General features: G+C 41.0%; 1 protein-coding gene across 2 annotated transcripts; it reads left to right on the top strand.

The window, feature by feature from the left end:
• Window positions 1-6,820: 6,820 nt before the first annotated feature.
• LOC133552366 (uncharacterized) lies at window positions 6,821-57,890 on the top strand. Of its 2 annotated transcripts, XM_061899578.1 has the most exons (4): window positions 6,821-7,131; window positions 7,232-7,744; window positions 51,329-52,568; window positions 57,445-57,890. In XM_061899578.1, the coding sequence occupies exons 3-4, from the start codon at window positions 51,538-51,540 to the stop codon at window positions 57,644-57,646; spliced, it is 1,233 nt and encodes a 410-aa protein (XP_061755562.1). In that variant the 5' UTR covers window positions 6,821-7,131; window positions 7,232-7,744; window positions 51,329-51,537; the 3' UTR covers window positions 57,647-57,890. The 2 variants fall into 2 exon arrangements, with proteins under 2 accessions (XP_061755562.1, XP_061755561.1); XM_061899577.1 differs by having other exon boundaries at window positions 6,821-7,744.
• Window positions 57,891-72,089: the final 14,199 nt, after the last annotated feature.

Below are 72,089 nucleotides of genomic sequence, written 5' to 3' on the forward strand. Positions count from 1 at the left end.
TAGGATAACAAGCTGACCAATCACAGCTTTGTGGTTCATGTCGCCACATTCGATCCCATGATCGTGATCAGTGTGTCTCTAAAAAGAAGTGAACATTTTGTCATCATCCTTCATGACTATTTTGGCTTTGTTGTCAACTTCCTGTGCTTAGAATCACTTCCTGTCTGGTGCTCTTGTTTTGTCAGTCTTTCCTGTTTGGTCTGCTCTGTGTTTTGGAGAACCTTTACTTTCTGTTCCACATCCTGCCAGCACACCTGATTCTCATTAATTAGTTTTATGTAGTTCTACCTGGGTCCTTCCATCAGGGCTGGATCATTGTACTTTGTAGACTGTTACTTGGTTTGTTTGTTACAGGTTTCATGTGACTATTAAAATAATTATACTTGCCTTCCGCCGGCTATCTCTGCATTCTTGGGGTCACGCTGCAAGCAACGCTCACCAATGCCTGACAGAAGGCTCGTTATTATTAAGTTAAAGTACTATTGATAGTCACACGCACACACTAGGTGTGGTGAAATGCATTTGACCCATCCCCTTGTTCCACCCCCTGGGAGGTAAGGGGAGCAGTGAACAGCAGCGGCTCGGGAATTATTTTGGTGATTTAACCCCCAATTCCAACCCTTGATGCTAAGTGCCAAGCTACTGGAGACCAGTTAGAGAGGCTTTCTGCCTGAGCGAACTAGTCAAGGCTATATATTGGCGGCATGTGCCGGGTCCAAATTCCGGCAAGTGTAAACAGGGCCAATGGCAGGCTTTGTCCTGCTCGATGCTTACAGTAACACGCCGTGCTACTTGTCAAACGAGGCTTCAGTCCGCCGGTTCATCTTCCCAACTCAACTCCCTTTAATGGAGGGTTCAATGTCCAACAATAAGGTTGTAAGGTTGATAGTCGAGTCAGACTCCTCCGAAGTCAACCCTTCTAAGACACCTCTCTATACAAATATTAAGCATGGCCGTGTTTTTGTTGAGGTGATATCTCCTTATTCCAAGTGGGATAGACTTCCCAGCATCCGTGAATCCAGGAAAACCCTGGGATGGCAGAATGAACTCCACTAAATCCGGTTGACTGTACATTATTGAATGGCTAACAACTTGCTTGTGCCAGCATTTGGGTTTCGGACTAATTAGAATGCTGACGTTGCTGTGAAATATGTTGTACCTCGCAGTCATGTTTGTGTGACAGACCCCGAGGCAAGCAGCGCCCTACAGATGTAAGTGTGCAGAGCAACAATGCAATTTATCTGTGGCAATAAACATTCATTTAATGGTCGTCTTGCAGAGGCACTTTTTTTTATAAAGGGGACATTCCTGATTTTACAGGAAAACAGCTGCATGGATCTAGAACTACTCCAACAAAGTTTCCCAGAAAATGGGCGGCTGCCTCTTTGTGACTATTTGTCTTTTTCTCCCCCAACCAAACAGAAGCGCTGTTTTATTTTTAAAGGGTGTTTGTCCACATTGGCTGAATGAGAACAGCAGACCATATCCTGTTTTGGAAGGTCCGGGTGTCTTTATTGCCTGCATATCAGGCGGCATGTCTCGTCATATATTAAGGGACACTTAAACGCTACCTGATGTTAGCCCCAGTGAAGGCGGAAACAAGTGGGATTTTTTTTTTAAAGGCGTGCCTCTGAGAGTATGCACAATAATTTAGCCATTTACTGCGGTCGTGTGATGGTGCACTGCCGCTGTTATATTGGTGAGGAATGTACCATTCTATTTTGGACTGAGACCACTCAGCGGGTTGTGAGCCGCTATGGTCACTGGCCCGCTCACGACTTTTACAACAGAGGTCGGCCATTGGCTCTAAAGCGACCGACAGCATTGCCTCTTTGACGCAGGACATTTTTGAGGTTAATGTGTCAACATTTCTACACTGCTGCATCCCTAAGAAATAATTATAACCAACATTAAACCCCACCGCGATGTTTTTGACAATATTCTATTCAACAAAGTGCTTTGTCAGGATTTCCAAGGTTTTTTTATTTTTTTTTATTGAATATGCGTTTTGAAGATTTGATTTGTATGCTCTACAGCAGTGGTTCTCAAATGGGGGTACGCGTACCCCTAGGGGTACTTGAAGGTATGCCAAGGGGTACGTGTTATTTTTCAAAAATATTCTAAAAATAGCAACAATTCAAAAATGCTTTATAAATATATCTATTGAATAATAATTCAACAAAATATGAATAAGTTCATAAACTGTGAAATGAAATGCAACAATGCAATATTCAGTGTTGACAGCTAGATTTTTTTGTGGACATGTTCCATAAATATTGATGTTAAAGATTTATTTTTTTGGGAAGAAATGTTTAGAATGAAGTTGATGAATCCAGATGGATCTCTATTACAATCCCCAAAGAGCGAACTTTAAGTTGATTATTACTTCTATGTGTAGAAATCTTTATTTATAATTTAATCACTTGTTTATTTTTCAACAAGTTTTTAGTATTTTTATATATTTTTTTCCAAATAGTTCAAGAAAGAGCACTAAAAATGAGAAATATTTTGCACTGTTGTACAATTTAATAAATCAGAAACCGATGACATAGTGCTGTATTCTACTGCTTTATCTCTTTTTTTCAACCAAAAATGCTTTGCTCTGGTTAGGGGGTACTTGAATTAAAAAAAATGTTCACAGGGGGTACATCACTGAAAAAAGGTTGAGAACCACTGCTCTACAAAGTTGGGTAGCAAAACACTACAATGTCAGAGAGATTTTAATGCAACAATATTCTTACTTTTACGCGAGTATTTTTGTGAAGAAGAAACGCTACACTTTACACTGAGTTAGTTTCTTTCTGATCGATACATTTATTTAAATCTATTTATTATTGCTTGCAGAGAGGTATTGTTTTGGCTGGTCCGCGATACTTCTTCCAGCGAGCGCTGTCATGTGATTCTATTTCACCAATCCAACGTACATGTACTAGTGTTGTCTAATAGAGAGCCTCAGGACTGCAGAGAGCTTTGATTTTTTTTTCTTTTTTTAAGGCTGAAGACACACCTTTTTATTCAGGCTTTTTACTGATAATTTTCAAAGGGAATAGCACTTTTAAAAAAATGTTTTGCCATGAGAGACAAGAACACATATGTCATTTGTTTTTGTTAGGATTTTAAAGATGATAAAACACACTTCAATCAATTAATCAATGTTTATTTATACAGCCCTAAATCACAAGTGTCTCAAAGGGCTGCACAAGCCACAACGACATCCTCGGTTCAGATCCCACATAAAGGCAAGAAAAACTCACAACCCAGTGGGATGTCAATGTGAATGACTATGAGAAACCTTGGAGAGGACCCCCCACCCCCCTCGGGGTGACCAGATGCAATGGATGTTGAGTGGGTCTGACATAATATTGTGAAAGTCCAGTCCATAGTGGCTCTAACATAATAGTTTGAGTCCAGTCCATAGTGGATCTAACGTACTAGTGAGAGTCCAGTCCATAGTGGATCTAAGATAATAGAGTGAGTCCAGTCCATACTTGATCTAACATAATAGTGAGAGTCCAGTCCATAGTGGATCTAACATAATAGAGTGAGTCCAGTCCATACTTGATCTAACATAATAGTGAGAGTCCAGTCCATAGTGGATCTAACATAATACTGAGAAACATATTTTTCTTAATGCAAGTTTGTTCTTAAATACAATAGTGAACATACAAGACAACTTGTATTTTATTAGTAAGTAAGCAAACAAGCATCCTAATTAGTAGGGGTGTTGGAAAAAATCGATTCGAATACAAATTGAATCGAATACATTGTGCGATTCAGAATCGATTCTCATTTTTAAAAAATCCATCCATCCATCCATTTTCTACCGCTTATTCCCTTTTGGAGACACGGGGGGCGCTGGCGCCTATCTCAGCTACAATCGGGCGGAAGGCGGGGTACACCCTGGACAAGTCGCCACCTCATCACAGGGCCAACACAGATAGACAGACAACATTCACACTCACATTCACACACTAGGGCCAATTTAGTGTTGCCAATCAACCTATCCCCAGGTGCATGTCTTTGGAGGTGGGAGGAAGTCGGAGTACCTGGAGGGAACCCACGCATTCACGGGGAGAACATGCAAACTCCACACAGAAAGATCCAGAGCCTGGGATTGAACCCAGGACTGCAGGACCTTCGTATTGTGAGGCAGACGCACTAACCCCTCTTCCACCGTGGAATCCTTTTTTTTTAAAAACGATTTAAAAAAAAAAAAAGTGTTGTTTTTTTGGTTTTTTTTAAATCGATATAAAAAAAGTTGTTTTTTTTTTTTAATCAATCCAACAAAACAATACACAGCAATACCATAACAATGCAATCCAATTCCAAAACCAAACCTGACCCAGCAACACTCAGAACTGCAATAAAGACACAAACGTGACACAGAACAAACCAAAAGTAGTGAAACAAAAATGAATATTATCAACAACAGTATCAATATTAGTTATAATTTCAGCATAGCAGTGATTAAAAATCCCTCATTGACATTATCATTAGACATTTATAAAAATAAAAAAAGAACAATAGTGTCACAGTTGCTTACACTTGCATCAAATCTCATAAGCTTGACAACACACTGTGTCCAATGTTTTCACAAAGATCAAATAAGTCATGTTTTTGGTTCGTTTAATAGTTAAAGCAAATTTACATTATTGCAATCAGTTGATAAAACATTGTCCTTTACAATTATAAAAGTTTTAAAAAAAAATCTACTACTCTGCTAGCATGTCAGCAGACTGGGGTGGATCCTGCTGAAATCTATGTATTGAATGAATACAGAATCCTTTTGACAAAATAACAAAATGGAAAATGACACAATGTTACTGCATACATCAGCAGACTAAATTAGAGCCTTTGTTTGTGTAATTACTAATAAAAGACAAGTTGTCGTGTATGTTTAATATTTTATTTAAGGACAATATTGCAATAAGAAACATATGTTTAATGTACGCTGGAAAATATCAAAAAGTACCGAAAAGTATCAAAATAATTTTGGTACCGGTACCAAAATATTGTTTTTTGGGACAACAAAGTAGTAATACAATTTGTAAAAAAATAAATAAATAAATAAAAATAATAATAATAATGTGACCTGACATATACAAATCATTTGGGAACTATTTGGCTTTTTTGAGTGAGCGATAAGTGTCATAGTTTTTTTTCGCACACTGCTCTGAGTATGTGTCGTAGGCAGGCAGGGAACTTGCTAGAGAAAGGGCAGGGCGGCTGGCTCCATGGAGGTAAGTCAAAAGCTTCATTGTGGAGGGAGCAGTTCAGTGTTTGTGAGGAGATGCAAACATTCCAGTAAACACGATGAGCCCTGGCAAACATTTTTTTCTCCTCACAATGACAGAATTTCAATCACGTTGCATCAATTTCCCAAACTTTCCACGTTTCAAAGTAGATTCCATATTTATTGACCAATTCTCCGATTCTCTCTGCCATTTTGAAATCCTAACTGATTAGTAACACTATGAAAAAAGAAAAAAAACATGATTCGTACAACACACACAATTAGTTTCATAAATGAATTGATTAACGTGGACCCCGACTTAAACAAGTTGAAAAACTTATTCGGGTGTTACCATTTAGTGGTCAATTGTACGGAATATGTACTGTACTGTGCAATCTACTAATAAAAGTATCAATCAATCAATCAAAAACTGTTCTATCCCAATTTAGCACCTTTCAAAAAAATAAATGCATCACTTAGTTCAGTTCAGTTTCTTTCAAACATGCATACAGTACAATGTAATTCATCACATAGTTGTTTCATTACAGCATGTCCGAAAAGGAGTAGGAAGAAGCTGAGCTTATTTAATCCTACCCCTTTTCATACCATGGCAATTTTATCCTATTTCCTTGTTCTCTGTAACATGACAGTGAACAAATAGATAATAAACAAATAATATACCTATAATAAGTAAAAAATAAAATAAAATAAATAAATTATCTTTGTTTCAATTAAAAACATTAAAAAAAAACAAAAAACAAAAAAAAAAGGGTTTAAGATATTCATCATAATTCTTGTTATGTGTACTTGTTCTGTGAAAACCTGTAGTTTGAACAGTCTCTTACTGAATCACTTTGGTAGTTCTTCACAAAATACAAAATACTTAGACCCAAAGTAGGGACGGAGCGACAAATCTGGCCTGTGAAGTAGTTTTGTTTCGGCATGCCAACAATTGGCTTCCTGAGTTTGATGTATTCTCATACTGACTTCTTTCAAGCTCACACAATCATTGACGGCATATCCACCAGTAACATGCTGTCAGGGGAGACAAGTGAGGCAGTGCTTCACCTGCCACCAGGTGGCTTAACCATGAGATGTTCCAAAACAAAGTAATACAATAAAATAAGTTTTAATATTTCTCTTTTGGTTTATGCTTTCTATGTGATTTTGGTGTGGTTCCTGTAAATTTTGATACTTTTCCTGGTCAAAATCGCAGAAATTCCCAGTTTCCTGATCAAATCAACACAGCATACGAAAAGTGAGGGAGACAGAGGTGGTGCCTCCACGGCTACACACAGTGTGTATTGGGCGTGTGTGCGAGGGGGTGCATGCTTGTTGCCACATGGAAAAGGCGGGTCTTGAGGCAGCAAACACCTCTGCCTCAAGGTAGGGGGCGATATATTGTCAACTTGCAGTTCAATGCCTCAGCAGTACTCTGACTCGCCACACTGGGAGAAATGGGGGTGCTCAAGCTAGCAGACACAGGTCTCTCCAGCAGAAGCCAGCCTTTTTTCTTTTATTTTCTTTAACTGTATTTATAACAAACATGGCATTTTTATTAGAGTAAGCCAGCGTCTGTGTGTGTTTTTTGTCAGGTGCAAAAACATTGTTTAATTTTTTGGAATTAAATTAAATTAAAGGAATGTTTCTGCCAATATGGAGGATTATATACTGTATCCAAAATGAAACACTTGTCACGGCTCGGACACACACAAGTGCGCAATCTGTCGGGAGCCGCGCTGCGCGCGTCATCCGGCGCGCATCTACCCGCGCGCGCAAGTCACTCAAGCCGCGGCAGGCAGCTGCGCTCCATCTATAATCAACGCAGCCGGCACTAATGAAAGAGAGGACTACAAGAACCCCCGCCACCAGTGATCCTTTGCCAGAACGTAGCAACTGTACCGTAAACTCGTCTCCAGCATCCTAGTTGAATTTTTGATCCTGATCTCTGTGTCTTTTTCCCCTGCGTTAATTGTCGTGTCTTTCATCACCCCGCAGCTCCCTGTGTGCGTTCCCGAGCCACGCTGTGTGTCGTGTGCTTTCTGGATTCCCCTTGTCTTCCTCTGGCTTCCTGGTTTTCGACCCCTTGCTCGCCCCCGGACAAACGACGACTCTCTCCTGCCTCTCGACCACGCTTCCGCCTTGGACTTCCCTACCTGCCTTGCCCGCGCCTGACAGCTCAGCTCCTCTCAACACGCACCTCCAACACTTGCGGTAAATAACACCTCCCGTTAAATTCCACACATAGTCTTGCACCTATTTCATCTTTGTTACATACACATCAGATTTGACATACACATATATGTAGTCGAGCTAAATTTCATTTTTGGTAATTTATTCACATCATTTTATTTCACATCATTTTCTGTTGTGAACTTCCCCAAAAGTGTCTGTCATTGTAAATAGGTTCCGCCCTATTGTTTTCTATTACATACCTTTTTGTTTCCCTGGGGGGTGATTTGGCGTTGCACCTGTGTGACCAGCTTCGGTGAGCACTGACTCCTGCAGCTGGTAAGTCATGTTTGTCGCTCTCCTTTTTATTTTTTTATAAACTTTATGCCTGTCACTTTTAAAGTATTTTCAAAGTGAACACTGTTTTGTGGCATGCTGTTAAGCATGCGGGTTGAATTCCCGAATTTTCGTTTTATTTAAGTGTTGTAAAAAACGGACTTATTTGCTAAATGATGTGTGGATTAGCTTAATGCTAGCAGCAGTTGCTACGGGGTTTCCTGGCCTCATGAGTTTGTGCACGGGTCGAGGGTACTCTGCTGTGTTTGTGTGGACATCTTGTGTGCTGCTGTGCCATTGTGTTTTTTTTCCCTTTTTCTTTATTCTGTAGTGGAGAGATACTGTGGACTGTATGTGACGCCCTTTTCTTTTTGTCCCTATGAAAAAGGTATGTCAAGTTTTGGCATTGTTTATTGTAAGTAAAAAAATATATACAATTAGTTGATGTGAGTGGGGGAAAAAGAGGTGATTTGCTACACATAATAAGGACCTTTTTTTTTCCTAATGTATATTTTTGCTGTCTGCTGATTTATATACTGTTTTTTTATTTCAATTTGTTTTTGGACTATTTTGTGCTTTGTTTGCCTTTTCATTATTTTTATTATCATTATTGTTGTTGTTTCCTTTTGTGAGTTTGAGTGAGCACTGACTCCTTCAGCTGTGGAGAGAGATACTGTGGACTGTATGTGACGCCCTTTTCTTTTTGTCCCTATGAAAAAGGCTGGTGAATAAATCCTCAACTCAAATCCTGTGGTTCATCACGAAAAAAAGACACAACGCAGAACACTGACTGTTATGTATATATATATATATATATATATATATATATATATATATATACACAGCATTAGATATCTCCTTGTTAAAATAAAGACGCCCCAGGCTATAAGCTTTTCCCAGTCTCTGTGCCGTCTCCTTCTTCCTGAAACCCTCACAATACTTCTCTAAACTGGACTTTAAGACAAAATGAATGTGGTCATACAAAGTATGTTTTCATGGAGGATCGCTATTGCTGCTTCAGATACAAATACAGAAAAGTAATATACACCCACAATACTTGATGTATTTTGTTAAAAGCAAATTGGACCAAAAAGTCTTTAATACCACCTTTTTATTAAATACTTTTTGGAACCATTTATCATATATTATAACGGTTTTATGAAAGCGAATAACGCACTTTTTTCCTGTTACTCAAATGTGCAACCTAAATCAACAATGAATAGAGCTGCCCATATGAATTTAAGTAAAAGAAGGAAAAAAAAAGTATGCATGCCTCACCTGGTGTTTAGTTCACCGCACGTCACTGATATCCACGATCTAAGTGCCATCTGATGAACGTGATGATCACCATCTCTTTAAATATGGTGATACAATATGGAGCAAACGCCTCACTCAAACAAATCACTGTTTTTGGCCCACATCCCATTGGCACATTTTCACAATGGCCCTTGGAGTCAAAAGGTTTGGTCACCCCTGATCGAAGGTAACATTTTTACTTTAGAACAGTTTGTGGCTACTTTACCAACCTCTGATATTATTACAATTTGATTTTGGCTTCTTAGCAACTGTTCAAAGAGTCCTTGTTCTGTCAGTGCTGTTTATCTGCGTGAATGCAGCTTGTAATTACAGAGCGGCACGGTTTCTTTTGAGCTACGCTACAAACTGTCATGCGCGCCACTCTGAGATCGAAGCAAAATAAGCAACATTTCTGGGGCCCATCGAGTGGGACGGGGCAAAGTAAAAGCTCCCCAGCCAGGCCGACGACTGCAGTTTATTTTCTTGGACGGGGTTCATTGATGGAATTTCAGAATTAACTGACAGACTTAAAATATTTATGGAAAGGCCACCATAGCAAAGTGAACATCAGAAAGGGAGAAGCATAAAGCTTCTCTCGTCACTGTTAGCATTTTGAGCATGTTTCAGCTCTCCAGCGAGATCAAATAAAATTGAAAAAAACTGCAACTTCAGTCTTGAAGGACAAACATAAATTGTGAAATCTTCAAAAGCTCACTGCTAATAACACTGCTAAGCTATGCACTGACTTGGATGCTGATGCGAAGAGTTATTAGTTAGACTGACCATACATCCTCTTTTCCCCGGACATGTACTCTTTTATGGGACTGTCCGGGCTGTCCGGGCAGGGTTTCTTAAATGCCTCAAATTTCCGAAATTTTGTGTTTTCAATGTACATACAGGGTTAAAAGGGATTTAAAACAAAACAAATTGTGAAGGTGTGCGCAAGCAGCAACATTCGTGAGGGAGGGGCAGGTACAGAGAGAGCGAGGTAATGGGTTGAGTGTTAATCAAGGCGTACTTGGTCAACAGCCATACAGGTCACAGTGAGGGTGGCCGTATAGACAACTTTTACACTGTTACAAATATGCGCCACACTGTGAACCCACACCAAACAAAAATGACAAACCCTTTTTGTAACAAATACCCAGAACCCCTTGCAACACTGACCCTTCCTGTACGCGACACTATACACCCCTGCTACCCCCTACTCAACCCCTCCCCCCACCTCAAATATTCCACTTTGAAAAATATTTTTGGTGGAATATTTTGCATATAGTGTGCGTTTGCCATAAAAAACAACATAGTTTTCTTTGACATAATAGGGCGGAAAACAAACAAACAAAAAAAAAACAACATAAAAAAAACTAAAACATTTTGAAATGAGGAATAGATCTGAAGTTGATGTAGACTCCAGAGATTTAAGCGTTAAATATAAAATGTATGTATGCCTTGGCACACCATTATCATAATTTTCTGACCGAAGCAAAACACTTTTTACACTTTTATACTGAAAGAAATACACCTACACCGTGTTAAATAAAAACATAGAACAAACTACCAGCAGCGGTAAAGTTGAGATCCTTGAAGGAAAGAAGAAAGTGAATGAATGTTTATAACTGAATACATTTACACATGCATACAAATGTGTCTTCTTTTTATATTATTTCTTTTAATGAATTAAGTAACGTTTATGACAACCTTTTTCCAAAACACAATATATAATGTGAGATATAACAGGACAATGCATTTACTTATTTGTTTTCAAAATGCTTACAAAAAAGTGGGACCCCAAAAATGTACTGTGGGACCCCATTTTTATGACTTGATGGGGTCCATGGGACCCCATTTTGAAAATTCCTAGCGCCAACACTGCTGTCAACAGAGGAGAAAAAATGCTTTATTTAAATAAATATATTTTTTATAAAGCAAGTTCAAGTATCATTGGCAAATTTTCACCTAGTCCTTGGCACACATATATGAGTCCTCTTTTTGGGATTTCAGAATATGGTCAGCCTGTATTAGTTGAATATATTTCCAAAATGTTTAATCCTTGCGGAAATATTTTTAAATCATGAAGCATCAGGCAGTCAGTCATCTTGGCTGCACTGGTGGTGTACACTACCTTTTAAAAAGTATTTCATATGTGAGCTGGTTTTGATTTAGAGCGAGCAAAATAATGTCAGGCAGACAAGCTATAGCAAGGGCATCAGTGAGGGGTCTGGCTGCCTGGCGGGGTTCTCAGGGTTCAGGTCTGAGGTTGAGATTGAAGTTAACAGGCTGGGGTTTCACTGAAGATAAGAGCAACATGGCGTTCAGTCATGAAAAGTCTGAAGGGACGGGACAATCAGATTCAGCGTAACGTTGTAGATCATTGTCTGATGATTTCTGCTAATTTTAGATCCAGTGGCTTCTATTTTTCTGTAAAAACTATTAAAGCTGACTCCATCAAAATATATTAACCATGCATCAAGCAAGCTTTGTGCACAAAATAAGGTTTTAAAACGTTGGCCTGTCAGTCACAGAAGTGATCTTTTGAGACTACCACACAGTGTGCGGTACAACACCTGCCTACCTGCTCACTGGGCCTGAAGAATTACGAAATAATTAAGTTATTATGACAACAACACCTCTTAGAAACAAGGGTCACCCGATTTGCATTTGTTTGGGAGCATTCTGGAGCGTTTGCAGATTTAAGTGGGGAAAGATAGACATGTTCGGACGCACGGATGGGGATGGTGTGGCTCATGTTGGACCGGGTTGGTGTTTCCTCCGCCAGGACAGTGTGTTGTGTGGCTGTTTGTTTTGGCTGTTGGGAAAGGTGCAGATTGTTTTGGTCTGGTGTATTTGGGGGTACCCCGCTAGAGGACTGGGCTTGTTTTGTTATGCTTTTGGTTTTCATTTTTGTTTGGATAAGGGATTCTGCTTGCACAGAGGCGCCTGCGGGATCCTGGGTTGTGGGGGTCGGCATCCTAACCATAGATCTCAGTTGCCTCCTGCATGGACTTGGGAGGCTTTGGGAGCTGTGTCTGCGTCCTCTGCTCCCCCTACTTACAGCGCACACACACCTTTAGGACTTTTAGGCAATGGCCTGCGGGGAGGTGTGGGAGGGGGATGAGGATGCCTCTATGGGGCTCCAGTCCTCCTGCTCGTCCATCCCCCAATTTTAACTGAAAGTTAGACACTTAAGGTTTAGGGGCTCGGCATGGTTGGGACCAACCATGACCCTGATGTCCCCCAATTTTAATCACATCATACATATCTCCCTCACGCTACAGCACACACATCAATAGGGACTGGAGGTTGGTTGTAATAGCTGACCTCCTAATTTTAACTACACAGTAGACACTTTTGGGGTGAATGAGTGAAAAATGGAGCATTAGGGTTTCCCCTACATGTATCTGATGTTGGCGCCACGACTGAATTGAAGCCGCCACACCTCATAAATGAGGATTTGTTTTTACGTGAAAACAAATTAAAGTATTATATTGTATGAATGGATCTGTGTGGAGTTGCATGCCCTCCTCGTGACTGCGTGGGTTCCCTCCGGGTACTCCGGCTTCCTCCCACCTCCAAAAACATGCACCTGGGGATAGGTTGATTGGCAACACTAAATCTACCCTAGTGTGTGAATGCGAGTGTGAATGTTGTCTGTCTATCTGTGTTGGCCCTGTGATGAGGTGGCGACTTGTCCAGGTTGTACCCTGCCTTCCGCCTAAATGCCGCTGAAATAGGCTCCAGCCCCCACGTGGCCCCAAAAGGGACAAGCGGTAGAAACTGTATGGATGGATGGATATATAGCCTATATTATTCAAGCACAGGTGACTAGTGATGCGCAGAAAATGTAGACACTGAAAAAATTTGACCAACCGTAAGCAACACACATGCGAGTGTCTGGAGTCTCCGCGGTAAGATGAAGCACCGCTGCTGCTCTGCCGCACCTTTGCTCTGGCGGCTGGCGGTAATAAAAATCACATTTTATTTGCAGTGTAAACAGTCAGCTGGAAAAACATCTGATGTCAAAAATCCGATTTGGGCCACTTTGGCGTGCAGTGAAAACGTTGTCTAAGACATGTTTTAGCTCTGGGAGGTAAGCTTGTGGGTAAAAGTGTCACACATTCAGGTCTTTTGGCGACATTTATTTTCATGTCCTATTTTACCTCCAGGCTTCTCTAATTGGCTTTCTTTGGTGTCATATGTGGTCTCTTTCTTCGAGTGGATGTAAACTCCGGTCGGCTTTGAGGTGAAGAAAAGCACAGCACATCTAAGGGGTCACGGATGTGTTCATCCTTGATGCCAAAGTTGTGAACGTCTTGATTTCTTTGGTGTGGAAGACCTGGGCCTTATTACATATTTCAAGGCTTATTTGCTGTCCTTTCGCTACTCACTCTGTGGTTTGTTGGCCTTCATCGCTTGACCGGAAACCAAGCCGTGTATATTGAACATAGGGAATAATTTGACGTAACACTTCAAGGTTGATTCAATGGCGTGCGATTATGAATGGTAGGTAAAAAGGAGCATTGCCTGTCATGATGAAAAAAATTAAGATGAATAATGATGACAAAATATAAATGTTTGTCTATTAAACTATTTTATAAATGTAGTTCTTGTATGAATATTGTAATAACGTAGTCACTTGGTTAAAGTTAAAGTCCCACTAGGTGTGGTGACATTACCCTCTGCATTTGACCCATCCCCTTGTTCTACACCCTGTGAGGGGAGCAGTGAGCAGCAACAGAGGCTGTGCTCGGGAATCATTTTGGTGATTTAATCCTCAATTCCAACCCTTGTTTCTGGGTGCTAAGCAAGGAGGTAATGGCTCCATTTTTTATAGTCTTTGGTATGACTCGGCCAGGGGTTTTAACTCACGACCTACCAATCTCGGGGCGAACACTCTAACCATGCGCGGGTAGTTTTACCAAGATGCAGCAGGAAGCTCCGGAGGCAACATGAAGGTGAGACAATGATTTGTTCGCATAAACCATGCAGGAAAAGCAGACAAACAAAACAATCGTGCCAATTGCACGGGAGGCAAAGCTAAGCAAAGGGCTAGCGTGAAAGCTTAGCATACATACTGTCACGATCCGCTGCCCGGATCGTTTGTTATTTGGACTTTTGAGTTTGTGTGTGCACTTTGTGTTTGTCACCATGGTTACTTGATTTTCTCCTGCCTTGTACCACACCTTTTTTTCATCAGACACTCTATTTAAGCCTACCATTTTTTTCACTCGTGCCTTCACTGCGTTTGCTGCATGCAACCTGTAGACGTGAGTTTTCTGCCAAGTCTTGAGTTTTTGCCAAGGGTTTCGACTACGTAAGTCCTGTTTGTTTTCTGTGCTAAGTGTTTAGCCTTAGCTTCTACGTGCGACCGGTACGCGTCCGCTTTTGTTTTTCGGTGGCCGGTGGCCGCGTCTGCTGCGGGGGCTCATCTCGCTCAGGGTCTCTCTCGTCGTGCTCGTGGTCGTTGTTGTCCAGGGTTTCCTCGCCTACTTCTGCCGCGATCGTTCTTCCCTCTCCCCTTTTATACTGCAGCAGAAGATGTAGAGATTGATTGCAGGTGTGTCACTTAAACACCTGACTCGGCTGGCTGCAGCGTCGCTCCGAGTGCGCTCGCCTTTCCTCTCTGCCGCATGCCCCGCCTCCTGGCCGCCGTCTGTCCTATCCCGCTGTCGGCTCGTCGGCTCCGTCTCTCCACAACAAGATACATACTTTCAAACTGGAAAACTACGTTTGCCTCTTTTTGTACAGTTAATAATTGGGTGTTATGGTTTGAATAGACACAATAGAGGCAATGACGTCAGGGCTCCCACTGGCGCCATTGTAAGCAGAGTTTTATTTATGTATATTTACGAGTATTAATTCATTAAAAAGAGAAATATGTGTTCTTTTCTTTAATAAGGATTGTGAATTATGGACAAAATGTCCTTCCAAAAAGTGCAGTTCCCCTTTTAGTGGGTTTTTGGAGCGCTAATGCGGGAATGAATACGTTTATCATGCCTCAAAAAGCCAATGTCACCAAGGTGATCATACTTTTACAAGAAAGCAACACAGCTTTTCTTGGAGAAAGTTAAGTGCATGTACTTTGGTATGACCACAAAGAGTATATGGCAAAAGGTCTGTATTTACAGAGCGCTTTATTATACCTGAAATGACACCCAAAGCGCATTATATGATACATCACATTCGGCCATTCATACACACATTCACACACTGATGGCAAAAGCTGCCACGCAATGCGCTAGTCATGGCCCATCGGGAGCAAGGGTAACGTGTCTTGCTCAAGAACACTACGGCCATGTTTAGGATGGCAGAAGCTAACCTGGAATCCTGTGGTTGCTGGCAGGGCCGCTCTACCATCTGTGCCACATCACCCCAAATGGTCAAAAATGAAAAGTTAAAAAAAAAAAAAACGCCATGAACCTCAGCGCACGTCACTGACTGACGTATGTTCACCAAATAAAAACCTAGCCGTGCTAAAAGCAATCCTCCACTTTACGCTTTTTTACGACAGCTATTAACAGACGACAACTAAATCTTACTGACACCAAGCAAATGTTCGCGATTTATCATCGTCACCATCCCCGGATTCATTGTGCAACGCCCCAAGTAAACACCGACAAATATAGAAACGCACAAATTGCAGACAATTTCAGGCCGCAGAGACAAAGACGTTGTCAAAAGGAGACAAATGCATTTGTGAAATAAATAAGGTAGAAGGTTGTGCGTCGGAAGTGTAACCAGTGAGACCCTATCGTGTGCTTTGGACTTGTGTGACATTCCAGCTTCGTACCAAGGCCTTGTAAAAACCAGTAAAAAGACAAAAACACAGCAAGCCAAGAATAAAAACAAGCCTCTATAAAGTGCACACACACACACACACACACACGAGTAAGGGAAGAGTGACAGACCATTGCTGTGGCAGAAGAAGAAGAAAGAAAACAAGTGGGCAAAACCGCTTGGGGAAAAACACCCTCTATTATCAGGGCCAGAGATCTGCCACAAGCACATTCCTCATCCAATAGTCACTTCATTCCAACCCTTTTGATATATTTATATTTATATCAATAATAAACACTGGGCTGCTCCCACAAAACACAACCATCTTACAATATCGGAATCTTAGCTTAGTTTAACTTCGCATAAGAGGTGTCCAATGCTGGTCTTAAGCGTGTTATGTTTCTGTTTCCAACATGCCATGCCAGATCTGCTCATAACATGTCTTCTTTGGCGTTCCTGGGGCGGAGTCACTATCCTACACCGGATTGCACTCTGCAATTAGGCCTTCATAAGACCTTCTGTTTCAAACCTGGTGTGGAGAATGCATATATTTTTAAGAGTGCTTTCTTTATTTATAGTCTTATTTAAAGCAGCTAATATTTTCCCCATGTGTACACTTTGTGCTACACCTTGAAGCGTTGGAATGTGTATTGGGAGTATGATGTACTCCCTTTTTACCTTATCTTTTTAAAACAGACCTGGACAAATTAAGGCCCGGGAGCCACATGCGGTTAGTTAAGCTTTTCAATCTGGCCCGCCGGTCATTCCCAAATATTTTTTTTTGATCTTTAGGATGGAAAGTGTAGCTGCCATTATGATGTGCAGTGATCTTTGCTAATGACCGTAAGTCTTGAACTATACTAAGTATTTCATCGGTTGGAATCTGCACTATTGCTTGATATACTAGTTACTATGGTAATCTAATTAGTTCCTATGGTCATCTAACTAGTAATCCACGTCATAGCAGCTCAGACGAGGCACCAAGCAGTGTGGGTGGGGAGCATTTCCACAGAGTGTTTCCAGACCCTGAAATGCGGGTGTCAGGGACGGACGCGGAGGGAGATTTTTACAACAAAGTTCTAAAGCTTAGTGATACATCAGATTGTTGGTGGTTTTTTTTTTATCCTTCACGTTCATATTTTGCTGTGTTTGTTGCATTGTTGTGATTTGCTTGATTGTAAAATATGTGAATGGAGAGGGGGTATGACGTTCATATGCTGTCCATATTCAGTGTTTTATCCTTCATAATTATTATTGTAAATCCCATAGTCTTTATTTTAATGTACATTCTGGGTGTCTTATTGTGTAAAAAAAAAATACAATTCTATTGTGTTTTTAAGGCTGTCTGTCAGCATTCAATCAGACATTATTGGGAGGTTTTGTATTAGTGTTCCTAGAAGTAGATATAGCTGCCCCCAGACACATATTTTTCTCTAAATTTGGCCCCCGAGTCAAAATAATTGCCCAGGCCTGGTTTAGAACAATGAGACTGTATTCCTTTCTGGGCGGGTGGGGGCTGTTTTCGTACTAAATAAACTGTGTCTTTCCGTTTGATTCTTAGACCGCTTCTAGATGACGCTATTAACGCACTGTGAGACTGGTCTCCTGAAGCTTTAGTAAAACTTGGTAATATTGCTATTCTGTCTTGATAGTCCTTCTTACTCAACATATGTCATCCGAAAGAATTTGGGATCGACCAGTGACTTTTATTCCCTGAGAGGAAGACAGGTCTGACACAACAATGGTCACAGGATTGGTCCTCTGCCATATCTGTTTAGTTGTATTGATTTCCATTCATGTAAAGATGTAGTTTATTAAAGGGTAATCCTCACAAAGAAAAAGGGAGGTGGAGCCAAGCGTCTCTTTATATCGTTCTCGGCATTACCGGTTCTAAATTGGCTGTCAAAATGCACCAACTTGTTGGAATTTGCCACAGCCTTTTTCTATCCAGGTGAGATGCATGATTTATGATCTACAATGAACTCCAAAGAGCAGGGAAGCGAGGAAACAGCAGACCACTCGATGATGTAAACATAGCAGCATAAACTGGTGATCACGTCGCCGCTATAAATAGTTTGTCTGCGTTGGCGCTTATAATGACAATATCACTAATACTTTGTTAATATTTAAGTCACGATATGTAAATGGAGTATTGTTGGTGCTTTTTGGACGGTTATTTATAGAGAAATAGAGGACCTCCTATTGGCTCCACTGTGAGCAGACATTTATTTACAAGTCAGACTGCATTAAAAACAAAAATCCATCAGTTGTCATGACTTTCATAATTATTTTTGAACGATGGGCAAAATTCCAAATAAGTGCAGTTCCCCTGTAATGTTTCTTTTGTGAGACCAATGTTTTGTTCTTTTGGTCAGGTTATTATAATGTTGTCACTGTGGTGTCTGTTAAAACAGTAATATATCCTGTGCTAAAAAGTATCCACTAGAGCAGGGGTCGGGAACCTTTTTGGCTGAGAGAGCCATATAAGCCAAATATTTTAAAAAGTATTTCTGTGAGAGCCATACAACTTTTTTTTTTTTAACACTGAATACAACTATATATGTGTGCATTTTTAACAAAGACCAACATTTTTAGAGTATAATAAGTCTCTTATTCTTTTTATTAACGTTGTTATTCTGAGGCTAAGCAAAAATAAATAAAATACTTCTTACCATTAATGCGACTTCTTGAACCGGTGCGGTGGAAACCGGATGGATGGATGAAAATGCATGAGAATGTTTTATATTCTGAACGTTATTTTTGATACTGTGATTACCAGCGGATTTATTCATTACTTAACGTGTTAAGCAATGTCAGCTAAAATGTATCTGAGAGCCAGGTGCAGTCATCAAAAGAGCCACATCTGGCTCTAGAGCCATAGGTTCCCTACCCCTGCACTAGAGTGAGTATAAATTATGGTGTTTATTTATCATTATTATTTTGTCACTGCCTTGATTTTACTTTGTTTACTGCGCTTTTACCTCATTTTGTACATGGTACGCAATTTAAAAGAAATGTTAAAAAGACGGACAGAGGGCATGTTTCTAGCTGATGTGTTTTTTTTAAATAAACAATTAAACTAAGGTTTTTTTCTCTGGTTTGGTGGGAAGTTGTACATTAAGTTGTACATTTATATAATGTAGCAAGCTATTTTTGCCATGTAGCTTTTAGAATAGCTTGCTATAATTTTCTGTAGCTTAGCTACATCTAATCAAGAGAAACTTGAGGCTTGGCTCACTACAAAAGAACAATTTCCAAGTAGCTTGCCCATCACTGAATTTTTCCCAGTTTTTCTTCAGTGGCTTTCCTCCTTTTTTCGTACCTTGACTTATTTTTGTTAATCCTTTGGATTCAAGAGTTGTTGTTTTTTTCTTTTTTTTTCACACCTGTGTGGCCCTTTTGTTAATAAATCTTTTTGTATTGACTCTGTCTCTGCTTTGAAGTACAATTACGCCACCAAACCGGTGTTGAATAAAACCCTTGGTGGGTTCTGATACTGTGACACAACCACATGTGTGACTTTCTGAATGGGTATATAATAAAATAAGCTATGTGAGAAGAGCATTGGATGCTTTCCAGACCACTTTATCCCAGAGGCCAAAGCGAGCAATTACAACTACAGCTTCAATAGCATTGGACAATAAAGTTAAAGTACCAATGATTGTCACACACACACTCATTGTGGTGAAATTATTCTCTGCGTTTGACCAATGAATCCTTGATCACCCCCTGGGATGTGAGGGGAGCAGTGAGTAGCAGCGGTGGCTGCGCCCGGTAATCATTTTTGGTGATTTAACCCCCAAACCCAACCCTTGATACTGAGGTTCAAGCAAAACTGACAAAAAAAAATAAAAAATAATAATAATATTGTCAGAAAAAATCAAGATCATCAATTTTAGCAAAAAGGTGTGCTCTAAAGACAGGATTTAAGGAATCAAGTTTTGAAGCTTTGAAGTGCATTGCAGCTGTCTTGTTAGGTGTGCATGCTGTGTCTCGGTTGTTAGGACATTGCGTGTGTGGGTGTGTGTGTAAGTGTGTTTATGTATATAATTATTATTATTATTATTATTATTATTTGTACAAAGCCCGTTTCTATATAAGTTGGGAAATTGTGTTAGATGTAAATATAAACGGAATACAATGATTTGCAAATCCTTTTCAACCCATATTCAATTGAATGCACTACAAAGACAAGATATATTTGATGTTCAAACTCATAAACTAATTTTTTTTTTTTTGCAAATAATAATTAACTTAGAATTTCATGGCTGCAACAAGTGCCAAAGTAGTCGGGAAAGGGCATGTTCACCACTGTGTTACATCACCTTTTCTTTTAACAACACTCAATAAACGTTTAGGAACTGAGGAAACTGATTGTTGAAGCTTTGAAAGTGGAATTCTTTCCCAATCTTGTTCTATGTAGAGCTTCAGTCGTTCAACAGTCTGGGGTCTCCGCTATCGTATTTTACGCTTCATAATGCGCCACACATTTTTGATGGGAGACAGGTCTGGACTGCAGGCGGGCAACGAAAGTACCCTCCTTCTTTTTTTTTGTCTTGGTGAAATAAGCAGGGGTGTCCAGGATAATTTTGCTTGGATGACAACATATGTTCCTCCAAAACCTGTATGTACCTTTCAGCATTAATGGTGCCTTCACAAATGTGTAAGTTACCCATGCCTTGGCCACTATTACACCCCCATACCATCACAGATGCTGGCTTTTGAACTTTGCGCCTATAACAATCCAAATGGTTATTTTCCTCTTTGTTCTGGAGGACACTACATCCTCTGTTTCCAAATATGATATGAAATATGGACTCGTCAGACCACAAAACACCTTTCTGCTTTGCATCATTCCATCTTAGGTGAGCTGGGCCCAGCCAAGCCGGCGACATTTCAGGATATTGTTGATAAATGGGTTTGGCTTTGCATAGTAGAGTTTTAACTTGCACCTACAGATGTAGCGACCAACTGTAGTTACTGACAGTGGTTTTATGAAGTGTTCCTGACCCCATGTGGTGATATCCTTTACACACTGATGTCTTTTTTCATGCGGTACCGCCTGAGGGATCAAAAGTCAGTAATATCATCGCTTACGTGTAGCGATTTCTCCAGATTCTCTGAATTTTTTTATTATTTTACAGACCGTAGATGGTCCATCCATCCATCCATTTTCTACCGCTTATTCCCTTTCGGGGTCGCGGGGGGCGCTGGCGCCTATCTCAGCTACAATCGGGCGGAAGGCAGGGTACACCCTGGACAAGTCGCCACCTCATCGCAGGGCCAACACAAATAGACAGACAACATTCACACTCACATTCACACACTAGGGCCAATTTAGTGTTGCCAATCAACCTATCCCCAGGTGCATGTCTTTGGAAGTGGGAGGAAGCCGGAGGGAACCCACGCATTCACGTGGAGAACATGCAAACTCCACACAGAAAGATCCCAAGCCTGGATTTGAACCCAAGACTGCAGGAACTTCGTATTGTGAGGCAGATGCACTAACCCCTCTGCCACCGTGAAGCCCACCGTAGATGGTAAAATCCCTAAATTCTTTGCAATAGCTCGTTGAGAAATATTGTTCTAAAACTGTTCGACAATTTGCTTACAAAGTGGTGACCCTCACCCCATCCTTGTTTCTGATTTACTCAGCATTTCATGGAAGCTGAATTTATACCCAATCATGGCACCCACCTGTTCCCAATTAGCCTGCACACCTCTGGGATGTTCCATATAAGTGTTTGATGAGCATTCCTCAACTTTATCAGTATTTTATTGCCACCTTTCCCAACTTAATTGTCACGTGTTGCTGGCATCAAATTCTAAAGTTAATGATTATTTGCAAAAAAAAAAAATGTTTATCAGTTTGAACATCAAATATGATGTCTTTGTAGCATATTCAATTGAATATGGGTTGAAAATGATTTGCAAATCATTGTATTCCGTTTATATTTACATCTAACACAATTTCCCAACTCATATTGAAACAGGGTTTGTATGTGTGTGTATGTATATGTGTACATATGTATGTGGGTATGTACAGCCGTGGTCAAAAGTTTACATACACTTATAAAGAACATAATGTCATGTCTGTCTTGAGTTTCCAATAATTTTTAAAACCCTTATTTTTTGTGATAGTTTCGAGGACATACTTGTTGGTCACAAAAAACTTTCATGAAGTTTTCTTTTTTTATGAATTTATTATGGGTCCACTGAAAATGTGACCAAATATGCTGGGTCAAAAGTATACAAACAGCAATGTTAATATTTGGTTACATGTTCTTTGGCAAGTTTCACTGTGATTAGGCGCTTTCGGTAGTAATCCACATACTTCTGGTTGAATTTTTTAACCACTCCTCTTCAGAAAATTGGTGCAGTTCAGCTAAATGTGTTGGTTTTCTGACATTGACTTGTTTCTTCAGCATTGTCCACAAGTTTAAGTCAGGACTTTGGGATGGCCTTTCTAAAACCTTAATTCTAGCCTGATTTAGCCATCCATTTACCATTTTTGACGTGTGTTTGGGGTCATTGTCCTGTTGGAACACCCAACTGCGCCCAAGACCCAACCTCCGGGCTGATAATTTTAGGTTGTCTTGAAGAATTTGGAGGTAATCCTCCTTTTTCATTTTCATTGTCCCATTGACTCTCTATAAAGCACCAGTTCCATGGCAGCGAAAAAGGCCAAGAGCATAATACTACCACCACCATGCTTGACGGTAGGTGTGGTGTTCCTGGGATTAAAGGCCTCACCTTTTCTCCTCCAAACATATTGCTGGGTATTGTGGCCAAACAGCTCATTTATTTGTTTCATCTGACCACAGATCTTTTCTCCAGAAGGTCTTATCTTTGCCCATGTGATTAATGGTCGATGTTTTTTAATTTTTTTTAGAATGTTTTTGTTTTGTTTATGTTAATGTTTACAAACCCAGGGAATAACTTCCTGCACAGGAAAACCTTGAGGACAAAAACTAAGGATTTAAAGGCCTACTGAAACCCACTACTACCGACCACGCAGTCTGATAGTTTATACATCAATGATGAAATATTAACATTGCAACACATGCCAATACGGCCGGTTTAGTTGAATTAATTACAATTTAAAATTTCCCACAGAGTTTCTTGTTGAAAACGTCGCGGAATGATGACGCGTGCGCCTGACGTCACGGGTTGTCAGGAAATATTAACTCAGCATCAGTTACGGCTAAAAGTCGTCTCTTTTCATTGCATAATTACACAGTAATTTGGACATTTGTGTTGCTGAATCTTTTGCAATTTGTTCAATTAATAATGGAGACTATAAAGAACAATGCTGTCGGTGGAAAGCGGTGTATTGCAGCTGTCTTTAGCACTGAGACATAGCCGGTGTTTCTTTGTTTTTAACACAGAGCGGTCATGCGAACATGTTTCTCTACGTCAACCAGCATGTTTTCGGATGGTAAAATTGTGATATATATCTTACCGGAGACATCATTGGATTATTCGTCCTCCTGCAGTAGCTGTTTAAAAGGCAGCTGTGAGCTTGGCTCCTCTGCTTCTCTCTGAGTTCCTGCGTGTTCACCGCAGCCACCCGACCTCGAGGTATGTCTTTACAATCTCATTAAAACACTATTAAAACAATAAGCTGATAAGGGATCTTCCAGAATTATCTTAGTAAATGTGTCTAATTACATCTGAAACGCTCACTCTGCCGCCGCCCAGAGCTGTCGCTTTTTATTTTATTAAAAAAAAAAAAGTTTCTAGTCCTTCGCTATCAATATCATCATCCACGAAGCTTTCATCCTCGCTCAAATTAACGGGGAAATTGTCGTTTTCCCGGTCCGAATAGCTCTTGCTGCTGGAGGCTCCCATTAAAAACAATGTGAGGACGTGAGGAGCCCTCACCCTTTTGACGTCATCGTCTGCGACTTCCAGTAAAAGCGAGGCTTTTTTATCAGCACCAAAAGTTGCGAACTTTATCGTCGATGTTCTCTACTAAATCCTTTCAGCAAAAATATGGCAATATCGCGAAATGATCAAGTATGACACATAGAATGGACCTGCTATCCCCGTTTGAATAAGAAAATCTCATTTCAGTAGGCCTTTAAATTAGTATAGTAGATGGTAGTTTTTACTTGTGTTTACTCATTGTTTACTATTGACTTTGTTTTGCTCAAACAATTATATGCAATAAAAGAGAATAAGGAAGTTTAGATATTGTGTTGATATTGTTACACTGTCGATAGCACTCACTGTAAATCCATTTAAAAATTTGTCCACTTTTTTTTTTTTTTTGTCCTGTCCAGGACAAAAATGTAAACTTAATACATGCGATCGGTATCGGTACTCTGCGATGAGGTGGCGACTTGTCCAGGGTGTACACTGCCTTCTCCCCGATTGTAACTGAAATAGGCACCAGCGTCCCCTGCAACCCCAAAGAGAATAAGCGGTAGAAAAGGATGGATGGACGGTATTGGTACTAGCTGATCTCAGACCAAGACTGGAAAACCCTTCCATAATAAGCTATTTTCTGTTATAGTACAGGGGGAAGAATACGGCACAGAATGCATGAAGTGTGAAAGTAATCAAAAATATGTATGTGTGTGACTATGTGTAGCGATTATCTGATGAGTGTTTCCAGGATTGTTGAACGAGAAATGGAAGTCCAAGGGAGCAAAGCAAGCTCGGAGATCCAAACACAGGCAGGAGATTTGAGGCAAGAGCGAGGCATAAAAGTCTGTGTCAAGGCGGGAGGTCGAGATCCAAAAAGAGACAGGCAGGGAACCAGAGGTAATACGGGAAGACGAGACACACAGCTCGTCGTCAGGAAACGGAGGAATGTGTACGAAACAGTAAACTACGTTCTGGCCCGGAACGTTGGTCTGCTCTGGCTTAAAGGGGAACATTATCACCAGACCTATGTAAGCGTCAATATACACCTTGATGTTGCAGAAAAAAGACCATCGATTTCCGAACTCTAAATGGGTGAATTTTGGCGAATTAAACGTGTTTCTGTTTATCGCTTTCTGAGCGACGACGTCAGAACGTGACGTCACATCGGTACTCAACGCCATTTTTTCCTACCACATCACAATCATCGAGTCGAATCAGCTCTGTTATTTTCCGTTTTTTCGACTATTTTCCGATACCTTGGAGACATCATGCCTCATTGTTGTGTTGTCGGAGGGTGTAACAACACGATCAGGGACGGATTCAAGTTGATTTACGTAGAATGTAGAATGTAACATGCTATTTAGGCTAGCTGTGTACATATTGCAGCATTATGCCTCATTTGTAGCTATATTTACATCCAGCCTTTCCCTCCATCCACATTTAATGCCAAACAAACACTTAGCAATGGACGGATTTAAGTTGCTCCAGTGTCAAGAGATGTGAAAGTCCCTCGTTTGGTTTTTACCGGCGATGCTACGACAGATGGCACAGAGATGGCAAGAATGTCTGGATATCCTGCGACACTCAAAGCAGATGCATTCCCAACGATAAAGTCAACGAAATCACAAAGGTGAGTGTTGTTGATTTTATTGACTTATGTGCTAATCAGACATATTTGGTCGCGGCATGACTGCCAGCTAATCGATGCTAACATGCTATTTAGGCTACCTGTATGTAGATTTGAAACTATATTTACATCCAGCGTTTCCTTCCACCCACATTTAATGCCAAACAAACACTTACCAATCGACGGATTCATATTGATCCAGTGTCAATGTGAAAGTCCTGATCGGTTGGTCTGCACATTTTACCGGCGATGCTAAGACATACATGCATGGCCGAATAGCTTCAACAGCTATTCGCTCAATAGCTTCAGTTTCTTCTTCAATTTTGTTTTCGCTATCTGCCTCCATACTCCAACCATCTGTTTCAATACATGCGTAATCTGTTGAATCGCTTAAACCGCTGAAATCCAAGTGTGAATCCGAGTTAATGTCGCTATATCTTGCTGTGCTATCAGCCATGTTTGTTTGTATTGGAATCGCTATTTGACGTCACAGGGAAATGGACAGTGACTTAGGCAAATAGCGAAAATCAAGCACTTTAAAGCTTTTTTTAGGGATATTCCGGGACGGGTAAAATTTTGACAAAAACTTTGAAAAATAAAATAAGCCACTGGGAACTGATTTTTAGTGGTTTTAACCCTTCTGAAATTGTGATATGTTCCTCTTTAAGAAGCCCATTGAGCTCATTAGTGACAGGTGTGTTGACTGCTGACTGATTGCCGGTTGAATGCAGCTGCCTGCTCCAGCACGAGTGGCGCGCGCAGGCGCGGGCTCGGAGGTGCACTCAGCGCAGCGCACAGACGAATGCGGACTGGCGTGCACCCGTGCCGTGACAATTTCTACACAATGAGAGTAATGCATCCTTAAATGGATGTATGTATCATTTTGACCTTGCATAAGATTACATTTAACAGTTATAGGTTTTTTCATTTGTACATAAACCGCATTATTGCAAACCATCACTTGGAGCCTTTATTGATTAACGCAAAATGTCTTCTTAAGAAGATACATAAAGTCAACAACAAAACGTGTTTGATCCCTGCCGTGTTAATATTTATGATCCTTTCATCCTAAGCTGCAGTTAAGTAGGGCTGGAGGATGCCTGCTTTGGAAAAGTATCTGGCCAAAATAGGAAATCAAACCCCTTTTTTTTTTGACAACAGGGAAAACCCGAAACGTGGAGCGGAATACTAATGAAACTTTTACAGACAGCAGGCAAGAAGATCATTATGTATTTAGTAGGGAGTGAGCGCGAAAAACTTTGCCCGGAGTGTGTGTGTGCGTGCGTGTGTGCGAGCGCGTGTGTGTGCGTGTGTGTGGGAACAAAAAGAATAGCACACTGAGAGATGCTGAGGGGAGGAGGTGAAAGGTCGCGACCTTGACACGTGTAGCTACTTGAACCTTCAACTCAGGCGGCAAGTAACGGCCGCGGGCTCAGAGGGGAAGCGCTTTATTGTTGTGGGTTACGAGCGCTTTCGCCAGAGCTGCTGGAGGCTCCTAAATCTCACGGGCCACAGCCTGACTGGCCAGAGCACAGTTTTCCCAGCTGAGAGCTTAACCCTCGAACGCCTCACCAATGAGACAGGGTTTTTTTAAATTGTAATTTAAAGAAAAGCTAAATTCTAGAATCAATGCAGCTATCAGGTTGCCAACTATTTTACATAGCTAAAATTAATTTGTACATGTATGTAACTTTAAAAAAACAAGCGTGTTTCCCCTCTCAGTATTTCAAATATTTTAGAAATTATTGAAAAAGTCAGAATTAAAAGTGACTTGCTTTATGAACGGGCATGCATATGCTGTTTTAATTACTGCATATTCACAACTGATATACAATATTATTAAGTTATTTTTATTTTATTTAAATAAATAAAAAAATCACAAATACACTAAGAAATAATTTTGAATAGTTAACTTTTGTTAAATATACACAATAAAGTACTATCTATCTATCTATCTATCTATCTATCTATCTATCCATCTATTTATCTATCTATCTATCTATCTATCTATCTATCTATCTATCTATCTATCTATCCATCTATGATCACAACTGATTATAAATTATGTTTTAACATACTTTTATTTGCTGTATATATATGAATTGAAATTTCTGACATTTGATGAGATTACACGGTTTAAAAAAATGGCAGGTGAGTCACCAGAATTTTACCTTAAAATTCACAGTGGTTTTTACACCGATTTACCTTAAATCAAAAAACTGTACCACAGGTGTTTTAACGGTAAAATTCAGGTAACTGAGCTGCCAGTTTTTTTTGTTTTTTTATACTATGAAAATCCATGGTCATAATTTTTCAATGAATTACTGTAAATGGAAAAACATTACAAGTGTTTTTTTTACAGTAAAATTCTGCCGACTGAGCTGCCATTTTTTTCTTACAGTAAAATCTATTGACTGTTTTACAGTGTATGACTGTAAATTCAACAAACAGTACTTTCATTTTTTTTTTTTTTTTTTTGTACGTACCATAACATCTACGGTCATTGTTTTCACAGTGCTTTACTTCAAATGAAAAAAAAGTTACAACTGGTATTTTTACAGTGAATTTCTGGATATTGAGTTGCCACACTGTAAAGCCAATGTCTGATAGCTTTTTATGGTAAAAAACAAAAAACAAAACTGGCAGCTCAGTTGCCAGGAGTTTACGATAACAATAGAAGTGGTACGATCTTTCAGTTTACAGTAATGTAGTGTAAAAACAACAACCATAAATTAAAACAATAAATAAATAAAATAAATAACTGGTAGCTTAGTCGCACACAATTTACTGTACAAATAACAAAGGTACTGTTTCTCCATGTAAACAACGACCGTATATTTTACGATAAAAAATTGTCAGCTCATTCGGCAGAATTTTACTTCGGAAACACAAGTGGTAATGTACAGAAATGTATTCATAGGACTGTAAATAGAAAAATTATATTATTTTTACGGTAAAATACTGACAACTGAGCTGCAAGTTTTTAATATAAAAGCTACTTTAAGTTGAAAAAAAGTGTGACTATTATTTTTACAGTACATTTTGGATAACTCAGCTACCAGTTTTTTTCCATTGACAGTTTTTACAGTTTATTACTGTAAACGAAAAAAAAGTTACATTTTACTGTAAAATATTGTTCCCCGAGCTGCTGCTTTTTAACCAAAACCATTCAACTGTTATTTTGACAACACAATTCTGGCAACTGAACTGGCAGATTTTTTTTGCTGAAAAAATCTACCAATTTTTTAAAAAGTTTTTTTGTAAATTAAAAAAACGATAACACTTTTGTGGTAAAATACTGATAATTGATCTGCTCGTTTTTAACATAAACACCACCGCCGTTGTTTAAACAGTGCATTGCTGTAAATGGAAAAACTGTACAAACCACTTTACATATTACAGTAAAATTCTGGCAACTGAGCTGAGAGATTTTTACATAAAGTCCATTTTTATTATTTTTATTTATTTAGTCTTATACGTGACCAACTACATTTGTGAATTACTTTGAAATCAAAGAAACATTAAACTATAGCCAAAAATAAAGTAAGAGTAAGTTACTATGAAATTCTATATCTAAATTTGGATCGAAGGCAAGGGAAAAAAGCTGATTTGTTTATTTTTTTGGTCAAAATTATTACAAATGAAAGAGAAGAAAAGCACATACATATGTTTCCTTTTGTGAAAAGAACAGTTCCAGTACTTTACGGCCCACAATCTCAGCCTCTTAAGGCCAGACTGTTTCTAATGTCCCAATAATAAACAATCTATGTTCTCCATTGATAAATAGTCAACACTGCTAAGTGTCAGAGCGAGAGGGTCCAGTGAGGAGTGTGATATTGATGATGATGATGACCGTGATGATGATGATAACCTCAAATGAATCCTCGCCTCTCCTCCACGGTTTATTAGTTCAGGCCAGAGGCCACTTGTAGCCTTGCGGAGTGGACGGTAATTGTGTGCGCGCTCCTTAAGCACCGACCGCAGCAATAATAGACTAAATTATACAATAAATTCCCTCCAGATGTTCTGAGCGCTCCGCTTACGCCTACCAGCTACAATTTGACAGTTTGCACACCCACAATCTGCACACATGCATTTGCTTGCAAATGTACACACACACGCACACACGTACACACACATTAGCACACAGTGACTCAGGTAGAGTTTGCATTGTCAGATTGTTTCCATCCTGGTGTCGGCATGCTGCATTTCCTCACCGCGGCTGTAATTACAAGCGGTATTAGCTGATAGTGTTGTGTTAACCTCCTAATAGATGTCCTCCAAGCTCAGGACGCTTACAGAGAGTCCATTCAATAATAAGCAAGTATTCTAATACCTAATAACAATATTCCACTCACTTGCTTACAAGTCGTCTCCATTTTTTCCAGATGAGTGTTTTTAATGTGCTGAACTTGACCTCCCACAAGAGGCAGCGCCGACCAGCCAGCGGGCGAATCGAACCGTCAATTTCTTTGTTTGAGTGAAGAAAAACAAAGAGAAAAAGATTGGTCGAACTTAATTATTATATGCGCTCCAGTTCTATATTGCTGCTTGCTGTGTACTTCTGCTTACTGTCGCAACGATGCAGGTTATATCTTATTAGCTAAATTAGCGTGAAAAGGGGACAGCCATCTTTGCCTACTGCTTACTTATGTGCAACTGAGCTACTTCAGGGAGCAAAGTCTGCACAGCATCATCCAGTGGCCAAGCACCATAAAACACAGGAAGTAATAAACAGTTGTTATGTTGTGTGAATGTTGTCTGTCTATCTGTGTTGGCCCTGCGATGAGGGTGACTTGTCCAGGGTGTAGACAGCCTTCTGTCCGAATGCAGCTGAGACAGGCTCCAGCGACCCTCCGTGACCCGAAGGGGACAAGCAGTACAAAAGGATGGATGGATAGTAATTTAAGGAAAAACAATTGTTAACTATTAAAACTATTACACTATTAAAAAACGCTAGCAGACATCAAAATACATCAGTTACATGTGTTTTAATCAGCCCCTCAAGTCATCCAGCAGTTACAAAATTATAAAAATGCATTGTAAATAGACAATATGTCTAATATTTTTTTAGTTCTGACAGTTCCAAATTTGTTGACATGCTGTCAATTGTCTGTCTTTGCAGTCATTTGGCAACTGTATCAGTTTGCACCCCATGCTAAATATAGACCCAAAACAGTGTCCGCAGAACAGTTTTAGTCTTGATCAATCACATTGCTAAACGATTAAATTTGTATCACTTCCTCCCAGTACTGGGGATGTTTATAATCAGCATCTATTCTGCATATTCATAAAGACCGACATTCCGCTTTGCACATGTTTTAATGCCTGCAGCCTTGCGATGATGGCAACTTGTCCAGGGTGTACCCCTCCTTCTGCCCGAATGCAGCTGAGATAGGCTCCAGCGACCCCCTGCGACCCCGGACGGAACAAGCGGTAGAAAATGGATGGATGGATGGAAACCTTTAATAGATCGGATCCAATACATCTATTTCCAATATAAAAAAATTCAGTTTCAGATAGTAGTAGTAATATATGAACAACCTGAGAAGGTTTCACACGTCACGCCACCCTCCTCTTCTTGGGGTTCTGTCACATGGCCATATTGAGTTTGCCAGGTGAGAGGCCCACCGGACTAATCAGCAAAGGCAGACTAATTTGCCCACAGACATGTTCCAGAGCTCCAACTCTCCCCAGTGTTTTTCTCAACCTGCTGGCCCAGGTGGCTCAGACTCTTGAATACCCCCCTTTACCTGCTCTGAACCACAGAGGGGTGCAGGGGGGTATGACGGGGTGAAAAAAAACAAAACAGGAAGAGGAAAGTGGACCGTGCAGCAAGTCCAGGTGCATATGTTTGGTGTAGGAAAGAAAGGGGGGGGTCGGTTGACTTCTGGAAGCCGAGGCTTTTTCATCGTCTTTATCAAACCCCTGGGTCTTGTTTGTTCTGTTCCTGCTGCCTGAGTGGGGGGTTGCCGTAGTAAATTAGGGCGGGCTGCGGTTGATGTGGAGGGCTTCCTGTCGTGTTCCAGCCTGGCGACTGGGTCAAGTCAAGTATCAGCGCGACTTTTTCATTTGTCTTAATTACAAGAAGCCACTAGTTCAAGAGCCAGGGTGGTGCAAAGGCTCCCTCTGCATGCCTTTCATTGCTGATGGAGTTTTAATCACGATGCTGGGGTCTGATTCCGTCAGAGCAAGCTCACGACAAGTTACTTGGAAATGTACCGGCTGGGCAGCGGAGGGGAGCCCATTAATTCACAGCCATGGCGACCAGTGTTGAACATGATGACATTTCAAGGAAAGAATTACTTTTAGCTCTCCCCCCCAAAAAAACCACACTGTGTGCAAAAAAGATTCAATAAAATACCGCCTCCTTTCCAAAGAGGCTTTTATTTAACTATTAACCCAGAAAACATATTACCAATTAACTGCACGCATCCCTGGTAACGGGGTCTTGTTTATATTTATTCAGCAGGAGCCGGCTTAATCGGGAGGCCTCCAGGGTGGTCGAAGCAAGTGCCAACGAAGCCCCTGTCGTGTTTAATTACGGACATCTATTTGTTTGTGTTGTGAAGGAATATGCACGGTGGAGAGTGGGATCGGTTCCAGCATGTCCTCATCACAGGGGGGCAGTTCTTCCAGGGAGACTGCGGTTCCTGATGTCCAGACACACTCACCTTTAGCACGCTCGCTTCTCGCTATTTGGCAACATGGCCAGACAGTTTGAAGCCGCAGTGACATCACATCAGAAAACGGCGCCGAGCTGTAGCTCGGGTTTGTATCAACAAGTTGCCCCCAAAAACTGCTCTATTTGCACAGTTGTCTCCCAGAACAGTTCCTGTGTTTGTCCGCACATGTGAGCGCTCATTCTTCTGTGCTCCTCTGCTGCATCCACGAGGCCTCCGAGAGCTGGCCTCACCTCATCTGGCAGCCATTACCTGCACACATGCTCCCGTCTGAAGGTTGATCCGCGGGGTTAAACAAATCCAGGCGATGAAGCGCAGCCCCGCCAGGAACGGGCTCTATATATCAGCTGTGCAACGGCCGACATGACGAGGGCTACTGTGGCTGATCTCTTCACGCCAGATATGCTAAGAAATGCCAAACTCGGTTTGGTTCAGGTGCTCGACGAGGTGATGGAATAAACAGAGATGTGCTGGGAGGAGGCAGACTCGCTAGAGAGTTGTCTGCCTGTGACACGAATCATTTCTCGCGCGGCCACGTTCCAAACTAAACAGTACCAGGCACATTGTCCCGGGACTGAACGAGGAATTCGGTAATTACGTGCAGCGATACGCTTCAAGCGGCACGCCGGGGCGAGGCGAGGCATGAACGCATCTCAGCAGGGATGGCACGGAACTGACAAACCATCCAAGTTAGTGGCGTCGGGTTCAATTCCAATCCCAATCACACGAGCTGGTACTCAGCTGATGTTTATTTCGTTTCCTGTTTCTCACTCCGTCATGTCCCGATTGATTCTGACAGCCTAATTATCATTTCATCCTAAATGGATCCCTATCCATAGAGGCCGGGTCCAAACACAGAGACACGAGACGGGGGGAAAGATGGAGAAGGGGAGGGAAAAAACTAAGAATTTGGGAGCATTTGGCGATGGTTCAGTCATCTGTAAGATGTATCGCTTGAAGGGCGGAGAGCGATGGAAGGAGAGAAGCGAGGCTCTCAGAAAAGGAAGGGGAGACGTTTGGAGATTGCGTTGCGGGTGTTCCCTTGATGTCCCCCTGACATGAACCAGATTGGGAGCTGCGTGGCGTCGGCGCGTTGGCTTTTTTTACTCGTCTGGCTCTGACGGGTTTTTCCTGGCCTGCGCGGGTCTGCTTTTGAGACGCCGTAGCCCACTGGTGGAGCCAGCCTGCCGTTGAAGGAGAGAATAACAAATGCTTGAACAAATAATAAGCCTGCAAAAGAAAAAGAGGAGCGGTCGTCGTACAATCCTGCTATTGTTCCTGCTCGCGGGGCAGAAAGGAGGGTCGGTCCACGTCTTCAGGACGTTTTACTGGCGGATATAAAGAGAGCGAGCCGACGCCAGACTGACAGATATGCTCGAACAAAAGTGCTGGACGGTTCCGTATCGTTTATTTTCAGTTGTGTTCCTTGGCAGCGGCCATGTCATCCATCGCGCTGGAGGCGGCGGTCAGAGTTGCTTATGATGGCACCGAGTGCCGCACACTCAACGAGCAATCACCAAAGGTGCTCGCGAACAGCGCCGAACGTGCCGTTTCCGCACCCAACTCCCACGCACGCAGAAAAAGAAATAATCTGGACGTTAGAACCTAAACGCGAAGGTATATGAGGCGTTCAGGAACAGGAAAATATTTAGACATGTCAGTAGGACATAAAGTTGCCAGTTATATTCTGCAGACGGCCTAAATATACTCTGAAAGGTTTTATTTATGATGTGAAATGTGGAGTTGAGCAGTGGGGGGCCTTACGTTTTGACAGGGATCAACTTTGTGAGATTAAAAACTTATTTCAGACATCAAATGAAAAGACAACAAACATTTATAGAACACGTATGATCACTGGGACAGAGATATATTTCATTCCCTAGCCTTTTCTTTTTCATTTCTGACACACACACACACACACACACAGACACACACACACACACGCGGGTCTCCTAGGAACACAGTTTGCTCTGTGCTTAATCAGTTCTGTTTTTAAGTGTTCTCCGCTGGCTTTTCCAGCCAAAGAAAAACGTCTGGTCGTGGGTGGCTTAGCTGGGTCACTGAGCCCACAGAGTAGAGTGGTTCATAAGAAAAGGGCCCCACTTAATTCTGGGCCATACATGGCATTAGCTGATTTACATGTGGACAGCTATCATTTTGTGAGGAGGCTGACATTGATAAATGAGGTGTTTTACCTAATAGGTAATAAAAACAAATTACAGGTCTTAAGAGAAAGGATGTTCTTCATTTGGCTCTGTTTTCTGTCTCTGGAAGGGCACGGGCCAGATTGTTTCCATATGACGGCAAAGTTCATTTGTTAAAACTGCAGACATAGATTAATAAAGCTATGCTCTCTGATGATCCAGCAGCACTTCAGGGACGGATTTATTCGGAAGAAAAATTGTAGGAACAACTGCAAATTGAGGGCAACTGGAGGATATTTGTAGGTAACTGAGCCATGAATAAGAGAATGATAAATCAGGACCAGTCGTATTGATAGCCGGAAAGGCAGCATCATAAGAACGTTCTAGTTTGCCAAGAGCAACATCTTTGATCCAGGGGCTCATGTTTTGACTATTAGGCCGTTAATTATGGCAGGTAGAGGCGCCTCAATGCTGTGATTATGCGGTCGCCGCTCTCGCCACTGATCCATGAAATGCCCCAAATGAAATTAGCTAGAGCATAAACAATCTACTTACGCTCATTGGGGATTCACAAGCTGACACAGGAGGTAAGATGACAAATGAAAAAAAGAGAAAATATGACGCGAACGGTACTTAATATGGGAGGGTATGTTATTTTAAACCGCTCGGAGTCACCGTTGGACAGGAGTAGTCCCACAGAGGTCATACACGAGCTCACTGGGGTTCCTCCAGCAAAGCGTGAAAAGGTTTCCCCTTCTGGTGCAATGCTAGCCTGACAGAGGACAAGTCTGCTTCTATTCGCCGTCTCAGCCGAGTCGAAAGCAAAGCAGGAGGATGAGGCGCCCACCTCCACGGACATGCCACTCCCTTCCTGCCTCCACATGTGCAGGTGTGGATACATTAACGAGCTGCACTTGAGCGTATAGTGAAAACCAAGGCGGTACAATTTGGAATTCGACTAAAATATATATCTGGATTTGTAAAATCAAAAAATTACACCAGAGTTCAAACTATCTGTGGTACCTTGGTCTTTGTTAGTAACCTACCGTATTTCCTTGAATTGCCGCCGGGGCGCTAATTAATTTAAAACCTCCTCTCACTCCTGCGCTTACTAGAGGCATGCGGTAAAATTAAGCATGCGCTAATTATTTTAAAATCTCTTCTCACTCCGGCACTTACCAAAGGCATGTAGTAAAAATTTGAGTGTGATGTAAGCTTGGACCTTAAATCCTACTGAATAGCTCTTAATCATCTTCCCTTTATGTGATTTAAAATTACCGGTATTGAAATCAGCCTCCTCCATTTTGAAAATGATGACAGGGGAAGTGTCACTCGTGACGTCACGAGTTTGACCAGGCAGTAATACTAAGCATGCGCTAATTATTTTGCAAAGCGACTTTGACCTCGCAGTAATTCAAGGCAGGCGCATACTATATGCCCTGCGGCTATTCAAGGAAATACGGTATTCCAAATTGCCATTGAAAACCGAATTGTATAAAAACCGATGCCATTTTTCCCATATGAAATGTAGGAAATCTGATTATTTCAATTAAAGCACCCAAAACTATGAACACAAAACCAATTTCAAAATATAACTATTAATAATAATGAAGGAAACGCATAAATAAACACTTAATGTCATTTTTATGTACTGTGTTTTCCGGACCATGGGTAGCACCGGGTTATAAGGTGCACTGTCGAGTTTTAAGAAAATGAAAGGATTTTAAGTTCGCCTTAATGTCCGAAAAATACGGTAATATGCGTTATGTAAACTTTTGTTGGCAATGACAATGTTGAGTGGAGAGTTCTCAGAGTTCTTATCTTGTAATAATGGGGGTTTTTCTCTTACATTATCAAAGTCCTGACTCTCACAACTTTCTGTGGCCCAATAGTGGATTATTCAGAAGTCATACTCAATAATAAAAGCACAAAGACTGAGCCACTAACACTTGTGATTCTTTGTTTGGGCACTCTATGTTTGTTACATGCAAAGTTTAGCCGTGTGATAACTGAAATTGTGGCCACATTTTGGCTAAAATGTTCATGGATAATCAAATTACACAAAAAGTTGATGGAGCAAAAATGTTGTTACCACTAAAAAGCATAACCTATGTCAGTGGGTCCCCAAACTACGGCCCGCGAGCCCGATCCGGCCCACCAGCGTCCAAATTCCGACTCGCAGGAAGTCTTAAGTTAAAGAAATATATATATATACATCCAGTATATCAATCCATCCATCCATCCATTTTCTGTGTACCCAGCCTTCCTCCCAAATGCAGTTGAGAAAAAAAATTTATTATATATATATTTTTTATTATAATTTTTTTTTTATCTGTCTTTTTTAATCAATTTTTTACTACTTGTTACTCTCGGTGTCTCCTAGCCGCTCAAGCAAATCATATTGTCTAAAAATGCATTTTTTCCTATCGCTTACGTGATAGTACCCATCCATATCAAGATATATATATATATATATATATATATATATATATATATATATATATATATATATATATATACACACATAATTTTATTAACTTAATGCGGCCCCGAGTCAAAAAGTTTGGGGACCCCTGACCTATGTAATTAGAAAGACTAGAGCAGCACTATACATGTTCCCTTGTTATCAAATTTAAGATAAACAGTTTTCTTATATTTACAATTTGGTATTTAGAGGACATACTTTCTTTTTACACTTTTGGAAATTGCTGAAAACAATTAAAGGGGAATATTATCACAATTTCAGAAGGGTTAAAACCAATAAAAATCTGTTCCCAGTGGCTAATTTTAGTCTTCGAAGTTTTTTTCAAAATTTTACCCATCATGGAATATCCCGAAAAAAGGCTTTAAAGTGTCTCATTTTCACTATCTTTAAATCCATCGTCCATTTTCCTGTGACGTCATTTAGTGATGCCAACATGGCGGGTGCACAGCAAGATATAGCGACATTAGCTCGGATTCATACTCGGATTTCAGCGGCTTAAGCAATTCAACAGATTACGCATGTATTGAAATGGATGGTTGAAGTATGGAGGCAGATAGCGAAAACGAAATTGAAGAAGAAACTGAAGCTATTGAGCGAATAGCTATTGACGCTATTCGGCGATTGTCTGCCTTAGCATCGCCGGTAAAATGTGCAAACCAGACGATCGGGACTTTCGCATCTTGTGACACTGGAGCAACTTAAATCCGTCGATCGGTAAGTGTTTGTTTGGCATTAAATGTGGGTGGAGAGAAAGGCTGGATGCAAATATAGCTACAAATGGACATACAGCTAGCCTAAATAGCACGTTAGCATCGATTAGCTGGCAGTCATGCCATGACCAAAAATGTCTGATTAGCACATAAGTCAATAACATCAACAAAACTCACCTTTGTGATTTTGTTGACTTTATCGTTGGAAATGCATCTGCAGGATATCCATACATCTCTGTGCCATGTCTGCCTTAGCATCACCGGTAAAATGTGCAGACCAAACGATCGGGACTTTCGCATCCTGTGACACTAGAGCAACTTAAATCGGTCGATTGGTAAGTGTTTGTTTGGCATTAAATGTGGGTGGAGGGAAAGGTTGGATGCAAATATAGCTACAAATGTACATACAGCTAGCCTAAATAGCATGTTAGCATTGATTAGCATGCCGTGCTAATCGATGCACACTCCACGTAAATCAACTTGAATCCGTCCCTGATCGTGTTGTTACACACTCCGACAACACACCGACGAGGCATGATGTCTCCAAGGTACGGAAAACAGTCGAAAAAACGGAAAACAACAGCTGATTAGACTTGATGTTTGTAATGTGTTTGAGAAAATGGCGGTTGACTATCTAGGCGATGTCACGTTGTGACGTCATCGCTCTGAGAGCGAATAATAGAAAGGCGTTTAATTCACCAAAATTCACCCATTTAGAGTTCGGAAATCGGTTAAAAAAATACATGGTCTTTTTTCTGCAACATCAAGGTATATATTGACGCTTACATAGGTCTGGTGATAATGTTCCCCTTTAAGTGTGTGGGCATTACAATTTCATTATGTCTGTGAGATTAGTCATTAAAGACAGTGTTTCATTAATTTTACATTCAAATACCACCAACAGTTACTATTGCACACCCACGTATGGGAATGGGTGCCTTTCACATTTCGATTGATGCGGTACTAATTCGCAGACTTCAAGCTCAATACAGCGGTACCGATTTCTGGTACTTTTGTATGTGTTCATGTGGTAATAAATGTACATCTGGTTAGTAATAAAATATTGTATCGTATTTCACATTTAACAGTGAGGTGATAATAATAACGGTGCTGTCCAACATTTTGCTTTCTTATACTTCCAAGTATCATTTGCATTCATTTCAGTTTGTCCTAATTATCGTATCAGGACAGGCTTTGCTATTTATTTGAACGTGCCAGTCTTGTATTTTGTACAGTCCTACAAAGTGTTTGTACCGTAAATATTTATTACACACCGGCTGTTCCATTGCAACATGCATCTAAGTTGTATTTTTCATTACCAAATCTGAAGGTGTTAAATCGCTATGTAAATTTGCTAATGCTACTCTGTAGCACATATATGGTATATCCATATGAGCATCGAGCTAGTGCATTTTGACAAGTGGAGCCTTGCTGTACTTTAGATCACTTTTTATCAGGCATGCTGGCTTTGTTGGAATGGAAAATTATAACATTACTTAGAGGCAGTCCACTACAAATATGCTTGTTTTTTTGCCAAGTGATTGCGCCGATGCAGAGTCTGCAACCGGAAGTGACGTCACGTAAAACAAAGGTATAGAATGTATGGTACTGTTTGATTTTACGTAAAGCATAATTCGGTTCATACGTATAAAAAGCACTGAATTAGGTACCCATCCATATCAACCAATTTGTATTATTAAACAGAGTTTCACGAACAGCTTTTTCTGTCGGATATCGACAAAGTGAGTCAATTGGATAAACAGTTTTGTAGAACTTGGTGGGAATTGAACCCATGCTCTCTATATTGTTTAGCAGAAGCATGCACCACCAGTGATTCTATTTCAAGTTCAATTAACAGTGTGGGACTTCTTCTTACAATTGAAACAATAAGGATTTGCCCAATTTAACTAAAGATTCATTGAAAAAGTCAGATATGTGACAACATTGCATTACACTTTCTTTATCCACTGAATTGTGACGATCTGTCATTTCACTTCAGTCTGTGTTTCCTTGTTTGGTGTTTATTTCCCGTCAGCGCTGTTATTTTTGCTGCCTGTCCTGCATGTCTCCCTGAGGGCTCGTTCCCCTCACCTGTCCCTGATTGGCAGCCGGGCACACCTGGTTGCAGTTACCAATCAGGCGGCTATTTATGCCTCGCAGGTTCCTCAGTACTAAAGACTCTTACCTGCTCATCAACCTCCTGTTTCCTGCAGCTATGCGAGTTCATGACATGAATGTTTTTATTTGCATGGATTACCATATTTCATACACCGTACATCGTTAAAATATTACAAAAAATGGCAGAAAAAAGCTGCAAGGTGGTGGCAATTTGACTTTTGGACAGATTTTCATTTATATTATGGGAATAACTGATGGTTTATTACAAACCCCGTTTCCATATGAGTTGGGAAATTGTGTTAGATGTAAATATAAACGGAATACAATGATTTGCAAATCATTTTCAACCCAGATTTGGAAATCATTTTCAACCAAGAAGTTGGGAAAGATGGCAAAAGAATACTGATAAAGTTGAGGAATGCTCATCAAACACTTATATGGAACATCCCACAGGTGTGCAGGCTAATTGGGAACAGTTGGGTGCCATGATTGGGTATAAAAGCAGCTTGAAATGCTAAGTAATTCACAAACAAGGATGGGGTGAGGGTCACCACTTTGTAAGCAAATTGTCGAACAGTTTTAGAACAACATTTCTCAAAGAGTTATTGCAATGAATTTAGGGATTTTACCATCTACGGTCCGTAAAATCATCAAAAAGTTCAGAGAATCTGCAGAAACCACTGCACGTAAAAGATGATATTACGGACTTTTGATCCTTCAGGCGGTACTGCATCAAAAACCGACATCAGTGTGTAAAGGATATCACCACATGGGCTCAGGAACACTTCATAAAACCACTGTCAGTAGCTACAGTTGGTCGCTACATCTGTAAGTGCAAGTTAAAACTCTGCTATGCAAAGCCAAACCGGCTTAGCTGGACCCGAGCTCACCTAAGATGGACTGATGCAAAGTGGAAAGATGTTCTGTGGTCTGACGAGTCCACATTTCAAATTATATTTGGAAACAGAGGACGTGGTGTCCTCCAGAACAAAGAGGAAAATAACCATTCGGATTGTTATAGGCGCAAAGTTCAAAAGTCAGCATCTGTGATGGTATGGGGGTGTATTAGTGCCCAAGGCATGGGTAACTTACACATCTGTGAAGGCACCATTAATGCTGAAAGGTCCATACAGGTTTTGGACCAACATATGTTGTCATCCACGCAACGTTATCATGGACGCCCCCGCTTATTTCAGCAAGACAAGTGTTACAACAGCCTGACTTCGTAAAATAAGAGTGCGGGTACTCTACTGGCCCGCCTGCAGTCCAGATCTGTCTCCCATCGAAAATGTGTGGCGCATTATGAAGCATAAAATACGACAGCGGAGACCCCGGACTGTTGAACGACTGAAGCTCTACATAAAACAAGAATGGGGAAAAAATCCACTTTCAAAGCTTCAACAATTAGTTTCCTCAGTTCCCAAATGTTTATTGAGTGTTGTTAAAAGAAATGGTGACGTAACACAGTGGTGAACATGCCCTTTCCCAACTACTTTGGCACGTGTTGCAGCCAAGTAATTCTAAGTCAATTATTATTTGCAAAAAAATAAAGTTTATGAGTTTGAACATGAAATATCTTGTCTTTGTAGTGCATTCATTGAATATGGGATGAAAAGGATTTGCAAATCATTGTATTCCATTTATATTTACATCTAACACAATTTCCCAACTCATATGGAAACTGGGTTCGTATAAATAGATTGCACTTTTCTGTATGTTTTTGTTCTGTTTTAATTCAAGTTATTTGAAGTTCTAAATTACCATCTGTCATGTACCCTCTAGTACAGATCCAGGCAAATTAAGGCCCGGGGGCCGCATGCCTCCCATTAAGCTTTTCAATCTGGCCAGCCGGACATTCCCAAATAATTTTTTTAGATCTTTAATATGTGAAGTGAAGTGATTTATATTTATATAGCGCTTTTTCTCTAGTGACTCAAAGCGCTTTACATAGTGAAACCCAATATCTAATTTTTTACATTTAAACCAGTGTGGGTGCCACTGGGAGCAGGTGGGTAAAGTGTCTTGCCCAAGGACACAACAGCAGTGACTAGGATGCCGGAAGCGGGGATCAAACCTGCAACCCTCACGTTATTGGCACGGCCGCTCTACCAACCAAACTATACCGCTCGGTTAGTAACCGTAGCTGCCATTATGATGTGCAGTGATGTTTTCAAATTACCATAAGTCTTGAACTATACAAAGTATTTTAATGGTTGGAATTTGCGCTTTTGCATGATATACAGTACTAATTACTATGGTAATCTAAGACACAGCAGCTCAGAGGAGGCACCAAGCAGTGTGGGTGGGGAGCATTTCCACAGACAATTTCCAGAGCGGCCAGCCTGAAATGCGGATATCAGGGACAGATGCGAAAAGAGATTTTCACAACAAAGTTCTAAAGCCTAGTTATATATCAGAATGTAAGAGGGTTTTTTTCCCCTCTGTGTTCATATTTTGCTGGGTTTGTTGCATTTTAGTTGCATTTTGCTTGATTGTATAATATGTCGATCAAGAGGGGGCGTGACGTTCATATGTTGTCGATATTTGGTGTTTTATCATTCACAGTTAATATTGTAAATCCGTCATTCTTTGTTTTCATTTATATTCTGGGTGTCTCATTCTGTTAAAAAAAAAATTAAATTCCATACCATTTTTTAAGGAGGTCTGTCACAACATTTTTAGCATTCCATCAAACATTATTGTGAGGGTTTTTATTACTAATCCTAAAAATAGGACCCAAGCACACATACTGTACTGCAGATTTTTACAGCTTACACACACATATGTATATATATATATATATGTATATATATATATATATATATATATATATATATATATATATACATATATATATATATATATCCATCCATCCATTTTCTACCGCTTATTCCCTTTCGGGGTCGCGGGGGGGCGCTGGCGCCTATCTCAGCTACAATCGGGCGGAAGGCGGGGTACACCCAGGACAAGTCGCCACCTCATCACAGGGCCAACACAGATAGACAGACAACATTCACACTCACATTCACACACTAGGGCCAATTTTAGTGTTGCCAATCAACCTATCCCCAGGTGCATGTCTTTGGAAGTTGGAGGAAGCCGGAGTACCCGGAGGGAACCCACGCATTCACGGGGAGAACATGCAAACTCCACACAGATAGATCCCGAGCCTGGGATTGAACCCAGGACTGCAGGACCTTCGTATTGTGAGGCAGACGCACTAACCCCTCTGCCACCGTGAAGCCCTTTTATATATATATATATATATATATATATATATATATATATATATATATATATATATATATATATATATATATATATATATATATATATATATATATATATATGATAGATGGATAGATATACTGGCCTCCAGACACATTTTTTTCTCTAAATTTGGCCCCCTGAATCAAAATGATTGCCAAGGCCTCCTCTACTACATACACCTTTTAACCCATAAACCTGATATTCACAGTGGAACCATGATTTATGGACCACCTATTGTACAAACATTTGGATTTACAAGCCACAGACCATCTAATAAATAAATAAATAAATATGCTTTGGTGTACAAACTCTGTCTAATTGTACAAACGTTTCATCCATGAATTGAGTCTCCCAGTGCAGCCATGTTGTGCCCCGCAGGACATTCACATATGCACATGGACTAAATTTGCTAATTTAGTCACCAAAACAGTGCTGTCGTTAGCTACTGTGCTAATTGCTACTCTGTGTGCATTGAAAGTGTTTTTTTAGCCTTTTTAAAATAATTTTTCCCATTATACTAGACCTCAATATGAGTCCAAATAAATCAAAGCAGAAGCGATTAGTGGTTTGAAACATTTAGAAAAGGCATTTCCCACCACAGAAACTTTTACCCAAACTTTGCCATTTACCTGTGTAAAAAAAAAAAAAAAAAAAAAAAATACCCTGGTGGAACTTTTAAAGTTCCTGCAGAACTTTAGAGGGGCAGGTTCAGCTGTCGAACGCTGATTGGTTGAGCAAAGTTGGAGTGTTTCTAAAATTTATATTCAAAGTTTCAGCCGCCAATAAAGAATGAGAGGACAACTTTTTTATTTCTTGTGTATTTCTATTACAACATATTTGACAACAGAGAAAGAAGAACAAAATAACATTTCTACTTGCAAGAACTTTTGTGTGGCATATGTGTGCTAAGGAATGTTGATTAGTTGAACAATTTTGCAATATATATTTTTTTTCTCAGCCGAAGTGTTTAAAGTCATATGCAGTTTAATGGTTTCAATTATTCTTTACAATCTTCATTTCAATACACAATACGAGGAGTGAACAGACTCTTTTAAAGGATTATAAAATATTCATCCAAACGTTGAAACAGCAAGGCAAGCAAACAACTCATGGAAACTACACAACTTAATTGTTCAGGGATAAATATGAAATAAAGGGTGAGTCCATCAAATATTAACTATTTACTTTGTTACATGCTGTAAAAGTAGTCAGTGACATGCCATTTGTGTAAATAGCATCAACCAGTTAACCGAATGCAAGTGCTAACAAGCTAATGCTAAATCTGATGCGTTTATGTAGTCGTCGGGAGATAAACACTGACATTTATTCTTTAAATATATTTATTTATTGCTTAATTGACCATAAGGACTCGCCTGACCCTCATGAATTCATCATTTACTGAGGGCAAGACTTTCTGACTGTTGGAAACTGTGGCAAAAGCTGGACTTTTTATGTAAAATTCAGTAAAGAAAATTGCTTAAATCATGTCATCTTGTATATTTTTCTCTGCATTTCATATACCTGCATTTTAGTAGATGACCTAAGATTGTCTGTTTAGTAACATAGTATATATGTCATGGGTCATATATCTTTGGCCTGATTTCTATAAATTACCCTGAATTGTGAAATGTGGTTGAAACACAAACCACACACTTGTCGTTCCAGTAAGGAAAGGATTTAGACTTTTAAAGTTCCTGAAGTTTTGCAGTAAAAAGGCCTAATAATTTAAATGACAATACGAAGTGTGTTTATTTTTTATTCCTAATAAATGGGCTGTTGTTGTGATCCGATGGTGGGATCATCACCATATTGTTATTTTTGTTGCATTTTTATATCACTCTGCGGTTTGACATGCTTAGTTCCTGTTTTGTTCGTTTCCATGGTCACTCATTAGTTTCAGCTGCTACTCTCGGTTCCAGTAATAATAATAATAAGAAGAAGGGTTAGTGCATCCGCCTCACAATACGAAGGTCCTGCAGTCCTGGGTTCAAATCCAGGCTCGGAATCTTTCTGTGTGGAGTTTGCATATTCTCCCCGTGAATGCGTGGGTTCCCTCCAGGTACTCCGGCTTCCTCCCACTTCCAAAGACATGCACCTGGGGATAAGTTGATTGGCAACACTAAATTGGCCCTAGTGTGTGAATGTGAGTGTGAATGTTGTCTGTCTATCTGTGTTGGCCCTGCGATGAGGTGGCGACTTGTCCAGGGTGTACCCCGCCTTCCGCCCGATTGTAGCTGAGATAGGCGCCAGCGCCCCCCGCGACCCCAAAAGGGAAAAGCGGTAGAAAATGGATGAATGGATTATGGATTAGATTTATATCGCGCTTTTCTATTGTTAGATACTCAAAGCGCTCACAGAGAAGTGGGAACCCATCATTCATTCACACCTGGTGGTGGTAAGCTACATCTGTAGCCACAGCTGCCCTGGGGTAGACTGACGGAAGCGTGGCTGCCAGTTTGCGCCTACGGCCCCTCCGACCACCACCAATCATTCATTCATTATTCATTCACCAGTGTGAGTGGCACCAGGGGCAAGGGTGAAGTGTCCTGCCCAAGGACACAACGGCAGCGATTTGGATGTCAATAGGTGGGAAGCGAACCTGCAACCCTCAGGTTTCTGGCACAGCCGCTCTACCCACTATGCCATGCCGCCCCCAGCACACCTGTCTTTACTAATCACCACCCTTTATAGCCAACCTTTTCTGTTCAGTCATTGTCGGATCTTAGTTTGCTTTCAAGCAACTGCTGATGACTTGTCTTTCATGCTCTATCTCGCTAGCTCTCACGCTAAGCTCTATTTTTATTCCTAGCTTTCATTCTAGTTCTTTTGTTTTTTTCTCTTTGTGCCAAGTGTTTGTGTTTGGTTAGCTTTCCCTAGCTTTCCATGCTAGCGCTTTTATTTGACTTTCTATTTGCACCAGTGTTTCTGTTCATAGGTCCTTTTGTTTAATAACTCCCTTAGTTCTTACCTTTTTGCTGTGTTCTTGCTGACGCATCTACGGAGGACCGAATCCGGCAACAATATGCCACAGAAGTCTCACAGCTGTAACATTAAAGAGTTTTGTGATTTCAAACTGTGAGTGCACCACAGAGCTTGTGATAGTGTGTGTGCTTGTTGGCAGGCAAGCTGCCTAAGTAGTTAGGTAGTAGTTGTTTGTTTCTTTGATATACAGTGCTGTACAACCCTTTTATATTGTGTTCAAAATGTACAAAACCTTACGAATATATAGACTTTTTTCAAGGCTGGAACACATTTGTTTATTGTGGAGAAATGTTCTTATATACAAACGCTTCTATTTAAAACGCTTGTTCAAGAACTAATTAAGTTCATAATTTGAGGTTCCACAAGATGTATTTATTCGTAGAAACATGTTTGAAAGTAACACCAAACTATATCAACCTATTTAAAGGGGAACGGCACTTTTGGGGGGAATTTTGCCTATTTTTTACAATCATTATGAGAAACATGACAAAGTTTTTTTTTTTTATGCATTCTAAATATTAAATAAATGCGATCGAAAGTCCACTTACAATGCACCCTATGAGAGCTGCTCAATTCTGCTTGTAAGGCAGAGACACCTCTATTAAGGGTATATATATATATAATGTAGTAACGGGCACATTTATAATAACATTTAATATTTATGTATTTTGATCATTTTAAGCAATACATTTATTAATTTAAAAAACGTTTGCTTTTTTTTCTACATAACTGATTATTACTCATTGCAGACTTTATGATATTCCAAACAAACATAATGAAAAAACTAAATAAACAAAATAAATAAGTAATCAGGGCTTCACGGTGGAAGAGGGGTTAGTGCGTCTGCCTCACAATACAAAGGTCCTGAATAGTCCTGGGTTCAATCCCGGGTTCGGGATATTTCTGTGTGGAGTTTGCATATCCTCCCCGGGAACGCGTGGGTTTCCTCCGGGCACTGTGACTTCCTCCCACCTCCAAAGACATGCACATTGGGATAGGTTGATTGGCAACACTAAATGGTTCTTAGTGTATGAATGTGAGAGTGAATGTTGTCTGTCTATCTGTGTTGGCCCTGGGATGAGGTGACGACTCGTCCAGGGTGTACAAGACAAGACAATGGATGGAATGGAAAAAAAAAATCACTTACTGTACAAGGGCTGCTGTCATTAGGATGGCGACTGATAGGATGTTCATATATTCTCATTTAGAGGAAGAATGACTCATAATCGTCGTGAAGAAACAGGGTCAGGGGAGTCTTTTTGTGTTGTTCTCGCCAGTTACGGGTCCTAAATGGCTGTCAAAGTTTACCAGCTTGTCGGATTACATCCTCAGTCACCTACTTTCCAGGTGAGAGGCAAGATTTATGATCTCCAATAAACTTACGGGGAGCGAGGGAGCGAGGAAACAGCAGACGACAATATAGTGTAAACAAATGGACACACGTTAGTGATCACATTACTGCTATAAATAGTTAAACTGTGTTAGGGCTTATAGTAACAATATCTGGACTGGACACTGTCCGAGAGTTTGTGGGCGGCCGAGGGTGAAGTCTGCTCTCTTGGTTGCTTTGTTGGGTCTGCTCCTGTCTCTGGCCATGCTCCCCCCCCCCCGCCCACCCTAGCAGAGGATGGCGTGGAACACCGCAAAGGCCACCACAGTGTATATGTTTTTTTGTTGTTGTTGTTGTTGTTGTTGAACTTTTGTGACTGTGTGTAGAAGTGGCTGGTTGCATCAGCTCTGCTCTTTTAATGTCTTTAATGTCCTTTGTGTTCTTTGATGTTTGATGTTTCCCTCTTACACACATGTTTATGTGTGCTATAGCTATTAGATTTTTTCCCCCATGGCCTCAGTCTGGACCCCCTCTCCAGGGGACCAGGCTTAGTCTGATTTCCCTACCCCCTCCTCACCTGTTTCTCATATTTTTGTAAGGGACGCCGGAAGTTGGCAGAGTTCCTGTTCTGTCTCCCTGTAATGTTTGTCTGCTCTTGAATGGGATTGTGCTGAAAATCTTAATTTCCCTTCTGGGATTAATAAAGCATTTCTGATTCTGATCACTAATACTTGGTTGATATTCTTCCATCCATCCATCCATTTTCTACCGCTTGTCCCTTTTGGGGTCGCGGGAGGTTGCTGGAGCCTATCTCAGCTGCATTAGGGCGGTAGGCGGGGTACACCCTTGACAAGTCACCACCTCATCGCAGTGGTTGATATTCAAGTCACGAAATTAACATTTAGAATGCATTATTTTATAATAATTGTGAATGATAGGCAACATTTTTAAAAAAGTGCAGTTCCCCTTTAATAACTATGTTTTTTTACTATCAATCGGTGTGGTCGTAGGATTGAGCCTAGGCGTTGTGCAGGGTATGTCGTTTGTTGACTTCTTTTGTGTTGGGCAGGCAGCCTGTTGATTAGTTTGAGCACTGCTGCCCCCTACTTGGAGGCGTGTGCATCGTTCAAGCATGAAAAAAAAAGAACTAATATTAAAAGTACCCCTGCTCTCTCACGGCTCGTCTAACACCTAACCCCGCCTCCAAGGAGGGCCCCATCCACTATTTGAGAAGCACTGGTGTACATGACGCATGCTGTGTCGTTTTTAAGGTTTTTTTTAACAGAACTCAGAGCCGAGGTGACAATCAAGCATGGAAAGACTATAAAAGGTTGCGATCGAGAGCAGAAAATGTGAGTGTGAGGAGGGAGCGGGCGAGAGGGGTGGGTGGTGGTTGTTGGAAGACGGCGTGCGCTGAGTGATGGGAGAATGACTACAGCGATGTTTAGAAAGAGCAGTCGGCCAGTCTATTGCTTAGGAGCCGCAGTGTCTGCACTGAGCCCCCACTCTCCTCCGCTCCCACCGCTGTAAGTAGGATGGTACATGCGGCCTCATTGCACAGCGCTCCAGCGTGCCGCTAGAATTAGCCCCCCCCTGGAAACAGATGGAATTCTAAACAGCATAAACTTTTCTTGACTTGATTATATTGAGCCTTTCCAAGCTCCGACATTAAAATGAAAGAGAGACTGCAAAGCAAAAAAAAAAGTGGGGAACTTAAGAAGCTAATTGCCGTGGGTCTGGCGCGCACATTGGGCATTGTGTTGATTCGAGACGCTGCAGTAATGCAGGAGCCTTTCCCTCGGCCGTGAAGGCGGGGCGGGGGGGGGGACTGTCACATCTTCCGTGCGTTTGCGGTGGGCTTGCAGCTCCACACAGGCTGCATGTGAAGCCGCTAATTAAAAGCAAGCCATCCGTAACTGTCTGGCTCACCAGGCCGTACTCATCCATGTGGACCCCATAGGCTGCGCTGGCCCCCTCCCATCCGCGGCCTCTGACAAAGACTGCTGGCGTCTGCATGGGAGTCATTTTAGGAAAAAAAAATATCATTCCTCAAGGCTACACTGGCAGTTCTACAGTGCATTTATTTGATTAAATTAGAGTCATATTTTGACGTGTTTTTATGTTCTGTTCTAAACTTGACAGGCTTTTAGTATTTTTTTTTTGTTTCAGACTATTTCTATACAATGTTTTCTCATTGCTTGAATGTCTGAAAGCTTCATAAAAAAAACCCAACAAAGCAGAAATGCAAGTTAAATGTCTAGTAAAACAAGCCACAGCGCAGTGAGCCGCTCCAAGTAGTCACTTTGATTAGAAAGATTGTTTGTTTCCAAAAATAATGACAGCCAAATCCCTCAATAAACCAATTTGTGCGCTCCCAACTCAAACAAGCAAAACAGGGAAAATCCCACTGGTAGGCGATTGTCTGGGCTCTCCTAGAATTTATGTTTATTTCAGGGGTATTCCAATTAGGGTTTTATGTTGCCAATTATGATCATCCATGAGTGAAATTGGCCGATCATATGGATTAACTCAAAATGTTTTAGATTTATTTGTGGTTAGTGCTATTGACAGTCCAACAATATCAACTCGATATTTAAACACGTTCACTATTCTCTATTATTACATACAATTGTTAAAGCTATACAAAGTCAATAACAAACAAATATAAGTAAACTATCGCAAAAAACACTATTTACTACTCTTTCAAATCCTTTGGTTTTTCGGCTTCCAAGTCCTCCTGTGTCCAGGGAAATAATCATTGACTTGACAAACATTAACACACACTATAAAACACGGATTTTGTGAGTAAACAAATGTCGATCGAATTGTACCTGAAATAGGCACCAGCACCCCCCGCGACCCCAAAGCGAATAAGCGGTAGAAAATGAATGGATGGATAATTAGCCTAGTCCATCCATCCATTTCCTACCGCTTATTCCCTTTTGGGGTCGCGGGCGGTTCTGGCATCTATCTCAGCTACAATCGGCCTAGTGTTGATCATAAACAGTGGTGTCCCGTCAGGGCCAGCAAGGCCTTTTCTGCTTGCCTAACATAACCAGAAATCATGATCATAATAAAAGATAAAAGTAGTTTTTTTTAATTTACTTTCCCTAAATATCTAAAAGTATTAATATTCTCTTCATGTCATAATATACTCCTTCCAATGCTGTTGTTTTTAGGCTAGAGTTTTTATCCAATCATAATTCAGCTAGCTTAAGTTGCCATGCTGTACCAAATCTGCCCTTTCCCCTTCAGAATCAACAATGCGGGGAACATACAGTTGATGGACAGTTGCAATAGCCAATCAGATCACGAGTTGCCCTGACATTTACGCGTCCTGTGATTGGATAGTCACTTTGCAGTCCCAAGTAAGTATCCAATCACAAGTTGCAAAACAGGGAGTGGCACCAGAGCCATAGAAGGCCACAGAAAACTCGGTACAATAACCACGAAGATAAAGGGTTTGTCTTACACTTAGTAATCCGCTGTGGACAGACGAAGCCAAGCAATGCAGATTTAGCGAACGGTGCGTACTCCAATGAAGGAAATATATTTTTGACAGGCAATCATATTTTGGCACAACACCGGCGATGAAATGGTTTGCCCACCACTTTCGCACTAATTAAACGAGTACGATGGTACCACTAGTTTATACGGTTTCAGATGGGTGCTACAAATTGTGAGTTAAAATATTTTATTTCTTTATTTTTTCATGTTTCATTTCACTCCAGTCCACGTCTGGCGCTGAAAGAATGCCATCGAGTAGTGAGTAAGTTTTTGGTCAAAAGCTTGCACCCATTTGTCATAGGAGACACTCCTTTTTTCAGTAGGTGAATGTATAATTGTAGTTAGAGAAAAGTTGCATGTTTTCCTTCCACCAGATGTTCACTCAGTTATTTCCATTATACAGGTGAAAATAATATTTTGCAAAAGTCAATTCATGTCAGCAATTTAACTTCAAATGTGAAAAACTCATATTTAATATAAGCTCAAAGTTAGCCTTTGTTATAATTTTTAAGATCATGGCTTACAGTTTTTAAAACCCCCACATTTCTGAGATGTTCAATTCAAGGTTTTTATAAACTGTATGCCATAATCATATTTATAACAAATAAAGACTTGACACATCTCACTTTGCATGTAATAAGTAAATATCACATGATACTAAATGTTATATTTGTGTGTGTGAAGAGGGGCGTGTTCCACCCGTTCCCTGCGGGCGGGGTGTGTGGCCGTGAAGCAGCCAACTGGTGAGTAGCTTTAATGAGTTGTCTAATCACCCGTTTCCTTTATTAGCAGCGCTGGGGACCATGAAGGGGGGAGTAGACGAGCGAAAGAGCCAACTGCTGAAAAGCTGGAAAAAGACTGCAACAACAAATGTCTGTAAAGAAAATAAAACTGTGTCAAACCTGCATCCCTAGACCGTGTGGTAGTGTTGGCCGAAGAACCCGGGAGAGACAAAGGAAACTTCCACAACTGGCGCCCAACTTGAACGGACCACGAGAATGTCCACCTCAACACCCCTCGAGGCGCTCGGGCAAGTGCTGGCCGAGGTGTCGGCAGCGAGCCAGCAGCAGACAGAGCTGATACAACGGCTAATGGACAGAGCCTTGGTAGGAGCGGGAGCAAAAGCCGCCATGCAGCGAATGGGGGAGGCAGAAGACCCCCACACATTTTTGGACATCTTCGAAGCCACGGCGACCTCATGCAGATGGCCGGAGCTTGAAGAGTGGGGAGTGAAGCTACTGCCGCTTCTGGTGGGGGAGGCGCAGCGGGTGGCATTGAGTCTCCCGGCAGCCGCCCGGATGCAGTACGCTAACCTGCGCCACGCCATCTTGGATCGGGTTGGCAGCAGCCCGGAGGATCACAAGAGGAAGTTCCGGGCGATGAGGTTGGGCCAAGAGGACCGTCCTTTCGTCCTGGCGCAGCAACTGCGAGATGCGGCAACCCGGGGGCTCCAGCCGAACGGGCAAGATCCCAAAGTGGTTGAAAAAATCCTGCTGGAGCGGTTTATAGACGCCATACCGCCCTGGACCGCCGCGTGGGTGAGGTATCACCGCCCTGCCGATGTAAAAGCTGCAGTGACACTGGCCGAGGACCACCTAGCGGTCCAGAGGGAAGCGACAAAAAAAACGGCCGAAAGGCCCATCCCAGCACCGTGCCGACGACTCACGCCACCAGACGGAATGGCACTGGAGCCGCGCCCTCACCTGGCCGGAGGATCTGGAAGCATGGAGCAGGTCCCCTCCTCGAACGATCAACACAAAAGCACATACACACACACCCAGTCACACACACATACACATCCAAAAAGGGGGGGAAATTGTCTGTCTGCTTGTCCGTTTCAGGGTACCGGCGCTCTCCAGAGAGGGCTTCCCTCGCAGATGGCGCCTCAAACACCCGGACAGGAGTGCTGGGGTTGCGGTCAACCCGGTCACGTTCGCCCGGAGTGCTCCTTGATGGAGGTGGGGCAGGTGATGCGGGTTGTCGGGGACCCAGCACCCGCCTCGATCCGGGGGAGACGTACTGTGTCCCGGTAAGAATACAAGGAAGTACATACCGGGCGATGGTGGATTCGGGCTGTAAACAGTCCATGATTCACCAAAACCGGGTTCAACCCGGGGTGTTGAGGCAGGCGACACGGGGAAGAATCAGGTGTATTCATGGGGATGTGCACGAGTACCCGATTGTGCCAGTGGAAATTTGGTATGAGGGTCAAAAACATAGTGTCAACGTTGCCGCAAGCGCGCACTTTACGCACCCCATAATTTTAGGAACGAATTGGCCGGGGTTTAACCATTTAGTGACACTATGTGTGGGGATGCGTTCACGGACTGTAGGAATGGAATATCCACTTAGTACTCGCTGGCGACGCGGATTCATCCGGCGCTGCCGAGCAGGAACCGGCGGGGGCTTCGCGGAAAGTCCCCCCGGCACCCCCATTGCCAACCCACGGAGGATTTTCCCCTTGAGCAGTCCTGCGATGAAACTTTGCGCGCAGCCTGGGACCAGGTGGATTACATCGACGGTCAGCTGGTGCGCCCGGGCAAAACGCTTTGTGTTAGTCCTACTGGATTACGCAACGCGCTACCCAGAAGCAGTGCCGCTGCGCTCCATCTCTGCAAAGACTGTGGCGTAAGCACTGTTTCAGGTCATCTCCCGAGTCAGAATCCCGAAAGAGATTCTTACAGACCAAGGCACGTCCTTTATGTCACGCACGGTGAAGGAACTGTACAGGTTATTGGAGATTAAAGCAATCTGCACTAGTGTATACCACCCACAAACTGATGGGCTGGTGGAACGGTTCAATAAAACGCTGAAAGCCATGATCTGTAAGTTCACATACGAGTAAAAACCTAATTGGGATAAATGTCAGGATCCCCTAATGTTTGGGATGCAGGAGGCACCCCAGACCTCAACCGGCCTTGCGCCGTAAGAGTTGTTATACGGCAGGAAGCCGCGCGGCTTATTGGACCTAGTTAAAGAAAGCTGGGAGGCGGTTTGAAGCCGCAGTAAAAATGAAATACAATACGTAATGGACCTGCGAGCAAAACTCCACCAGGTGGGGCACTTGACACGTGAAAATTTGATCCGCGCCCAGCAACGGCAGCAGCGCACGTGACATGGTTGGGGGCGTGGTTTGGGCTGAGGGCGTGGTTAAGAGGAGAGGAATATAATTCACCGTGTATATATATATATATATATATATATATATATGAAGAGTTCATACGCAAAAACCGATAAACACCATTTTGATAAAGTTTAGCCCAGCCTCGGTAATATATAGTCCGCCACTTCTATTGTGTTATACCAAAATCAATTTGTTTGCAAAAGCGGACAAATGCCGCTTTTAATGTCATTTAGTTCAGCGATTTATTGCAACGGCCGATAAGCGCCATGGATCATCTACCACAAAAGCCGATATATCCGTTTGCCCAAGCAGCGCTGCAGTACGGGATCAAGTGACAAACAAAATGGCGGCGCGCACGAAGTCACTCAGTGTTGTTATCCACGCATGAATAATTTGGAAGCTTCTCCTGTGAACACTGTTAAGCCAGCGAAAAAAACTGACGTGTTGAAGTTATTATTTGATGTTGGCGCTAGTACGCGTGTCCGTGAGTTTTACACCGCTGCGTTAAACGATGTTGTCGAGCATGGAGCTAATGTCGATAGCGATGATGAGTGAGCTGTTATTTGCACAGGAGTGTTTTTGATAGGCAAACCAGGTTGAGCATTTGTGGTTGTTTCATTAATAAAACATTGTCTTCATTGCAACACTGTTTTTGTTTTTTCATTTGGTGCTGAAAAGCACAAGGTAAATATGTGAGGTCACAGTTCCAAAAAAGCATGTCCGTTTAGCAAGTACGAAAAAACAATGTTCGCAGGGACAGCTAGATTTATACGTACCAAGGGATCGAAACTGTTAAATAATGAAGTAAAGAAATGTGAACAGTTGTTACGTTGAAATGTGGCTTTCAATAAATTTCACGTTCTGTTTTTCTCTCTATCTTTATCTTGAATATTATGTGAAATAACGACCGCAAAGAAACCGATTTTGGAGATATCTGTTTTTGCGACATATCATAATTTGGATATATCTGCTTTTGACGTAAAACCACATCAAACACTCTTACTTGAAAGCCATTCATTACATCAGCATTTCTTAAAAGTTTAGGCTTTCATGACTTGCTTATGTTGATATTAAATAAACCATTGTACGCTTATACATGTACCGGCAACACCAGCAGGCAGAAAATCGTTGATATACAGAATCGGTCAAAATGGATTTATCTGCTTTTGCATATGAACTCTTCATATATATATATATATATGTGTGTATGAAATACTTGACTTTCAGTGAATTCTAGCTATATATATGTATTTTATTATATAAATAAATAAATTAAAGAGTAGAATTTCAGACGGCACCTATTAAATACATAGTAATAAAAACACATTTGTTCTACTAACTGTACTGTGCTTGCTGGTTACTAAAAAAACAAAAACAACACTTACCTTTCACTATTTGAGTAACATTTGTTCTGCCATTTGCGTACTGGCGAGAGTCACTTTCCGTCAGGTGCACAACACCACGTAAATCGTTGGCCAATCAAAGAGCAACCTCATAACGCTATAGCCAACATTCACCAGGAGATGGCAACAGACAACATAGAATCACTCTATTACAGACCGCGTCGCTATGGCTGTAACTTCCTCATTCTTATGTTTCGTCCGTCTCTTTGTGTGTGCAGTTTTTTATTAAAATCCGTAGATGTTGTAACGTGATTGGCCAGGCAAGCTGTTTATATAACAGGAAAGCGGACGTGAAAACAGGCTGTCCCCACTCATGTCCGCAAGGAGCTGAAGGGGGCTTGGCCTCCAGCTCCGGCTGAATTTCAGGAGATTTTCGGTAGAATATTTCTTCTGGGAGGTTTTCGGGAGAGGCGCTGAATTTCGGGAGTCTCACGGAAAATCCAGGAGGGTTGGCAAGTATGCGTATAACAAGGGAACCCAGCTTAGAAAATTTTCACCGGGAGAAAAAGTACTTTTACTACTCCCAACTTCCAGCTCAAAATTACTAGCGAAGTGGCAAGGACCTTTTGAGGTCACACGGCAAATAAATGATGTGGACTACGAAGTTCGGCGCACGGACCGAGGTGGTGGCTTACAAATTTACCATGTAAACCTATTGAAAGCATGGAGGGAGGCGGTGCCTGTCTCCATGGTGACGGTAGTGAGAGAGGAGGAGGAGTTGGGGCCAGAGATCCTGCGGTCCGCCTCTTCCCCTCCTCTTCCCTGTGATGACCAGCTCACATTTGCTCAGAGAGCGGAGGTTGCTGAGTTACAGCGGCGCTACTCATATGTGTTCTCCTCGCGACCCGGGCGCAGGGATCTCATCCAACATCATATTGAGACCAGTCCGGGAATTACGGTGCCGTCTCGGCCATACAAGTTTCCCGAGCACAAACGCAGAGTAGTTCGGGATGAATTGAAAACCATGCTGGAGTTAGGGGTAATAGAAGAATCCCACTGTGCGTGGTGCAGCCCTTTTGTTCTAGCAGGGAAGAGAGATGGGTCTGTACGCTTCTGTGTGGATTACCGCAAGGTGAATGAGGTGTCACGTTTCGACGCGTACCCAATGCCTCGGGTCGACGAGCTCCTGGATCGGCTGGGCACTGCTCGTTTTTTTACGACACTGTTAATTTCTGTCCTGTTATATTATCTTCTCTCAAGACTCCTATAAACTTACTTACTTATTTCCTGTCAATAGCTAATCAATTAGCAATGGCTGATCCCGTCCTTTTCTCGGATATTAGCCAAAACTGATTGGTGGCCAATCGGTTGGCACAGCCTTAGTTAATTTATACACAGATTTTAAAGGGAGTACAGAAAAATGTCCTTGCACATTGAAGAAAATTGAGCACTAGACTGGACCCTCCGAGACCTTTAATGGGTGTTCCACCCTGAAAAAGTTTGTCATGTAAAAAAAAATAAAAAATAGATTGCGCTCCAAATGACTTGAAAGACATGCTGGCACACACGTGACACAGTGGTCTTAAACTGTTTTGGAATCATTTGACAAATGGTCAATGCCTTGTGGTCAATTAGTTGCTATGTCAAAGATATTTTGCTTGGACGTAGACTTAGACAAACTTTATTGATCCACAAGGGAAATTGTTCCACACAGTAGCTCAGTTACAAAGGATGGAAAGGGTAAGGATGGAAAGGGTAATGCAGGTATAAAGGTGAAAAAAAATGTACCATAGTGCAATACAAAATATAAAATAAATGTAATATTTACATATTATATACACAGTATACTGCTATATTATATTATTATATTATATTATATTTTTATATAACAAATACAATATATAACAAATCCCAATTACCATGTACAATATTACAGTATATGTAACAGCTGCAGCAACAAATAAGGGCAGCACAAACTAAAGAGTAGATCCAGCAGAAAATATACATCATAAAAAAAAAGAGAGGTAGCTAAAATAAAATTTCAATTTCAAACCAATTTGGTCAAATTCTACCCTTTTAAAGGTTGGAAAAAATGTTGCGGTGATTCAGCCCAACACCCTAAAGTTAAAGAGGCTGTAATGTAAAGCCGTGTGAGAAATTTTAAGTCAATTAGACTAATGTGGGTGTAATCATAGTGCACATTTTGTAGTATTTTTTTTTTAGAAAAGTAATAGTAGGGGTGCATGTTTCAACAAATGTTTACCCTTTTGTGTGCAGCGATTAGAAGAGTTGTCGGGTTGTCCTCTTTTCACATGGCTGTATAACATTTCAGATTTTCTATAAGGGATGTGCCAGACAGCATGCAAGAAAAAGGCAGCCACATCCAAGAACAAACAATGATTCCATTCCTTTCACTCTGCTCTCTTCTCTATTTCCAGTCTCTCGTCGACGTACGCCAAGGCCAAAAAGGACGGGCGATTTTGCTGCATTCTTGTGGATTTTCTGAGACCCCTCATCAACCTTCCAAACAAATATTCCCATGATGTAATGAGCTGGAGAGATGCGGGCAACAAAAACAACAGCGCACACGTACAGCACGAGTCAATTGCCAAAGGTTTACGGCCGGGGCAAACCCTTTAAATATTTACCCACCTTAGCAAAACAGTCAGGGATTATCCTGTGTTGTCACAAACTCTCATACTTTCCATATTCTCTGCAAACTTCAATCCCAGCTAAGGAGAGGGATCAGATTAAAATCTCTTTGTACATAAACTAGCCATTGACTCAGCGTCTTCCTGTCGGAAGGAGCAATTAGTGCGCCTAGACAAAGATCTCAGACATGTTAAATGGCTGAGAATAAATAAATGTGCCTATTGCTGTTTGACTTGTCCTGGTCCTGTTTCACTTTAAAGCAGAGATGGTGGTTTATGTGTTTCACTGAGCTGTTGTTAAAGCTCTGCTTCTGCCAGGACTTTATAATTGCTGCATTTTAGTTGTAAATATTCATCTTGGCCTCCCACTGCGGTTCATTGTGAAGGCCCGGGGTGATTTGTGTCTCCAAGTGATGCTCGGACAATGCTTTCATTCTTCCCATCCTGAATGGAGATTGTATCTTTCCTTTATTCCAGAAGATTGATTTATGCAGTGGCGACACACTCTTCTTCAATTTGAGACAATGATCCAGAAATTTGCTCAAAATCAAAACACCCGCAATAACAAACTCAACATTATTACTATTATGTATTACTGTAGGTGACATTGTTATCACCAGAAAAGATGAGGTCCCCTACCTAGGTTCCATTCTAGAGGCTAATCTTTCCTGTGATAAAATGCCAACCAAGGTAATCAAAAACGTCAACCCAAGAACGAGATATCGCTCCGGAATCTCCTCTCTGGTCAACAAAAGCACTTTGAAGATTCTAGCGGGAACTCTCGTTGAATCCTTTTTCGACTAAGCTTGCACCTCCTGGTACCCCAGCACCTCCAAAACCCTCAAATCTAGACTCCAAACATCCCAGAACAAGCTAGTCAGGTTACTTCTAGACCTTCACCCCAGATCACACCTCACTCCAACCCACTTCTCCAAAGTGGGCTGGCTCAGAATGGAGGACAGAGTAAAACAACTTGCACTGAGCCTAGTCTATAAAATCCGCTACACTCCCTGATACTGAAGTACATGTCAGACTACTGCCATGACATAAATGACCGCCATAACCACAATACCAGGGGGAGCTCCACAAACCACGTTAAACCCAGATTCCGATTTAAAAAAGGTTTTAACTCATTCTCCTTCTATGCCACATTAATGTGGAATGCACTCCCAACAGGTATAAAAGTAAGTGCATCTCTATCCTTCTTTAAAACCACACTAAAACTACACCTCCAGGCAACTTCAACCCTTTACTAACACCCTTCCCCCTCCACATCCAATCTCCCTGGATTGTAAATAACCAAATGTAAATAATCAAATCTATTTCTAATGTATATACTTGTTCTTATGCTATCTGAACTCACTAAGTTCTCTGCTGACTGTACATATCCTACTAAGTCAGACCTACACTGTTTCAATGTCCATTTCTCTGATGATGCAATTGTTGATGACTGAAGTGCTGATATCAACCAAACCCTCCTCATCCCACCCCCTGGATTGTAAATAATGTAAATAATTCAATGTATATACCCTGATGATTAACTTGTGTGATGACTGTATTATGCTGATAGTATATATTTGTACCATGAATTGATTTACGTGGACCCCGACTTAAACATGTTGAAAAACTTATTCGGGTGTTACCATTCAGTGGTCAATTGTACGGAATATGTACTGTACTGTGCAATCTACTAATACAAGTTTCAGTCAATCAATCACAGGTCTTTTGTAACTAGTAGTACTGCCTTCCACACACTGAAAAAAGTGACTTTTTTGGTGCTCTAAACTCTATTAGAGTAACTGTCATAATTTATACCTAATATTTTTAACATTCAGTAAGAACTAGAGTTTCTTAAGTAAAATTAAACATTTTATTAACGTAATACATGAATTATGGGGAAGAGTAAGTGTTACATATATTTCCTCATACTATTTGAATGTTTAATAGTTGTACGTACATAAACCTAAAAATATTACATAAACTTTACTCTGAAAATCTAGTGTTTTGAAACGCATGCACGACGACGCTTGCGCACAGCACAACAGGCTCTGGCCGACCGGCTCTGCTCCGGCCGTTAGGCTCACTTCACAGAGCACTGCAAGGTGGCATTATGGGTAATTCTTATCTTGGGTTTATAATGTGTTACAGAGTTGATGTTCTCCAGAAATGTATTTGGTGTGGGTTCACAGAGTGTGGCACATATTAGTAAGAATGTTAAAGTTGTTTATATCACAGCCGTCAGTTTAAAAGGTATGGCTGTTGAGCAAGTATGCAGTGCAATCTCATTTTAGGAGCAGTGAAACGCATGCGTCCTTCTGGCATGTAGACAGCATGGTGTTAAAGTGAGCGTGATGACATGCTGAAGAGCAGGGGTCCCCAACCACTGGGCCGCGGCTGCAGATTATTTTTTTATTAAAATCGCTTTCATCACACTCAATTTTTTACTGCACGCCACTGATAAGCGCAGGAGTGAGAAGAGGTTTTAAAATAAATAGCCCTCCGACGGCAATAAAAGGATATTTAAGTATATACGGTATATAAAATGTACTTAAAATTTTGAGTAAAATGATGTTCCTGCCGATGAAAAACAAGTAAACTTTACTTAATTTGTTTAAATAAATATAACTTAAAACTTGGATGTAATTAAGTAACTGTTACTTAATATCTTCACAACTGTTATGTTATATGGTAAGTAGAATTTACTTGATACTGGCAAGTGAGTGTTACTTGATATTGCAGCATTACATTTTACTTAAATCATTTGTGTGCAAATACTTACAATCATTTTTTTCAAGTAAATCTTATGAGTTATTTTTTTCAGTGCACACTCTACTAAAGTTGCTAACTCTTTCAGTGGCGCATTCCAATCTCAACATTTAGCCATGTCAGCTGTCAAAAGAGCAAAGTCTGTTTGATCCAGAAAAACACCCAGGGTTAACACAGCACAGTCAGAGAGACACCTCCAATTCTCTGTGCTTCCACATCAACACTTTCTGTCAGCAGATCTCTGCCACGCGCACAGACTCTCTCTATCGCATCTATTCAAAGTCCTCAGGCCGTCTAATCAATCATTCCCTCTCAGAGTTCCTGAAATACATTGCGGCAGGCTGACAATGTTGAAAGTCCCCGTTTTGCCCGTTTGAGAAGCAACGTTGTCAGAGATGAGATAATACGTCGAGCTCCTTTCCAGCATACCATGTTCCACCTCTTGTTATTGTCTGTCAACGCTCACAATAAGAAGCCTTCGAAGGCAGCGAGCGCCTTCCCTTCCCTGCCAGATGTTTTGAGTTTATTCTTTGCCAACCGGCGCTAATATCAGTCATGCTTTGAATTGATCTCCCATCTTAAAAGGCGGACAACAGCACAGACAGGCAGCTTTGCGCACTGTGGACGCATTTGTCTGCTCTGTTTATCGGCGTATTTATTTGAGTGGGTCGCAGGAATAGAGAGAAGGAGCAACCACGGCCCCGCGATGAAAGCGAGAGGGACTCTAATGTGTTTGACTGTTAAGACTGCGGTCTCCTCTGTGGGATAATAAACCTCATTATGGAGTGATCCTGCACCAAAAAAAACTCTCTTCGGGTGTCTTCCTGCCACTTTACAATCATGGGTCACAGCACTGGATCGCGAAAACTTCCAGGCTGGTTCATCTGAACATTTGCACAGCTAATCTTCACTGAGTGGCCGCAGGAACCCATCAACATAGATGTTTTCTTAAGTTCTATGTTGGGCTGTCCAGTTGTACTCTATTCATCACAAAACAGTGACCCACACTTTCTGTTGACCTAAAGTGGTTTGTTTTTGTATCGTCAGTTAGAAAGCCAAGCTGCGCTTTTCGGGAGAAGAGGCGAGGGAAAAAGTGGCGTTGTCTCGGCAGAAGGGGAAGCATGAACAAACGACTCCCGGGGTTATGACGCGCAGCCACCGGACCGGCCGCATCAACACTGTTTTTCAGGGTCCGAGAATAGAGTGGAGGGCTGAGTCAGCCTCGAAATGACTGCCCACAAGGACAGGAAGAGAGGGAGAAATGTGTACTTGCGAGGCGAGGCCAGAAGCAAAGCGAAGGAGGCGGAAAGAGGGAGTGAGGGAAAACAAGCCCGGGTTCCCGTCAGGTTGGAATTGTAAAAAGATTCCCGCTGTGACTTGTTGGCCGGTCGCCGTTTGACTCCATGACTCCGCTTTTGACCTTGTAGCACAGAAACACGAGAGGCGACTTAATCACCCTGTTTACTGGAAACACCGCTGGCCGGGGACAGATGATGCATACAAGACATGTGCCAGCCTTTGCTGTTGTGGGTGACACCCAAAACAACACTCTTTTTCAGATGAACAACAATGACTACCATCTCTAAGGCAACCGCATGCACACATGGTTAAAATGCAAGTAAACTACCTGTAGCGTTGATATCGGGCAGCGGAAAAATGAAAATAAAGTATAGGAATTAATTGGCTGCCATCTACATTAGGTTGACTAAATCAATGTTATTCTAAGGGTGTCTTTGAATGGTCAACTATTCGATAATTCACTTCAAACGAGTCTGATTTTACTATTAACTTCGCTGTCCAACTGGACATTGAACACCCCTCTGTCAGACACAGGCATACTTTCCAACCTTGACACGTCCGATTTCGGGAGATGGGGGATGGTGGGGTGCGGTGGGGGGGTGGTTAAGGGGCGTGGTTAAGAGGGGAGGAGTATATTTACAGCTAAAATCCACCAAGTATTTCATATATATATATATACATATATATATATATATATATATTAGAAATACTTAACTTTCAGTGAGTTATATATATATATATATATATTTATTTATTTGATTACATATATATATATATATTTATATATATATATATATTAGAAATACTTAACTTTCAGTGAGTTATATATATATATATATATATATATATATATATATATATTTATTTATTTGATTACATATATATATATATATATATATATATATATATATATATATATATATATATATATATATATATATATATCTCCTGATGATTGAGGGAACCCCTCATGAAACAGATCTGTAGAGATGAAGTAGTCTTGTGATTTTTTCGCACACCTACATATATATATATATATATATATATAGAAAAGAAATACTTGAATTTCAGTGTTCATTTATTTACACATCTACACACACATAGCACTCAGCTACACATTGTTGAGTTAAGGGTTGAATTGTCCATCTTTTTTCTATTCTGTCACTATTTTTCTAACCATGCTGAACACCCTCTCTGATGATGCATTGCTGTGTGGCACGCGCAAAAGTGCTTTCATCAAATGCACTAGAGTCTGGAATCTTCCATCTCTCCCTAGCATGGCCCCAAACCGGTGAATCTTTGCTTCCTGAGGAAGATCTTCACTGCCAAGCACTTGGTTGTCCACTACTTCTTCCCGGAGGCTATCCAGGTCCAATCGCAGCTGCAGCTTGGAACTTCATCTTAATGGCTGTATCTTCCTCGTTCTTCTGCTTCATCTCCTTGTTGTGTGCGCAGTTGTGCACTGCAATCCCTAACAGCCGTAAATGTTATTGTGACATATGCATGTACAGTAGATGGCAGCATTGCCCTGTTTAAGAGTGTCACAACATTGATGTTTACGGCAGACAAACTGCTTTACGGTAGACGAAAACGTGACTGCTGTTGTTGTGTGTTGTTACCGCGCTGGGAGGACGTTAATGAAACTGCCTAACAATAAAACCACATTACACAGTTATAACGTCATTAGGCAGACACACTGTTAATATTGTGGGAAAGTGGACGTGAAAACAGGCTGTCCTCACTCAGGTCCGCAATGAACTGGAGGGAACGTGGCCTACAGCTCCGCCTGAGTTTCAGGAGATTTTCGGAAGAAAATTTGTCCCGGAAGGTTTTCAGGAGAGACGCTAAATTTCGGGAGTCTCCCGGAAAATCCGGGAGGGTTGGCAAGTATGGACAGAGGTGAGTTAGGTACTGTACCCGAGGCCAAGTATCAGGACGAGGTGCCTGTTGAGATGCGTTGCTGCCAGCCCACCATACTCCTCGGACAAACGCGCTGGGACGCACATAACTTTGAAACATTGACCAGTTTGCTTGGGCCTACCTCACTTGCGCCGCCTGGCAATGGTAATGATCCTTCCACATGTTTAGCTACGGAAACCTTCTTACAACTTTAATTTCTTCTAAATCAGGGGTGTCAAAGGTATGGCCCTCGGGCCGAATCAGGCCCGCCAACAGGTTTCCTCAACGAGATGAGTTTGCTGATGTGACGGACTTAAGCCGTCGTCGTGTGGGTTGAATGGACCACCCAGAAAGGACATCTTTCCTCAGCAGGTTTGACTCATTTATTTTTCAAAAATCAAGTCTTTTGCCGGGTTGCTTTTCAGCTCCTTCCTTCCTGCTCGCTTCTCGCTCTCCTTCAGTTGGCCGCGTCGTCGTGCGCTCTTTTGCTTACACTCCTTCTGTGCTGCAGTCTCCCCAACTCCTTCCGCGACCTCTCCTCCTTCTCCCCTTTTAAACAGTGTGAGGAGATGAATTAATTGTGTGCCGGTGTGTGAGCCACGCACCTGATTTAGATTGCAGCGACGTCGCTCCCGACATGCCCCCCTCTCCCCTCCACCGCATCCTCCGCCTCCTTGCCGCCATCTTGGGCAGGGTTGCAGCGTGCCCTGCCCCGCAGTCGGCCCGTTGGCTCCGCCTCTCCACAGCTAAATATACAAATGAGCTGATTTTTTTAATTGAAAGAAACTTTTGTTTCTGAATGTGTCCACTGGAGGTCGCCAGAGCAATTTTTTGTGTCCCCCACCACACAAATGACTTCAGAGGGGGCAGAGCTATGTTATGATATATGCAACACTTCTGTGTTTGGACACTACCTATTTACGCTGCTTATTAGTGATAGTACACAAATTGGTCATCTTTGCATTTCGTGTTGTACTTATGACTGGGGACACATTTTCTGGGCGTACATAAATATTCTGAAATAATATGTATACCCTTCTCACTTCACGTGTAATAAAACCAATGAGTCCAAATTGACACATTTTTTTGTAGAGTATGCCACAAATGTACAAAATAAACCACATGATGTTAGTACATCAGTTGACAAAAATGAGTAAATTACGTGAATATCACCTTCTGATAGATTACTAATTAAAACCAATGGGAGCAACTCTGACGGACTCAATTCTACCTATTTGACAAATGAACAGTATCACATAATTTATTCAGAAAATAAATAACAACTGATCTTTATTTTTAAGTAATCATGCCAGGATTTTACCGGTCTGGCCCGCTTGGGAAAAAATGTTCCTCCATGTGGCCCCTGAGCTAAAATGAGTTTGACACTCCTGTTCTAGATAGTCTAGTTTGAGAGCCGAAGCTGACCATGGACAGGCCCATTCTAAGGACCTCTTGAAACTATCCAATCGCTACCATGTTTTTGTTTTGTTTATCTGAGTTTTTAGCCTTTTTCTTTGAGGTGGAATACATTGAAAATGAGATTTGTTTATTTGTGTAGATCCTCATTTGCTCTGCTCTTTAACAAAAACATTTTAACTGATCGTCGATACGGGGCAAAATCTAACAAATCCAATTTGACTGTAAAAATCATTAATCGAAGACAACACTCATGTTTTACCTAAAGTACCTTTACATTATTTGGCCTTCTGTGTACTGTCAATGGATCGATATATGGGTTTTTTATTGATTTCTTCTATGAAAAATGGTGGTCAAATGCAGCTGTTGAGGACTGACTGCTATACAGTCAGCTGTGTTGTGCTTGTGCTGGTATGTGTGTGCACCAGCCCCCCGCCATTGCACAGCTGCACTCTTGGGGGAAACAGTATATTTAATGGTGTGATTCCAATCTAAGAATATTCGATTTTGTCACGTTTTTCTGTTTAATAGTATAGTAGATAGTATAGTAATATGGACACAAACCGTATTGATTGGACACACTACAATTTTGGAGAACTGTACCAGACATTCATATATACAATATAAAGTTGTGACAAGACGCTTGTTCACAGAGCAATACTTACTCTATATAAGCCAAATAGGTGGCAAACAATGTTGTAGCCAGCTTTTAAAGAAGAACTGCACTGTTTTAAATGTTGCGATCATTCACAATCTTCATGTAAAGCAAGGGTTTCTCTTTTTTTTATGGATTCAAATTTGTAATATTTGGCTCAACCCACACGGCTGACAATGCAGCTAACTAGATAATCTATTCTGCCCATAAAGCCTTCTAAAAAACTTCCAAAAATCGGAAAGAAAACTCCATTTACATGACGTGACTTGCATGTTAACAGAATTCCAGCGACGTTGTCATTATAAAACCTAACGCAGACAAATTACCTTTAGCGGCGCTTTTTTTTTTTTTTTTTTTACAAAGAAATAACTAGCTTATGCAGCGGTGGGCTGCTGCATTGTCTATGACAGGCTTGGGCAATTATTTTGACTCGGGGGCCACATATAGACAAAAAATATGTGTCTGGGGGCCAGTATAATTATTTTTAGGAACACTAATATAAAACCTCACAATAAAGTCTGATTGAATGCTAAGAACGTTATGACAGACCGCCTTAAAAAACGTAATGGAATTTTAAAATTTTCTATGAACGATAAAACACTGAATATTGACAAAATATGAACGTCACACCAGAGAAGTTAAGTCCCTACCTTTAGTCAAAAGTGATTTATGACCCCCCATAAAACAATGATTTATGACCCCTCAAGGTCAAAGGTCAATGATTTATGAGGGGTCAAGTTCAAAGGTTAATGATTTATGAGGGGGTCAAGGTTAAAGGTCAAAGTCAAAGGTCAAAGTCAAAGGTCAGGTTCAAATGTCAAGGTCAAGTGGGTGTGGCTTACCCGGAAGAGGGTGGAGTTAAGACCTGCGGTGGGAGTGGTTAAACCAGGAAGAGGGTGGAGTTTTAAACAGAAAGAGGGCAGAGTTAAGACCTGCGGTGGGAGTGGTTAAACCAGGAAGAGGGTGGAGTTAAGACCTGACAGGGAACAGAGGAGGGTTCAGTTTTTTTAAGAAAGCAATGTCATCTGAGCAGCATGTGACCATATATTTGATAGTTTAAATGTTTACGATCGTTTGAAACAACTTCCAGATTTCGATGTATTGATGGTTGGGAATGTTACGTGTGGAGATGTGGACACGCACGCACTTCACACACACACACACACACACACACACACACACACACACACACACACACACACACACACACACACACACACACACACACACACACGCAGAGGAGGTGGAGCTTTATACGTTAGCGTAAAGACTTTGTTCGATTCGGTCATGATTAGTGAAACGCCTGTTTCGATTTATAAAAATAATAAAACTTACATTGACGCTCCGCAAAAAAGTCGAGTGTTTCTAAATCGTATTCAGTTTTCAGCTAAAAGAAAGAAGAGACGGAAGCCCTTTCTCGATATTTTCATCGTTATCTACCGTGGATTGGGAAGTTTTTGGTGGACACGCACACACGCACACACACGCACACACACACACACTTCACACACACACACACACACACACACACACACACACGCACACACGCACGCACACACGCACACACACACACACACACACACACACACACACACACACACACACACACACACACACACACACACACACACACACACACACACACACACACACACATTCGTACGCACTGAAACAACTTCCGTACCTCACGAAAACATATTTAAACAGATGGAAAAAACTATCGCAGAACACAGTGTCACGTAGCAACTGGTCTTTACGGTCGTTTGAATCAACAGGTCAGTTTGGGGGACAAAAGGAGGGTTCAGTTTTTACTGACTTCCCATCTGACAGTTTAAATGTTTATGACCGTTTGAATCAACAGGACACGCACGCACACACACACACACACTCACGCACGCACACACACACACACACACACACACATACACACACACACACACGCACACACACACACACACACACACACACACACACACCATTACCTCTGCTTTACCATGTTATTAGACATTGGTTTAACTCCATTTAAGCATTTAAACGTTAAAAGCATTGCACTTGTACGACGATGTAATACCTTTTTTTTTTTAACAGCCGATGACGACGAAGTGAAAGACGATGAACTTTGCTTAAACGGTCTTACAAAGTTGGAAGATGATTTTCGAGGTGTGTTTAAACCTTCAAATTATTTAATATTATGTGTATTCATTATTTAGTTTCATAGAGGATTTGCCGTAAGATCCTAACGCGATCGTTTTAACACAATCGCAGTCTGGTGAGTCAAATGATTCTCATTTTACAAGAAAAAAAACATGCGGTATACGATACATATATACATATATTTACTTACAGATTTTCCGTTTACATCTCTTGCTCACTGGTCTCCCTTAAAGCTGGCGGGTCCGTCAACGGCCGTTCCAGGCAGAGGAGAAGGCTTGATTGCGCCAAAGACTCCAGACATCGAATCCTTGCTCCGAGGGGAAATCATCGAAAACGACGGTGAATGTCCGACAGGCACCCGCTGTAAGTTTTTCTCGTTTTCTGTAAGCTTTTTAAGATTCTCAGGAGCTTTAAAGAGCTCCTCTCATTCCAATGTCTTTCGCTCAAATGAATTTCGCGCCTAAGGGGAATGGGCGGGGACTGATTCCGGAGGTGGGCGGTTGTTTCCGCCAAGCAACCTTCTGGTTGAAATGGAGTGTGGATCAAGATGGATCCCCACTCTATATTCTTTTATTTAACCCAATGTTTTTTAAATACGTGTATAATGCTTTATATCCTATGGGTTGTGAATTCCATCCTACAATATCTTCCAAGGAACCCAAAGAAATGTTACCACACCTCCCGCTTTATTTATTCTTTAGATTGCCTGAACTATTTCATAAACTAAATCTTGTCTTGTTTCTGATGCTATGTTTTTTATGCTCATCAATGCACTGTTGGACTGCGAGCACACAACTACTTTCCTTGCTTTGTTTTCCTCTATCCAGTTAACTGCCATATAAATTGCTACCAATTCCCCCGTAAAAACAGATAGTTTATCACTGATTATTTTATTTAATACTATGTTTCCTTGTGGGATAACTGCTACAGCTCTTACCTTTATTTTTTTTTATATAGTTTTTGATGCATCCGTATATATCATATCTCAATCCATTTTTCTATCCGGTAACTATTTAAATTTCTATTCTTTAGTAATTGCATGTTTTCTTTTGGGTTATCAAACATCCACGGTGGTATTGCAGGCATTGGTACTGTAGGACTAACTTTAATATTGTCAATTTTAACTTTATTACATATGTCTCCTATAATCCACCCAAAACTATTCTTTTTTTGTTTTCTCTTTTTCTTGGCAGATTGGTAGCACTGGACAAGTCGGATATCCTTGCTTGGATCCTTTTAAAGTTGCCCGATAAACTGCTGAGAGTTGATCTCTCCTCTTGTCCAAAGGTTTTTCGTTCATTTTTACTTGTAATACTGGCACTAGGGTTGATGTAGTAGCTCCACAACATAACCTTAAAGCCTGTGACTGGATCCGGTCTATTTTCCCAAGTCATGTTTTTGAAGCAGATTGGTAAATAATGCATCCGTAATCAATAACAGATGGAATTAAAGTTATAAATATATACATGTATTGTTTTCAACGTTAACCTATCAGCCCCCCAATCATTACCCCTCAAAGACCTCATTATATTTAACACCTTTTTACTTTTTCCCCTATTTTTTTATTTTCCGGAAGGAACACTCCTGAAGGAATAAATAAAGTACTATCTAATCTAATCTAATCAAATCTATTTTGCTGATGTGGGTTGACTAGTTCATATTTTTATCAAACCATATTCCTAAATATTTAAATACTTGTACCTCTTCTATATTTTCACCTTAGAGTTTTTATTTGGAGCTTGTTTTGTACTTTTGTCTTTGTAAAATGTATGACTTTTGTCTTTCCAACAGAGAATCTTAAACCTCAAGCCGTTCCCCAGTCTTGAACATTATTTACCACTTTGTTAGTTTTTTGATTATTTCTTTTGACTCTAAATAATATACTAGTCTTTCATTAATCTTTTTTTTTTCCATTACTTTTCCCCAAATTTATAATTTCCTGCCTCTTCCGGGTCTTACCCTGACTTGCATATTGGAATTGTTACCGCTAATTTTCCCCTCTGCCGGTCATTCTCCTTCTTCATATATCCTGTCATATCATTTCAAGACCACTTCTTTGACGATGCCACCTAAGTTTTTGATCATTTGATAACCCGCTAGGTCTTTCCCCGGTGACGTATTTTTAACCTTTTTCAAAATTCGAACCATTTCATTCAAAGAAAATGTCATATCCATAGTGTTGGTAAAGCTATTAACGTTGTCTTCCATCATTTCCCCAATATTTAAACTCATTGTTTTTTCTCTCTTTTGTTTTTCCACATTTCTCAAATTATCATTACTGTGCACTTTAACACATTTTTTTGCTAAAGGTTCTGCTGTTTCTTTACCCGTGACTACATCTTCTTTAATAAATGTGGCACATCATCCTCTTTACCCTTCATTCCTATCTTTACGAATCGTTATATATCCTTTTATTATAAAGTTAAATTTTGGCTTCAGCCCTGTTTCTTGAATACAAATTATACGTGGTTTAGTTTTCATATTTTTAATATATCCCTTTAATTCACGTTCGGTTGCTATCAAACTTCTGGCATTCCACCGGATAATTAACAGGGTGTTGGAATGTGGTAACATGACTCCGTCACGTCTACTCTCCGTAGTACAGCTTGCACCCGGTACCAAGATAGTTCTTTCAACAACTTTGATGCTGCTTTGACAATTATTTTGATCTTCTCAGTCTTATTTTTACTTTCATTTTGTATCAAAGCTGAGTTGTGCTCTCTGGTTTATTTTGCAAATGAACCGACAGAACATGATCATGTACAAGACTCGCCTACCCACAATGCACTGCAGCCCAACGCTCCTGGTCGGATGTTTTTTTCGGGGTTCATGGAGAGATGCGGTAAAGAGTGGTAGCCAAGACACACGGTCACACACGGTCACACACGGTCACACACGGTCACACTCGGCAATTATTTTGACCTGGGGAGCAGATATAGAGGAAAAAATGTGTCTGGGGGGCCGGGATATCTGATTTTCAGGTACAAAAAACTTCACAATGACACAAAATAAACACAACAGTTAAACCTCACACTAAAAAACAAGACATTGACTTGTACGTTCAAAAGACAGAATAGAACAAGTCAAGACATGCAATGCCATCTACAAAATGTTATGTAAATGTTAGTCATTACACACGCGGCTATGGTTTTGATGTATTTGTTACAGACATGTTTACGTCAAGTAACATCACATGGTTCCATTTGCACCTTTCAACAAATCTGAAAAGGAATATTAAGAAGTAAAACTTATATTTAATCCTACCTCTTCTCCGAGCACACGGTGACTGTACATACGGGTCGAAAAATGTTGACCTAATTCAGCATTTCTCAAAGTGTGGGGAATAGAGACATGACAGGTGGGGCGCGAGGAAAGGGAGGACATTTTTTATTTTTGATTTTTTTTACTATGCTTTCATTTTCTATACACACTGTAAATCACTTTGTGATTCTGTCTGTGAAATCCGCCGTATAAATAAATGTAAATTACTTATTTTTCCTGTAGGCTTTAAATTTCTCGGCAGGAGCGAAAGTTTGACAGACATAGCAACAGTAACTTTTGCAGGCAGGGCTAAGAGGAACAAACTTTCGCGCGGATGGGTAGCAGGCTAATGTGCGGACCACAATTACACAAAATGGATACATTTGCAACTCGCACCTCAAAGGTCTGCGGAGAAACAAAAATATGACGGGTCTAATCAACCAAAAAGTCAACCTAAAAGAAAATATGGCGAAGGGTATCTTGCTCTTGGATTCACGGCAGCGGAGGTGGGGGCAGAGGAGAGACCCCTGTGTGTTCTTTGTCTAAAACGGCTAGCAGCAGACAGCATCAGGCCCAACAAAGTAAAGAGACAACTCGAGACCACACATGATGTCCAATAAATTGTTTTGTTGGGGCGATGGGGGTAGGTGGGCCTTGAGTCTAAAGTGGTGATGACAGAAAAAAAAAAAAGTTTGAGAAGCCCTGACCTAATTGTACGGATCTCACTTTAAACGGCAAACCGATCATTTAAATGTTTTCACTTTGAATATGAAACGAGGAGTAAAATGTACAATATTATCAATTATTTCACAAGGACATGTTTTAAGGATATTGTACAGTATCATTAAATCTAAAATGAATGTGATCACTTTCAGGATCATTTTATTTTTAGCCAGTAAACAACTGTTATGTACTTTTGAATCGGGTTTTCCCCTTTAAATAACAAAAATTATAGAATTTTACAATATTCATTATTATTAAA

This window comes from Nerophis ophidion, linkage group LG05, assembly GCF_033978795.1.
Source record: "Nerophis ophidion isolate RoL-2023_Sa linkage group LG05, RoL_Noph_v1.0, whole genome shotgun sequence".
Classification (NCBI taxonomy): Eukaryota; Metazoa; Chordata; class Actinopteri; order Syngnathiformes; family Syngnathidae; genus Nerophis; species Nerophis ophidion.

Excerpts from the sequence above, each read along its gene's own strand:
- LOC133552366 (XM_061899577.1), top strand. The coding sequence starts at position 51,538 with ATGTCCACCTCAACACCCCTCGAGGCGCTCGGGCAAGTGCTGGCCGAG. Across the intron at positions 52,569-57,444 it reads GGGAGACGTACTGTGTCCCG|TCTCTCGTCGACGTACGCCA; the intron begins GTAAGAATACAA and ends CTCTATTTCCAG.